This window comes from Ciconia boyciana, chromosome 1 (assembly GCF_034638445.1).
Source record: "Ciconia boyciana chromosome 1, ASM3463844v1, whole genome shotgun sequence".
Lineage (NCBI taxonomy): Eukaryota > Metazoa > Chordata > Aves > Ciconiiformes > Ciconiidae > Ciconia > Ciconia boyciana.
In genome coordinates, this window is record NC_132934.1 from 143,846,106 (window position 1) to 143,907,053 (window position 60,948).

At 42.4% G+C, this 60,948-nt stretch overlaps 1 protein-coding gene across 3 annotated transcripts; it reads left to right on the top strand.

The window, feature by feature from the left end:
• The first annotated feature begins 23,952 nt into the window (after positions 1–23,952).
• P2RY8 (P2Y receptor family member 8) lies at positions 23,953–60,717 on the top strand. 3 transcript variants are annotated; one of them, XM_072849554.1, is made up of 4 exons: positions 23,963–23,997; positions 27,498–27,584; positions 38,814–39,000; positions 56,290–60,717. In XM_072849554.1, the coding sequence occupies exon 4, from the start codon at positions 56,358–56,360 to the stop codon at positions 57,429–57,431; it is 1,074 nt and encodes a 357-aa protein (XP_072705655.1). In that variant the 5' UTR covers positions 23,963–23,997; positions 27,498–27,584; positions 38,814–39,000; positions 56,290–56,357; the 3' UTR covers positions 57,432–60,717. The 3 variants fall into 3 exon arrangements, with proteins under 3 accessions (XP_072705654.1, XP_072705655.1, XP_072705656.1); XM_072849553.1 differs by lacking the exon at positions 38,814–39,000 and having other exon boundaries at positions 23,953–23,997; XM_072849555.1 differs by lacking the exons at positions 23,963–23,997; positions 27,498–27,584; positions 38,814–39,000 and adding an exon at positions 27,697–27,720.
• The last annotated feature ends 231 nt before the right edge of the window (positions 60,718–60,948 follow it).

Here is a 60,948-nt window from a genome sequence, read left to right on the forward strand (position 1 = left end):
TTGCAAAACCATATGTCCTTTCTGGAAAAATACCTCTGCTGGTGACTCCAGCATTTGTGATGCAAGGTGAGTGAAACAGCCATAGAGTGCTCCATGAGTAATGGGTGCATCTTCTAAAAATAGATTTTTGAATTGGGGAAAAAATATGTATCCTTTTAGCAAATATTCTAAAATAGCTTTGTCAGTGATTAAAAGAAATGAAAAGAGGAAGTAGGTGTTACAGTATAACACATGTTTTTATTGGCATCCTACAGCAGAAATGCATTCAGTGAGAAAAGACTGAAGAAATTCAATGTGTGTTAAAAAATCAGGTAAGAACTTATTTATTACACATTTATAAAGTCATTAGGAGCAGAAGTAACTCTTTTCATAGTTTTTTTGACTGACAGGAGTGTTTGATTTGTGATAGTATTTGTTCAGTCTTTGTAATTTGAAGAGATTGAGTTTGTCTAGCCTGGAGAAGAAGAGTGTTCGGAGGGCTTATGTAGGAAGGAGCTCATTCTCTGTGTTCAGGGTGGGTAAGACAGGAGTCCCAGGCTCCAGACTGAGTAAAGAAGAGTCACACCTGGAAGATTTTTTCTTTTTTTTAATTTAAAGGTAGCACTTGAACAAATTGCCTGAGGAAATTCTACTCCCCGTCATTCTTTCTAAGAAGACATTAGATACACATTTTATGTCAGAAATTGAACTGATTCTGCCATAGGGAAAGGATATGAACAAATAAGATGCCATCCAGCCCTATTTGTTTTGGGAAACTGTGATTGCTGGTTTTTATATTGTATTTTGAGTTATACAAGGCTAAATCCAGATTTTGGTCTACCTTTACTTTGTCTGTCAGTGAGACAAATTCCAGAAGAGTAAAACCCCCCAGACGAATATTTGATTTATAAATTCCCCAAAGTCCCATGGATTATAAGTGATATGCTTTTACTTTGCTATATTAGTTCTATAATTAAGTAAAACTGTGTTGAACTGAGTATTATAACAAGCCACATTTTATTGAAAATGTCTGTATGGAATTCAGGCCTAACCATGGTTAAAGAAAGGTGTAAAACTTCCCCGTTTAAGGCAACAGCTCTTTTCTGAAAACAGGATTTCAGTGTTATAACTACTGATCTAGTTAATTTATTTAGCTAACTATATTTAGCTCTTGTTCAGTTGTGTATTTCCACTCGTGTTTTATGATGCCAAGTACTTTACATACATATATCCCTCTCAGGAAAAGGCTGAAGTTTTCAGAACTGCTTTCGTAATTTAAAAGCCCAAGTCAGATTTTGCCTTCTGAAGTCACTTAGGCTTCATAAAGAAACATTTTACTCAGCATCCCTTTCCAAAGACCTGCTAGTGTGAAACGTGGGCGAGGTGCCCACAACAGCAGAATTGAGTAGGTTGGGGACTGCTTAACAACAAAACCCAAAAGTCAGATATCTGCTCAGTTTATTTGACTTGTGCTTCATGGGCTTGCTGCAGGGAGAGGGACTGCTCTTGTGCAGCTGCATGCACATACGTTCAACGAGCTGCCGAGAGGGGAAGTGAAACTGGTGTGGTGAGAGTGAGGGAAGGTGGGTGAGATGTGGATGCTGGAGGGACAGTGGAGCAGAGGAAGGTGACCTGGACTGGTGGTGACACACCATGGCCAACTGGTAAGCATGGGGAGAAAATGGACTTTTCTGCAGAAAGCCTTCCCTGTCCTGGACAGACATCTGTGACTTTAGACACTGTGAAGACGTGTCTGCACATTTGTGCAAAGCTGGTGAAGATGTCATCAAATTAATACTCACTTACTATGTTCAGAGCTTATGACTACTCAGGTTGGCAATATATAGAGCTTTTCAAGTATTTCAGGTAAAGCCAATCAATTATAATGAGGCAAAAGGTTCTTTCCATGGAGAAAGGCTATTACAGAAGTGTTGGGTTTTTTTTCCCCTGTGGAACAGTTAGTGTGAGAGTCTGGTTTTTGTCTTCCCTCCGCTGTTTTCCTCATAGGGCAATCACTTGACTGTGTAGGATAAACCCCAGGGAGCCACTGGAAAAGTACAGTGGTTTTCACCAGTTTCTATATGACTTTTTTGAGAAGGATGACATGTTACGAAAGGGAATTGATGTATTTTGTAGAAAGTCCCATTAAAGGATTAAAGCAGAGCTGAAGTCTTATAGCTTTTCCTCTCCACTTCTGTTTGATATGATGCCATAGCCAGGGAGCTCAACATCATAGCCTGATACCTGTATCTCTCTACTGAAAGGATAACTCCTAATGAGAAATCTCCAAAATACTTTCTTCTCTGTTCAGTTGTGCTCTTTTGATCAAGTGCTTGCATCTTCACACACACACACATAGTAGCTGTATTCTGTTTTTTTTTCTCAGTTTTGTGCCCTGACTTTTCTTTAGGAAATTACTGGAGCCTGTAAAACCAAGTATGTACCCACATTAGAGTAGCTGAGAAGTGAGCAGAAGAGCACCCTTTTTGCTTCCACTGTTCCATAAGGATGTCACAGGGGCTGTGAGGGCGGGCTGCCCCTCGGGCATGAGCCAGAAGCCAAGGGTGGCTGTGAGGCCAGCAGGGCCATGCCCTCCCCAACCAGGGTCCATCCAGCAGCACCCAGTGAGGGAGCAGGGATGGGATGGGGATGGTGACCAGGGCCAGCCCAGAGCCCTGCAACTGCCCAGCAAGGCCACAGTGACGGGGCTGGTGCAAAGTCCAGCGGGGTGCAGTCGGTGATGCTCAGCAGGTACGAGGGTGGGTGCAAACAGACTGCAGTGCAGCTCGGGCGAGGACCAAGGCTCAGGATCTGGTCACAACTGCAGTTCCCACGGAAATGGGAGACGTAAAGCTGCCCTAGTGATACTCTCAGCTCTTTCTGCCCTGGCTCTTTCCCAGTGCTGTGATCCCAGGTGACCCAGCCGGGCTGCAGCAGGGCTGGCCTGAGCAGGGGCAGCCTGGCCCAAGGAGCGGGGAAGGGCGGCAGAGCCGGGGGCTGCACTCGCTCAGGGCCTTGGAGAATGGGGGCTCAGCAGCAGAGCTGGTCTGAATTTTTCCTGCGAGTATCACTAAGAAATGCTGTTGTTTTACCTAAAGTGTTTTCTTGGAAACACATTGCATTATCAACAAAGTCGCTGGGTCCCAACCGGGGCTCTCAGGGTCCTGGAGTGTGGGGCCAGCAACATGAAAAAGCTTTAGGGTCCGGCAAGGGCCAGTGTGGCCATGGCCTGAGGAGCCCGTGCTGGGAGTGGAGGCTTCAATGCATTTGTCTGTGCAGCAGTCAATGGGCATAGTCAGTAACTCAGTAAAATCATTGAGGGTTTGCTGCACCAAATAAACATGAAACTTTCAGAAACATCAACCTCCTGGAACAGGGGCAGCACCCAAGGTGTGTTTTGTCTGAGGAAACATCATAATTTCTTGGAATCTTTGGTTTGTGAGAAATTAAAAAAAAATAAAGTCTGTGTGTGCATAGTTTTGTTCTGACTCAGACCAAACCCAAATTCCGAAAGCGCCCGAACTTCCCAGAAACCTCAGAACTCTTTCTGATCATCTCTGGAAGGAGGCTCGCTCTGCCGCTCACCATTTTGTTCCTTAGAACAAAAAAAGTTGATTTGTGCACAAGTCTTTTTCAGGAAGCATATTGTACTCTTGTGGCTGTGGCTGAACTTTTCAGAACAGAATGTAAAAAAAAGTACTTTCACAGTAGAGAAGAGAGAGGATTTTACAGCTGTAATGAGATAGGATAGATTGGAGCAGGTAAAAGCCTTGAACATTGAGAACATCAGCCTTATTTGCATTTACTTCATGCAGCCACAAAGATAATGACTTTTTGTACTGTGGTGTGGACTTACTGCTCTCAGGAGGGGATAAAGGCAGACGATTTTGAAATCTCTCTCTCTATAAGCAATGGTTAGACCACAACAGAAATGTTAGTTGATAACAATGGGGCCTATTTGTATTTCAATACAAAGTTTCAATGTGCTACTTGATACTTCAGTGCACTAAAAATATTGCTAAGGATAATTACTGACATAAGCATGCAAATGAGCTTCATATCACTTGTTTTAGACATTAAAGTGTCTTTCCAGGCAGCAATGTAGCTCAAGTTGCACACAGGTAAAAGGTCTAATCTGAACAATGTAGAGCTTTTCCACTTCTCATCAGAGGAGCTTTTTTCTTTTTTATTTATTTATCACTACCTCACCAGGCAAGCGTAGGGATGTGATTTGGACTAAATCTTCTGTGCAATAACAGCTGCCTTGCCAAAATCTTCTCAATATAAAAGTCTTAATGGAGTCGAGGAACTGATCTGTATAGTCTGGCTGACTCCCTTCAAATGGCTTTTACTTTTGGCAGTTCCGCACAGGGAGACGCGTTTAGCTTCAGCTGGGCACAACAAAGTAAAAATTAACAGTGTCTGGTTTCTGGTGAGATCCTATGGGGAGAAAACAGAGCTTTGTTGACAGTGTAAGTGCAGTTTCATTTGTGGATTGAGAATGTGACCCAGCCATACCATAAAATGAAAGCCAATAGACTTGGCTTTCTATCGCCTCACATACGTATGTGCAGTGGAAACTACCTTTACTATATGCACGGTAGGAAATAAGTCCTGCCTTAAATAAATTGATTGAACATTGAGCTTGTCAAATTGTTATGTGTCCTTGCTTGAAACAGCTTGAAACTGGTTCTGTGCCAGTGAAGCTGCTCAGAGATAATGATGGCTTGAAGTTTTTAACTGTTGGATGTTGAACTGACTTGGTAGTAAATCAAGGTCCTGGCTGTAATTTATAGACAAGTTGTGAGCTAGCTGTAGAAGTCAAGGACCCCATTGCTAAAACACTAGGAAGGGAAAAGGAAACCGATGCATAATTTGCAGTTCAGCGCTTCCTTTTTTCTGCCTTCTCGTGCAGATGATGCACAGTCCATTTTTCAAAATCTGTTTGTGAAACAGCTGAAAAACCCCTCATGATCCTTACTAGTGAGGAACGCCTAGCAAAAGGAAACACAAATGCTATTTTTTGCCTTGTGTTGTATTTATGAGGTTAAAGTTCAGCATAAAATCAGCATGAAGCCACAGCAATAAGATGAAAAGACTTACGGCACCTGGTCTGAGTCAGAGCAAAAAAGTCCCTTTTTCAGAGGTGTTTCAGGTGCTTTATTACTCTCACAAGAACAGTAATATGGGAATGAGCTTTCAGTTACAACCCTCCATTTGGGGGGCAGAAACTTGCCATTTCAGTCATACATCAAAGCCATGGCATTAAACATGTTCTTCCTGCCCTGTATCGGCAGCAATTCCCTGGAAATGAACAATGGGGGATTTCAGCAGGTGCCACTGCCTCAGCCTCGGGAATCCAAAACTGACTCAGCACTGTCTCTCTCGCTATGACCCCGCTCAACCCGAGGCAGCTCTCCGTCTAGCTGAGATGAGGACATTTGCCCCTCTTGTCCTCAAGTCTCAGGCACCTTCATCCGAGGATCTCCTCTGACATGAAGGCAAGCTGTCTGCGCTGAGCCCCAGGCCTGGGAGCGTGTCCCAGGAGCTCTGAGGCAGGTGCAGGTGTTTTGCTTCCAACATCTGGAAACTCTGTCAGCTCTCAGCTGGGCATTTTGGGATCCTACTTTGAAAGGGCTATATTCAAGTTATCCCAATGCCTTGCATGAGGACCGACTCCTTGTAGCGTTTGCAAACAGGACTGCCTCACTTTGAAGTTGTTCATTGGGCAGTACTGAACTTTGATAACTGTGTTGTGGGCCATTGCTTCTTAGGCTTTAAGATTTTTCATATAATTTTTTTAAAGCTCTTTGAATTAATTATACTTCAGGGCTACCTGGGCGAAGATATCAGGACTCCGCAATTTTTTCCCAACTCTCTTCCTCTCGCATCAAAGCACCAAACAGCCCAAAGAGCCCCCCCAAAGTGGGATGTATGGAGAATCCCTTCTCACCTTCTGCCTATACTGCATTATTTATCTCCTGCCTCCAAAAGTGCCAGATTTTCCTGCTGCTTGCAGCTCCTCAGCCCTGCGGATAAGCTCTATCCAGAAGGGGAAGTCAGACACAGTAGATACCTTGGCAGGAATGAGTCAAATGGAAAAGGGACAAAAGGAAGTCAAATGCTCAGTATAGATGAGTAAACTGTCCTTCTTAGGGCATTCAGGAAGGAGATGGAAGGCCAAGGGATGAAGATAACCTTCTTTTCAGTTTCTTACTGTCTAAAAAGGATTGTTAAGGTATGTGTAGGGGAAAGGCCATGGTAGTAAAAGTAATTGTGAGGACAAGTGGAAGAAAGAGAATTACTGGATGTCAGAGCTCACCTTCCACTGTAGGACAGCAGGTACACATATTTCCATCCCAAGCTGTGTGCTGTCAGTCTTGATATTTGCTGACCAAAAGCCAAAAGTTTTTCATTATTGTAACACCAGTTTTCCTGCTCATTGCTGATAAGGACAATCATTTCAACACTGAAACATCAGCTGAAACTTTTATCTCAGGACTGAATACATGCTCTTCAACACTGAGGGAAAGAATAGTCAATGGAGATAGTGTCAAAATAAGTATGAATTATATCAATAATTTCTTTCTTGTTCTTTCCTTCATGTTTACTTTTCATTGGTCCTTGAAAAACAGAATACAGCTCCAAAGAGCAGGGTAGCAACACACTTTCAAGAATTATCTCCTAGGGTTGATTTCTACTGCAACAAATAAAGAGTGCTTATATGTGGAATAACTCAGATTTCTACAGAGTTTGGAGGAGCGCAAGGTCCTTGCTGGAGGTACCACTGTAAACCAGCGATGGTAAATCTTGTGCTTGCATGGCACCACCTGGTGGGTAGCTACACATCACTACAGCTTCCAAATCCTACATGCATGACGGCAATTGCTGGACAAGTTTTTTGCATTTTGTCTACAGCTGGACTTGCGCTCGAGCCCAGATGCACCCACACCCCAGCCCATGGTCAGGCACAGGCGTAGCCGAGGCCCCAGGCCTTTATCCCAGTGTCCCTCCCTTCTCTCAGTTTCAGAAGGACAGGGCACAGGTGAGATCAAGTGTACTCCAGGCTCATCCCCTTGCAAATGTTTGAGCCTGGTTATCCATAAATAGTGAGCCAGAACTGTGGCTAGACTATCGTGCAGATACAAAAGAAATGGGGTTGTGGGGCTGGGAGTGCATAAACGCAGCTCCTGCTTCGATGAGCAGTATCAACAAAACCTGGTTTTATAGCATGCATGATTGGCATTAGTGGTCCTTTACATCCACACAGGCAAGTAAAGCCGAGGTAGCCTAGCAATAGCCACCCTCCAACTGAGGCAGATGCACAAGGGAAAAGGGGGAGTATGATTATGTCATTAAAGAGCAAACTTTCTCACAATGTTTGGGCAGGGGGAGAGTGATTTTCATGCTATTATCTCCTAGTTTCCACAAGTTTGACATTCCAAACTACCTTTAAACATGTCATTTTACATTTAATAAATGCTCGCCTTCCTTTTGGCTTTTCCTGTTGATCTGGAAACATTTAGCTAGCAGCCTATATCTCCATGCTGCAGCTGCAATAATATCCTTCAGAGAGGGATTCGCCTACATCTTGCACCAGCAGCGTGACTCCTCCTGTGTCAGTGCAGCTGCCTGGGATTCTTCCACCTGGTCATATTCGAAATGGCTGATGATGCTGGATTTCTCCTTTTGCCTGGAGGGAAATTTTTGTGGATAAATGGCACTGGCTTAGGTTCAACTCCAGATCACCTCAGATCATTTTTTAATCACATTAATTGGTCCCTTTTAATTATAATTTGAACTTTCTTCTTTCCCTTTTTTTGCTCGTAAGAGAAAGTTTTTCATCCCCATGCTTGCAGAAAAAGGTTTGAAGATATGAATCTCAGTGAATGGCAACCCATACAGCAAATATCTAAGAAATAATCTGATTTTTAAAACAATCTCTTAGTATTTCTCACATTTAGGATTTCTAGATGCATGAGACTGGCATAGGACCTCCAGGTAAAAGTGTTAAGGAATAAAAGTACAGTGTTACTTTCTGCTCCCATTCTGCCATGTTCTCATTCTGCCACATTTAATTTGAAAGATCTGTATGCGTAGCTAGCGATACCCTAGACTTAATCTGCTAGAGCATCAGTTGCACCAACTGGTACTAACTCGGACTCATGTTTTCAATTGTTCTAACCTGTACACCCACAGAAATGAAATAGTTATATCTCTTTATGAGAAAAGGTGTGTGTGGGGGGAAATCACTTTTATACTCATCTGTTCTCAGGTTTCATCTAAGCTTCGCTCTAAAGTAATTTAGTTTCATATACTGAGTATATCAAGGCCAGTTTTGGGAAGCTACATGCTGAATATGTGCTCAGCAATGGCAGTAATGAGTTTAACTCATTAAAATACCCATGAGTTAATACTTGGCTTTCTGGAGTAAGTCACAAAGGATGGGATTCAACACATGTAAATTAAACAGTCTAAAATATAGGTGTCTGGGTTAATCTTGTCAACTGGGGAGAGATGGGCACTTCTAGAAAGAGATTTCATTTTATTCCAGGACAGGCTGCCCTCCAGACCATGCCTCTCTCTTCAAGGACAGAAATCTAGCCAACCAGGGTTGGCAGCTTTTACACAGCTAATGTGATTCTTATCCACAAAACTGTCGCAGTGTCAGTTGATTAGCACTTGAGCTTTAAACTAACACTTATCTGGCCTGACAGGGTAGAGGAAGATGAAAAGGAAATGGTGTTTTAGCTAACAAGACAAGGGTGAAGGTAGCTACAAGCTATAGCTGAGCCTAAGATAAATTGTTCATTGCTAATCTAACCCTTTTATACAACTGGCCAAGTCTCAGTCAAGTAAAGTAACGGTGGCAGTGAAGAGGAGGCCGAGGGAAGTGTTTGGGTTGCAATTGCTCCTGCACAGCTGCAGTTCAGTGCTAGCCTGTGTCTGGACTTTGGCCAAGAGGTGGCAGGTCCCTCCCGGTGGTCAAAGCTCCCTAGTTTCTGTTGCATCTGACAGTCAAAGGCCAGACAGGTCCTTGAAGACCTCTCAGGCTCCCCGAGTCGCAGCCTCAGCTGTCCCGGGAGTGGCACGCTTCAGATTTGCGTTGGGTCAGTGGGGCAATGCGTGCCCTGCAGCAGTTTGAAAATGTATTTCCCAGGACAGAGCCCTGCATTGCATCCAGCCAGAGCCTGCTGAAGGGAAAGAAGCTGGGGAGAGGGGGGATAAGGAGCAAAGACTTTGAAATCAGCAAATTTGATTTTCCTGAAGCTGACCTGGCATAAATTACAACAACAGAGGAGCGTTGCAAGCACTTGGAATAGGGGCTGGGTTGGCCATCCCTCCTGCTGCTTCTCTTCCCTTCCCTGGGACAGCAATTGTTTGCTCCTGCCTTGTTCTGGCAGGAGCGGGAGGATGTTTGTGGTGCCAGCTGTTGCTGTGACGGAAGGGACAGCAGAGCTCATCCTGAAAGGGGGGAGCTGGGGACTTTTGCAGTGAAGGAGGATCTTGCTGCATGTGGGAGCAAGGGTTTCATGCTCATGAAGGTGCATGCCTTCGTATGGGGGAGGAAGGTGGTGTCAGTCACGGCTTCTACATGTATGATGAAGAAAATCAGCCTACTGAACAATTAAATTTAAATACCTTCAACGTAGCTCAATGAGCTGCAATTACTGATGTACTAGCCTTAACTTTTATCCTGTTTACTCAAATTCTTTCTCCTTTATAAGTTTTGGTATCCCCTAATGCTTCCTCATTAGAGAATGCAAACTAACTGTGTCATAAAATTGCTGATTTAGAAAACACATTTCGTTTTTCCCCTTTGTTACGAAAAACAATAGATGGAGCTGAAACCTACAGGAAGTATCCCTTATCATTCCCAGCCACGGGCTCATTAAAGACTCAGCCTCTCACATTTGCAGCTATGTTTCTAGAATCAGAAATTACAAACAGGTCACTGCATATTAATAAATGCTGAGTCTGCCCCTCATCTATGTGTGTGGGAGTTGACAAGGAAGGTGAATAATATCCCCCATAGCTGAGGTGGAGCAGGAGGAATCTGCAGGATAGGAAATCCAGTACAAATTAGTTCATGCTGTGGGAACTGGGGAAACACAAAACATGTTGATCTTCTGGAGGCTTACATGTGCTCAGAGACTTGAAAATCTACCTGCTGTCTAGCTGCCACTGTAAGTTCAAAATCAAAATCCTTACATTTCCCACCAAGCCCTTAAGGTTAAAGATACTTCAACATTAGATGGGAAAAAATAAATCAAACCCAGATAAAAGTTTGCTTCAGATCCTAGCAGGGGCCTTTTCTTTTCACAAAGCCATAGTGCCAGACTACATAGGAAAGAAAGAATTCCTGGAAATTAATTATATTTTTTTTCTTTAATTTTCCCTTCTCTTATTTCACTCCTAGCTGCTTCTTAGGAGTTTGTTCAGTGCGGAATTGGTCAGTGAGGACCAAGGAAAATGCTGCTGCAGATGCTTTTGGACTGAATTTTTACTCTCGGTCAGCCAAACAGGCTTGTTTCTCTGCCACTGGATCCAGCTTCCCCAAAGGAGTCCAGGTCATGTAGGAGAAGAAGCGGCTCGTAGTGGTCCAGCAGGTTGGCCACCTCAGCTGGCATAGCTATTGCTGCTTTCAGTGTCTCCATTAGAGCTACAAAAATGTGCTGGGGCCTTCCTCCAAACATCTTCGGATTCATTTGCTCATTCATGGGTGTATTTTACTGCAGCTGTAGTAAATGCTCCCGCACGTGCCGCCGGTCAAGGAGCTGTGAGCCCCGCATGGTGACCTGCTCCCTTGCCTTCAGTGAAGGGGGACGGGGGTTCAAGCTGGTATTTGGCTGCTGCCGTCAGGCCTGTAATATTTGTGTGTGACAGCCTGCAGGAGGATTTCAGTGCCCGTCAAATAATTGAGGACATCTGCGTGCTTGGCATCAGGAGCTTGGCATCATGGCAGCAGTCACCAGGAGGCACTGTTACCTGTCTCCTCTCACGCTGGCCCGAGACTTGCTTCGCACCTCACTAGCTTTGCAACAGCAGGAGCTGTGGCAGGTGTAAAATTAGATTTTCTGAGGTGGTGAGGGGGTCCTCGTGGGAGGAGGGACAAAAAAGTGAAACGCACAGGGAGGAAAACCAGGGAGGGAGGGCGGGACCTTCACTGCGTTCACGCAGGGGAGGTGCGTTTCAGCTTCCAAATTCCTCCCACCCCTCTCCTCTGGTTGCTGTCGTGGCAGGCTGTGGGGTGAGGAGCAGCAAGCAGTGACCCCCCCACCTTCACGGGGGTGACAGGAATCAGTGAGGCTGAGCCGCTTGCTGAAAACAAGTGGCTGGGTGAGCTAAAAGCAGAGGTTGTCTTTAGGCTGATTGCCCACCTCCAGCATAAAGCAAGGTAGGTGCTGCAAAGGTATTCCTAGCAGCTGTGTTAGCAAGGGCTTCCCCACCAGCACGTTAACTGGCAAGACCCCAGAATAGGCTGGTGCTGGGGCTGCGTGTTTCCCCCCGTCGCCACTCCATTTGGCAAGCTGCAAAGCCGCAAATGCCCTGGTCACAGGTGGGAGAGAGGGGAAAAGGCACCCTGCAGTGCTGCCTGCAGCACTGGTGCCCGGTGATGCAAACCAGGACCGATGAAGGGCATCCCTTCCTATGTAAACGACCAGGTTTTTACCCCCATTTGGGACAATAAGCCTTATTCTAAAAAACCCATAGGTTTAAATCCCACTAAATTTGAGAAATCTAAGTGTGTAGAGCACCTTCTAACAGAATCCTGTTAGCAAGAACTGGACTGAATCCAGGGTGACAAGAGAAAATGGGACTGGGAGAATAGAGAGGAATAATAATTGAGTGGGGGTAAAAACATACATTAATGGAAGCATTTATTTGGTGGAACAGCTATTCAGAGTACCTAAGAGAACATCCTTTCCTGATGCATTATGTACAAATGCCTAAATTGGTATTACATCTGGGAGACATACTAAACACTGCAGAAAATAACTTTTTTAAAAAAGTATTTATGGATGAAAATGCATAGTATTTACTGAGATGAAAATAAAGACATTAAAAGATTTCTGACATGTAAGAAAACTTGCTGCTTAAACATATATAATATATAAATTTAAAAAATAAATAAAATGGGTTTGTTCTTTACCCATTTGGCCTTCTTTCATAAAAAAGGTCTTCTATTCTTCTCTGGAAGAGTAATTTCAGAAGAGATCACCAAATCCGTCCTACTGCTGTGGTGGCATTAGCTAACAAAACAGGGGAGATGCCCAAGAGCGAACACTGCACGCTGCCCTGCCAGCCCTCTGCTTGCTCGCTTCCCGGGGTGCTGCGTCCAGCTCCGGAGCCTTCAGCACAAGAGGGACATGGAGCTGTTGGAGCAGGTCCAGAGGAGGGCCACAAAAATGATCCGAGGGCTGGAGCACCTCTCCTACAAGTACAGGCTGAGAAAGTTGGGGTTGTTCAGCCTGGAGAAGAGAAGGCTCTGGGGAGACCTTATTGCGACCTTTCAGTACTTAAAGGGGGCTTATAAGAAAGATGGGGACAAACTTTTTGTCAGGGCTTGTTGTTACAGGACAAGGGGTAACGGTTTTAAACTAAAACTAGATTTAGACTAGATATAAGGAAGAAATTTATTACAATGAGGGTGGTGAAACACTGGCACAGGTTGCCCAGAGAGGTAGTGGAGGCCCCATCCCTGGAAACACTCAAGGTCAGGCTGGATGGGGCTCTGAGCAACCTGATCTAGTTGAAGATGTCCCTGTGTATTGCAGGGGGCTTGGACTAGATGACCTGTAAAGGTCCCTTCCAACCCAAAGCATTCTATGATTCCATGATTCCCTGTCAGCCCAGGCTCCTGGCAGGTCCCCTGTAGCTGCTGGATGCCTCGGGCTCCCTCTGTGAAATTCCCCCTTAACGTGACCAGCAGCGCTTCGCTGTACAGCAGGAGAGCCTACATCGCCTGCCATCTCCAGGAGCGGCTCCTGGGCCCCGCTCTCTGTCACCCTGCGGCTGCTGCCTTCTGCAGAAAGAGGCGATGCTCCGGTTCAGGAGCATCATGCAGCCACATGCAGCAGCCTCGGGTGCTGCCCAGGAGCTGGTCACTCGACGCTGCAAACATTTGAGATGTTCAGGGCTGCTCCTCTGGTGTGTATCTTCTTCAATTCTTTACTTCCACTTAGGAGGATACACCCCACTTCTCAGCACAGGAATGTCAGACAGCAGCTCACTTGGATGTGTTTGTTGCCTTGAACTATGTTTTCCTTAAGAAACACTGCTTACCTTAGAGACGCTGCTCTGGCTCGCAGGTCTTTTTGTGCTTTCTCCCCCCTCTCTAGCAATGGCATTGCAATTATTCAAAAGCTTCTTACTGAAAACTTCTTACTTCCCCTCATACACAATTTGGGGAAACCAAAAAGCACACTAGTGCTTTCAATTTTGTTTTGTGTAAGACTTTTATGATGTGCTGTATGCTTGATACAGTGATAACAGTAATCCAGTTAGCCTATATTGCCAAATTGAAGAGTTTGTTTGGGGTTATAGAAGCTTTCACTGGCATTAAACAGTCTCCACTTTGATCCCGTTGTTTATTATTGTGCTGCAAAGAGTTTCAACAAAAGACACAAATGAAGATCTGCAGATGCATTCCTGAGAGATGCAATGGAAATGAAGATATGCCAAGAACTTCCTGAGAGAAGAATTGCACAACTGAAAATATATTTAATCTGGAATAGATACACATCACAGTTTTATCTGGGGCCCGAAAAGACTGCTATTTTAGAACTCAGATTGCAAAAACCACAGAAGAGTGTATGCTGCTCTCTGCCAGAACATGATTGCAACTTCTTTGGGAGACAATTATTGGCCCTAAATACAGCTCAGTGTGAACAGCAAGAAAGGAACTGATCTTCCTTGGCATCAGAATACTCCAGCATATGAATGTCTCTGAATTAGAAATACAAGGTATATGTAAGTGCAGGGGCCCTTCACTCTGCTGGACTACATTTCTTGGGCTTAAAAAAATTCTTCTAAATCTTCTTTCCCATTTGCATTGTTAAAGGAAATGACTGAAGACAATACAATAAACATTCAGTCATGCAGCAAAGAAATATCTGGACTGAGAGCAAAATTCATTGTTGCCTGGGTCAAGGGTAAGTACAGATGAGTTGACAGAGTCTGCAGTTAAAAACTGAATGGCAAAAAGACCCATAGATTAGCTTTAATCTGTCTATGTAAATTTGGTTTCCTCTTTGCAATAAGTATTTGCATTGTTGATACATTCAGTGCTAACACATTCTATGTACGTTTTCTAATGGTGTTGGTGCTTTTATCAGCTGTATATCGGCATGGCCCGTCATGCTATGTAGTCCCTAGTATCTGAAGTATATGGCAAAGCATAGCACAGCAGAAAATCAAGCTGGTGCTTTGCATCTCCTCCCTCCGGGCACTGGCCGTACAGCCTCACCTGCTGCCCAAAGTTTGGCCCTAGGTCCGTGTCCGCTGCCAAGGAGCACCAGCCACAAAAGCGGCTCCGTGGCCTCGGCTGCGCCCCGTGGGAACCCGAGCCATGCCACAGCTGGAGCGCTGCGGGTGTCCAAGCCAGCAGGTTTGCATGTGAGGCTGCTGCTCCTCTGGAAAGCTGCAGCTGAGAGAACAGCTGCCACAGCAAGCGCCCTGGACGGCTCTCCTCCCCAGCTGCCTGGGCACTCCTATAAAGGCTTCCCGAGCTGTCCTGCTTCCTTCCTCGCTTCTTTCCCCTCCCTGCTGCCCTTGGTGCTCACTGCACATCCAGAGGTGCTGCACCCCTTGCACTCCCTCTTAGCTGGCTCCCCGCACCGCCTGAGCATCCCAAGAGCCATGAGTGAACCGGGTTCTTCCCCGAGTCACCCCGAAGTACCTTCCCTGCCCTGAGTGGGAGGGTTTTGCACGCACAGGTTTGCAAGCAAAAGCAACGAGGACCTAAGGAGCAAAGCTGTAGCCCCATGAGGATGTCAGTAAGCGTGGAATCATTCCAGGAGCTGCAATGGTTTTACTCCCACCTCGGCAGAACTGGGAACACAATCTGACCCTCACTTCTTTTATCTGATGGTCCGCAGGAATTACAAGATTGAAAGTACTGACTGATGCTTGTATCATAGGAGTAGGATCCAGGTTTCTGATTTGAGCTGCAATACGTTTGGAAATATGCACCACCTAACCTCTCTCTCTCACACACCACTTCCTTTCTGCAAGAAATAACACTAAATCTTTTTGTATCTTGCTGAAAGGATTTCTTAGCAAATGTGCAGCTGGAAAAATAAAAAATCACCTTTTCTGGGTGTAACTGATGTACAATTAATAATTAATAAACAGTAAGATCATCTGCCTTTTTTTTCCCCCTCATTTCTTTTTCTTAAAAAGAAGGGGAAAAAACAGATTTCTGTTGAGACATGGATGACACCTTTAAGCAACGGTGCATGATAAATTAAGAAACTGGGTGGAGTGCTTCCTTCCTGTAATCTGTTTCTAATCAGTGAGAAGTTAGAGACAAATAGGATGACTTACATAATGTCTGAAAAACAACCTTTTTACACTAAAAAAAAAAGAGGTTCTCTCACCTCCCAGATGGGCCTAATCCTGAGTCCTCTTAAAGGCCTGGATGACTGTCCCCCTGCCTCAGCAGGTGGAATTGCCGGTGTTGGCCAGTTGATAACTCCTTCACCTTTTGTTTTCTCTTCTTGTTCAGTAGGCAGGCTTGTTTCTTGCACACCTAGTGTTGGGGGTAGAAGTAAACGTGTCTTCAAGGGATTCTTGGTGGCAGTCAAGACTTGACAGCATCTGCTTACCCAAACATGAGCGAATATATTTTCCCAGCAGCTGTGTGATCCAAGAAGGGGTCAGAGGGAAAAAAACACAACAAAAACCTACAGGGATCCCACCATCCTGTATGAGACAGCCACAGCCTCATTTTTAGCCCCTGCTGCTCTACAGCTGATGGCTGCTCTGAAACATCTACTGAGCATATTCCAATTTGTCACATCCTACATCTGGCAACAAAAACAAAAAAAGGCACTTTCCAAATAGGTGCAAAACAAAACTGCAACATTTTAGTTGTTAACAACAAAAAGCAAAAACAACCCCAAAGCATTTTAAAGCTATTATTTTTAACCACAGAAAAATACTATGCTTCTGTAAGATGAGTGTATTGACTTTTGCAGGAGCTGGCCATTTTCCTGCCTGTTTTGTCCAAGAGTTGGAGAGCATGGTTACAAGGAGCTAGGAAGCTGGGCAGCCTGAAGAAAGGCTTTCCCACTTGCACATCCTTCATTTGGAGTTGGACTAGATGATCTTTAAAGGTCCTTTCCAACCCAAACCATTCTGTGATATATCCATGAGCTTGGTTAATCAGGGAACAGGCAGACAGGAAGCATTGGTTTCCTGCCAGTCTGCCCACCAGTCACACAAGTGTCTGGGTTGGTTTGAGTTCTGGCAGGAAACAAGCTTTGCTTGTGGCTAAGGTAACCAAACAACCTCGATGACCACCAGTGGGAGTTTTGCTGGAACCTATATGTCCTAGTAACACAGTTTTTGACCAAAGCCTTGCCCCTATTGACTTCAGTTGGTCAGTCCCCAGGTGTTTCAAGGCATGCTCCCAGAAACTGAGACCCAATAATATGTCCACTTTGGGAAAACTTTGGTTGAAGTGGTCTTACTAGCATCTCCTAGGAACTATGGGGCAGAGGACCAAGACAGAGTTCAGTTCTGGGGCAACACTCAATTGCTTCAACCATAAGAGTGTAGAGAGACCACCGGACCACTGCCTTCTGCAGAACCACAGAGATTTGTCTCTTGAGCTGACCCACTCTTTGGGAAGGCTTCAGAGAAATGGGTGTGTGGCCATGTCAGCAGAGAGCATTGTGCCTGTCTAATCTTGGGGGCCCAGCTCAAGCAGATGCCTGGAGAATGGCAACAAGTGAGTGCATTTTCCTCCAACCCAAGTTATCTGAGCTTCTGATCACTCTGCTTGTCTCTGTCTGGGAGAAAGTTCCCTCTGCAAAATGCAGTAACCCAATGGACTAAGGTCTGGATCGTGCCTCCTCCTAACCCTTTTCCCACAGAAATAACACTTGAGGTGCCCAGTCTGGAGTCCAGTCCTTAGTCTGAAATTTAAATATCCCTTGTTGACTTGGGACGACAAATGCCATCACTCCAAATGTCCCCCCCTTCCTTCTTCTTCCCCAGATTTATATGCTGAGCATGACATCACGTGGTATGGAATAGCCCCTTGGTCAGTTTGGATCAACTATCCTGGCTGTGTCCCCTCCCAGCTTCTTCTGCACCTGGCAGAGCATGGGAAGCTGAAAAGTCCTTGACTAGTGCAGCAACAACTAAAGCATCTCTGTATTATCAACACTGTTTTCAGCACAAATCCAAAACATAGCCCCACACCAGCCACTATAAAGAAAATTACCTCTATCTCAGCTGAAACCAGGACAATCTTTAACAAAGAGAAATGACAAACAGAATTAGACTTTACAGAACTGGTGGAAAAATACCTTCAATAATTAAATACAAAGGAAGAAATTCTGATCCCTGCTTTATTTCTTTTTTGCCTATTTAATGGCCCCTTTACACTGCCTGGGAAAATTAAGGAGACCCACTTATGTGGGGATCATACCCTGAAATGGAAATAATAGCAAGGGGAAGTAACTTTTAAAGTCTGACTGAGTATCAGGATTATCAAACTGAAATCTGCCTAGTCGGGGTTACTCAGACCAGCAATCAGTCAGCAAACACGCAGTTTTCTAAATGATTTCAAAAGCAGTTCTTAGTTTTCTCGAAGCTGAGTCAATTCAAGCTAAGGCTCTAGCGGCTTTGTGCTGTGCAGGTGGTTTTATTCAGAGTGAGCATGTGTACTGCTGTACTTCACTGCAGTCTGCAATGGAGGCAGTGATCAAAACTGCAATGACAGGGTGGTCAAAACCATAAAACCCCTGGCATATTGAGGATTCGGGATAAAAATTTCAAGAATTTTCAATGAATCAAGAAATGTGTATTTTGTTTTGAGCTGATGAAAATTTTATTTTCAGCCCAAATACATCTTTTCATTTGGGAATTTTTTTCTAAAAATGTCAGTGCTAGGTTCACAGGGGTGCTGTGATGTGGCAGCCACAGACCTGGAAGCAGAGCTCTAGTGCTTCACGAAGTGGGCTTTAGTTTCAGCTGCAGGAAACTGAGGCACCTCTTGGTTCTCGATCCAAGCATCACCTCCCTCCCAGGAACAGCCAACAGCCGCCAGACTACAGATTCATTCTGCACAGAGAGCAGTTAGGACAACACAGAACAGGAAAGACAAATTCTGCATCTGGACTTGCGCTTTGATGCATGCTACGGTGCATCTGATGAGCCTGGTTCTTCCCGATTTGCAGGCTGTGCCCCCTGCCTACTCCTACCTAAGGGCTCTTTCCCCTTTTTCCTGCTCCCTTGCTTCTCCCTCCTCCTTGCACATCATGGAGTATTCACTCCCCTCTGCCATCTGACATCACTCTCCCTCTCTTTTTTCCCAGACTTTTTCACATCCCTTGCTTGCAATAAGGTCTCACCCACCTGTTCCCACTTTGCCTCCACACAGCACGGGAATCCTTGCTCAAACTGCAAGAAAAACACATGCCAGGAGTCTTGTGTGGAGAATGCCTCCAGTTTTGCATAGAAACCAAAGGGCATGTGTGAGTGTGTTTGGAAGGCGAGGAGATGTTGAGAATCTCAAAGTCTTGAGACAGTTTGGTTCTGGCGTGTAACCAGGACACTCACCTCAATGTAAAAAGCAGGAAGTTTCCCTGGACGTGATAGAACAGATATAGGTTGGAGAGATCCTGACCCCAAACGACACTGCAGTCCAGTGACTAAAATGCTTCCCCAGGAAGTGGAAAGCCCATCTCAAGCAAAGCAAAGACCCATATCATGTACTACTACCGTTGCTACCGAATGAGGCAGCACTCATTTCCTATGACAGAAATTTCCTATGCTGAAATGAAAATAAGTCAGTTTGAAGACACTGAAATGAATCTTTTTAGGCTTTGAGTTTTTTCCTTTCATTTTCTCTTGGACAAAACTATGTGAACTTGCAGTTTTGGGGATTAATAACTATCAGTTGAAATGTTTTGACCCTATGAAGGCTGTGCCATTGGACAAGGAAGCAGGTCACACCTCCTTGTGCAAGGAAAAACTGTTAGGTAGGTTTTCCTTCTCACCATACCACCCCTTCATGGGCCTAAGACATCTGGATAGTGAATCTAACTTTACAAGTAATTGGCCAAGATTATCAGCTTATTCTCTGGAGAGTTAAAAGGAATGTCTTCTTTCTGGAGAGCTCCACAAGTGGTTGCATGTTAGCACTGAAATGGACAATCAGTCATAACTGCGGTCTGGAGTTTCATCAGATATGTAATGGCATCATAGCACAGCCAGCTCAACAGCATGGGCAAAAATGAGTTTTGCCACCTGGACAATGAGTACCAAAGTAATGTATTCGTCTGTCCTTGTCACTGTTGGCATCACAACTCAGTTCTGAGCTCTGGAGGTGGGTGGGTGTCAGGGAGCTTGGAGATATCAGACTGACTGTGAGGTGGGGGTCTCTTCTTTCTTTTCACTGGTTGCCTGCCTCCCCTCCATCCTTCTGCAAAGCTCACCTTGCTGTGGGACACTTCATGCCATGGTGATCTTGCCTGCCCAGAACGGACCAAGTACCTGAGCCCTGGAGACCTGCCCAAGACCTCCCGGTGCTGGATGGCAGAGAAGCAGAAGTCTCCCAGCATACTCTCCTCCTTTCCTTCCCCTCTGCTATGATACAGGATGGATGTCACCAGACTCTCTTCCCTCCCCTCCATTCTGCTTGCCCTCCTTCACAGTTCTGGGACTCGTTCTCTAAGCCTCTCTACAACCTTCCCTCACTTCTCCAGCCCTCCCAGCTCCTCCTTCTTTCCATACAGATTTACCTTTCCGTCTTCCCACTCCCAAAGCACAGGACTTCTTTCTTGAGGTTTCCCACCCTCCACCACGCTGTTCACACTCCCATATCACTGTGCTTGCAGACCCCTCCACCACCACCTGTGCAAGTGCTCTCTGCCTCCCAATGCACCTCAAGCTGAGATGAAGAACCCTTTAGGAAGAGTGCAATGACAGCTTGCCTCTCTTGCTCGTTTTCATGTCACAGCTAACATCGTGCCATGTCCTTGGTTAGGAAGTGTTTAGGCCTTCCTCTGTTCATTGACTGCAAGGCTGTGTCCATCAGAGGGACCCAAAGCAGGTCCTGTATTTAGCCTGCAATTGTGCATTACCCCAGACCCTCCTCAGCTACCGAAGAGAAGCTGGTGTTTGCTTCTCTGGGAATAACATTGCTGTTAATAATAACCACATTTAGCCTTAGTGCAGCTCCCCAAGACCACTTATTTTTTCTCTATTTTCATGCAAGCAGTTGGTATGTCCTGAGGCTGGGGAGCTCTCAGGGCTTTGTGCAAATAAGATCCCCATCTGCATCTGCTTCTTCTGGGAACCAGGAGCCAGAGTCACATTCAGGTCAACCTCAAGGTTGACCCTAGAGGAAGATCTCCGCACTGGAGATATACTGAGGAGCTTTCTAACATAACTTTTTAAAAAAAGGAGTCTAAAATATTACCAGAGTAGTCTAAAATGTCTTACACAAAAGTCATGTCCCTGTCTCCCAGCAGAACATAGTCAAAGTACAGATTCTTGCGAACAAAGGCAGGAACCCAAATACTCATAGACTGCTTGAGATGGCTCCAGGGAGGACTAGCAAGATGAACACCTGACCCTACCGAGCTCAGTAAGAAGCTGACTATGGACTTACAGAGGGCTAGAACTTCACCCAAAGGAAACTGATCTATAAAAATTCATAGCATTGCTCATAATCATTCTGAAAGACATGATTAGTCTTCAGAGTGATGCTTTCTTAGCACCTAATGGCTTTGTGAGGAAATATTAACATGGCTAAATGAGTCCCATCACATTGATTATCTTGTAGTAGTAGTAGTAATAATAATAATAATAATTTAATTATTAAATAACTTTCTTTTCATTATATTATGTTATGATATACCATAGTATATTGTACAGCAGCATTAATTACTGCTTGCACTCATTATATCATATAATACTCCAGGACTGTCAAATTTCATATTTTTTAACCAAAAGTAAATGCCGATTCTTTTGTTCTGAAAGTTCCTTTCCTCAGCTTTAGAGGGGAAAGATTCTTTAAAAATGTTAGTGAATAAAAGTTGTAAAATTTTAAATATCCTTAAGGAAATAGCCTTAAGGATCAAAAAGTGGAAAAAAAGCTCTATTTCTAACCTGCTATATTTGAACTGAAACAAGATTGTTGTTAAAAAATTAACAACCTAGGAAGCAAACCAAGTCTCATTAGTTTTTAGGAGGTCTGATTCAATACTTTTTGCATGCTTTGAGGTTGTGAGACTGAAACTCCTTCCTGTTTACCTGTAGGCTCATGGTGAGGAGCAAGTTTGGCAGCTGACAAAGACTGACAGTTGATTCAGTTTTTGTATGTGAAAGTGAGAGGAGTCAAGGCAAGAACTTGAGTCTCTGCCCTGCAACCACGTTTAATGAAAAACTCCCCCATGCTTCTGCATACGAAGCTATATAATAAATAGGCCCTAGCTTGAGGAATCACCCGAATGCTTTGGCCTCCATTCAAAAAAAACAGCTAAGCACCTGCTTACACCAAGGATCCTAAGTATCCCAGTTATTTTTGTGGTAGACTGAAAGGATGAACATCAAGTGCAGATCACACTCCTCAGTGTCTCGCAGGAGCATGCCTCGGGAGTCATTATTACAGGAAATAATCCCTAGGAAGTCAATGGAAGAACTTAACTTCAAGAGAATAAGAATATAAAATTCTGATTGCATTGAAAATTATACAAGCTTATATATATAGCAAAAGGAGCTGTTACTTGGCTGTTAAAACTCCCAGGTACAGAACCTTGCAAAGGTCTGTTTCTCTCCATTGCCTGTGTTCCAGAGTGCCTTGAATGACTAGCTCTGGTGTAGACATCTGTAGTGCAAACGCCCAGAGCTAGGTGAGAAAACCCCACCCCGTCTCAGATAACCCAAACACAAGGTCTCTCCACAGGCTCAGAAGCTCTGCAGGCTGCAGGCTGAGGTACCAGATCTGCTGTCATCCGGGGGAGGGAGGACGCACCCCGCAGTGTCTGCCTGCCCAGAGGAACCTGAACCCTGTCCAACACAGGTGCAGCAGTGATCTCCGCACAAGGCAGGGTGGCTGTGGGCCGTGCTGGGGAAGGTGGTCCTAGCCACCCTCGGTGCAGTAATCCAGAATACTGGCCCAGGCAGTGGAAGACCCTTCAGTCCTGACAGGTTCAGGCTCCCTATTCCCATTTTCTGGGATAATCCCCTAAGCACACTGCTGGGATGCATACCCTTTCCAGTCCTTTTGGTGAAGCTGGACCACTCTGCTGAGAGGAATCCAAGATCTGAGTGACCAGGTCTTGTAAGTAGTAATAATCTAAGAAGAAACCTCTTTCTGAAACCCACCATCCACCGAGAGTGGGACAATGCTGAGCTCTGGTCCTTGTTACTAAAGTCGTTTATGTAGTTCATACAAAGCCTCTCCCATGGAAAAGTCTCTGGAGCACAGGCTTGCTGATACATCAAGTCCTGCTTTGTCAGCTCAGCTGTGCTGAGAAGAATGGACTAGATCCCTACCTCTTCTAGCTTCTGTGGACTTTTGACATGCTTTATGCCCAAAACACAGATTTAGCTCTTCTCAAGAGAAGACTAAACCCAAACCATCATAGCTGGGTGCTTGAGCTATGAAACTGTTGTATAAAGGTGCATGTTGGTGACATTTCTATTCTCTCTTCCTCTACCAACATCCCAAATGCAGGGAGTGACACTTCCCTCCCCCATAAGTTTTTTTAAATGAAAGACACACATGCCTAGGTGAAAAGACTTCAAGGCTGTGGAAAGGCCACGTATGCACATATGTTCAGGGCTTGTTTTCTAAATCATAAAAAAAGGCGAAGGGTGCAAAACACAGGTCTGTCTTCAGTGTTACAGTCTGCATTGTTGGAAGTGTTTTCTTTCTCAGCCTACTGTTTTGGTGGGGGGAATCCACTTTGGGGTACCAATCCCCCCTACACCTGCACGCAGGGAGCCCGGGTGCCACCTTGGGTTCAGCGTGCAGATGCCCGCTCCCCAAAGGCAGCCTGTGCTCCTGCCTGTGCTCTTGTGTGGAACTGGCCTTTACTAGCTTTCAGGCTAATGGCTTTATATAGTGCTCAGGCTCAGAAATGCCTCTCAGTTGAACAGGTACATTCAGCCAAGGGAGACGGGCTTTTAGGGGCAGAAGGGTTTTTACGCACAGAGGACTAACTCCTGATGTTCCAGCATGCCTGACTTCCACCTAGAGATCCCCTATGCATAAAAGTATTATACACCATATGTACATCGAGTGCCTGTCTAGACTGCAATGGATGCTGCTCCTTTAAATAACTTTTTTTTCCTCCCCCTCTGTTGGGCACCGCAACACTGAAGTCATGTTGAGAATATTGCTCTAAGCCTCTTCTAAAAATGAGAGTTAGGCACTCAAGCCATTACTTAGTCATTTCTACACTTCATCACATAAGCTTCACTCAACAGTAAAATGTACTTGGCCACAGTTACGCAGAAGACACTGCAAATTCTCTCTTCCATGGAGGTGATCAGAGTAATCTCTTCTGGCCACCTGCATATTCTCAGTGTGAAACAGAAATCATGTGTAGGGCATGGCATTAGTTACCAAACTGCAGTGGAAGGGTAAGATGGATTTTTTTACTGTACTTGAAAAAGTGAAGACATTAGAAGTGAGGAAGGAGTTAATCGTTGCAAAACACACGGTCATTTCCTGAGCCCTGTGGTTGGATGAGTACAAACTTTCAACTATTTCTAATTCTTCTCTGTCATTTAAGAGGCTTTCAAGGTGCAGTGTACATCCCAGACCAGGTAAGGAGTACAGCTTTTCACTTCTTGATTGTATATTCAAAATTGTTTTTCAGTGGAGTCAGACTCAGTCAAGACTGATCTGTTCTCCCTCCTATTATTTACATCCAAAGGGAGAACAAAGTTCATTGCAATCCAAGAAGTACATGTGTGTCTTTGTGCCAGATGACTGTGAGCTGTAGAAATAAAGAGCGAGCTGTATGGGTCAATAATAGAGCAATGATAATGAAGAAGTTATGTTACACATAGTCAGAAGTCAGAATTATTAGAGCAAATACTGCAGTAAAAGAGAAAGAAAACTCTTACCGCTCATTTTAAGGAGTTCACTCTGCAGAAACCACTATCAAAATAAGGGGTTCTCAGGTGCAGAGTTTGCTTTAGTAAGAAGAGTAGTAAATATCATAGAGTGTCTTCAATGGTATTTTTAAAAGGAGGAAGAATGAGCTTCTACATATTGGGGGAGGAAAAAAAACCCAGATAATTTTGGACCAGTTTTATTTGTAAATCTGGACCTGATATCTATCTTTAGCTATTGCAGAGTCACGTACTGTAGTCATCCTGAGACTGTTCCTGAGGTTTGCAGCAACCAGACTTACACACAGAAGTGACTGTGGAACCATATCATAAAACGATATAATTTCATGGGGTCTTTTGATGCATAAAAACTGAACTCAGACAGACGGGCACCAGAAGGAAGTCTCGCAACACAGTGCACTCTTGCATACTGCATTTGTTGTCTCTTAATAGACAGGGAGAGAGACTATTTGCGTGAAGGTTTTTTTAATAGTTCAGAAACAAGCATAAAATAGCCATCTGTAAGGCAGTTATTGTGATAATGTCCTGTCACCGGGTTGCCCTACAGAAAGTGAAATTGTACGTGCTGTGAGGATCCCTGGGTGAAGTCATACACTGGAGATTCAGGTTTTTGGCATTTGCTTTTTTTAAGGCTTTGCTTGTAATCAGTTTTAATGTTTGGACATTGGCTCCTTGACTGTGCTCATTGTTTGGTATAAACACTTTCTGGATTTTATACATAGTGGTCAGGAGAATCTAGCTAGGATTTGCAAAAGCATTCATTTGATTCAGACCTGTAAGTCCCATCAATGTTTGGACTTCATTCCTAAATCACCTCCACCTTACTTGTGAGATTGCTACTGGGGTAGCACTTGGACCTCTGTAATGAATTTCACCCTTAAAAGACTCCATGAGCCACAGAAGTTTTGTCAGTGTCATCTACAGATGGGGAACTCAGATGAATCCCAGTTGACACCAGCCTTGTGCCCTGGTTTTCGCAGCTCCCCAGTGCAGGTGATCTGATCAAGAATCCCAGGTCTTCCCTTGCAAACAGCTGTACATCAGTTTAGATGCAGCCAGAGAGCACGTCACTGTTCTGCTAGGGAAGAGGCTATGGCATGGGTAGAAGCATTTGCATCAGCCTTAGTCCTCTCAGTTTGAGTATCGATGCTAAGCAATTTGCTGTTCCTTAGAGCTCTGTATGGCCTCAGCTGCTAAATACTTGCAGCCTGTGCTATAGCTTGCTAGATGAAAGCTGGCTGAGGCGTGCCTACCCATCCTGCAGTCACATTTCCCAATTACTGCATAGGCACAGCTCAAGGGAAAGTACTCAGCAGCTTTGTGTGGGAAGAGCAAACTGAACCCAGACCTCACCTGTCGCCAACCACTGCTTCTGCCTTCAGTTTTTAGCATCCCCTCAGGTACATTTCTTGAAAATGCGTATTCACCTTCTGTCTTTCAGGGTGGGTTTGGGTCCAACTCAGATGCATCTGCCTCTGCAGACACTTTTGCTCTCACTGATGACTGTAAGCACAGAAAAGGTCAGCTAGGGCGATTTAAGATGTTTGCTCTCAGTGCTCTCTTTCAGCATGAGTATCTCTGGTGTGGAAAAAGGGTGTACTCCTCAGCTGTCTTGTCGGAGGGAGGTGTACGTTATATGTAGCAGCATAACAGGATGGAAAAGAAACAAACCCTAGAAAAGCCATTCCTTGTATGGTAAATGTGGCCTCCCCCAGTAACTGCTGTGTTCTGGTCGAGTGGCTAGAGGGGAGAAACCCAGCAGCCCACAACCCAGCCTCAAGAAGTTATCCTGCGGTGGGCTCCCTCTGTCCTGTGCAAAAATGAAGAGACACCACAACTATTTCTCAATGTGTTTAAAAGATATGGTGGTGTTTTGCACACATATTGCCACCTAACAACTTTACTTCATATTTGCATAGTTTCCAGATAAAGATTTGTTTTGAAGCAAAAGTCCAGGGGGGTTCACTGCTGACAACTAATGTTGCAAAGCCTCCAAATGGACAGAAGGATGTTTTTCATTTCAGGCATATTTATTGACGCTGTTCTCATGTTTTTCACAGCGTGCAAAATGAGCTTGAAAATGGAGCTCTCCTCTGAAAAATTACTTTATAGAAATGGGAGCATTTGGCCTTTGACTACTGCCTCAAAAATTCCTGGATTAAATGAGCTCATTTTATAAGTAAATGTCTTTGGGACTGTTGTTTGGGCTTGTTTACTCTTGCAGCCAGCTCTCGAATGGGAAGGTCAATTTGGTATTCCTCCTGGGCTTACTATTTATATGCAGGAAACCTGAGAGGGACTCTTAGCCTGAGAGTTAGGGTTGTTATTTTAAAATAGGTTTACAATGGGTAATATAATCCAATTTTTGTCCAAATTTAGGTGCTAATCAATGAGAAATATCCCACAGGGTTCGTTTTCTACATCTTTTGAATCTGGTAATGTCAGTTTGATCTGGTCTCTTTTCATATATTTTTGATTGGAAGCCTTCTGTCCTTACTGAAATTTTCCATTTGTAGTCTTATTTTTCAGTGTTCTTTCTCTTTCAGAGAAAGAGAGAGAGAGATCTGTACACACTTCTTGCAACAGCTCAATTTTTTAAAATGCTGGATCTTAGCTTTCATTGATATCCTAGCAGGGAGATTCTGCCTTTTTGCACACAGACTGATGAGGGACTGTGTTCTTCAGGCTGGGGCAAGGCATCTGTAAGCTTGTTCATCAAGAGCTGCACATTTTTGTCACATTTTCACACTACTGCATGAGGAATTCAGGCTCAGCAGCTGGTGAATGGAAAATAATTTTACCCTCACATCCTTACTCTCCCAACGGCTGATTAAGTCTTGAAATATCAACAGAAATTATGCACCGGTACGGTCATGATGAAGCATCTAGGGTTACTTATTACCAGATACACTGCACCTGATCTGCAAAAATAAGAAGGGAAAATATCAAGTCACCAAAAAGTATGTGCTCTTTTATCTTCTCTTCATCTTCAGATGTGGATATTATGCCTCTTTAGTAATCCTGAACAGGTATGTTTTACAGCTAGTGAACTGTGTTTTAAAGCTATGAAAGGCAGCGTTATCAGTGCTTGTCACTGTTTGGCATTATCTTTAGATGTGCTCCTTTTAAAAATTTTTTTTGGTAGGAACTGATTCTTAAAAGATTTTTTTCTTTGGTCCTTTCTGCAGCTCTTACTCATAGAGGAAACCTGATCTGCTGCAGCACGGAAACATCAACGGTGACCACGGCGAGACAAAGTCCTTAGGGAGCTGCCTGTAAGTCCGATCAACATTTAAGATGAAAAGTTTTGCATTTTCTTTGTCAGGATGTTACATGCAGAGTTTAGCTGTATGAGGCAATTGCTGAGGCAATAAGGGAATATTCAGGAACACGAGCCTCCGCTTTGAGTAGGTGAGTAAGCACAAAGAAAGGAATCATCTTGTGAAGACTTTTTCTTTCTTTTTTTTCCCCCACAACTTCTCAAAAATATGATCAGTCTTTGAGACTTTCTAAATTGTGACCAACTGAAATCCTGTTCTCCCAGGATCCTGGGTACACTGAGTAGACCCCACTTAGGGGCTACAATGGTTCAGCAGTTGAAGGCTGGGAGAATAAGCCTGTCATACTTTTGTTACTTCACCTTGTGACAGTCAAGCAGTGCAGGGATCAATGGGAAATCCTCCTAGAGCACAGGGGGTGGTGAGAGGTAGGGTAGAACCTGTGGATATGCAGGAACAGAAGTAGTGAGGGAAAGGAAAAAAAAGAGAAGAGGAAAACTGGTAGTATGAAATCAAGGCAGACGAGGACAGAGGGCGGTGTGTGGACAGCGGTTGACGGGAGAAAGACTTTGGGTTGCATGCTACAGATGACGTAAGTGGGTTTGTAGAGGACAGCAAGGCGTGATCCTTTCAGCTCTTTTTCTCAAATACTCTGGAGAAAAAACTGAAATATCCGGGTCTCAGTAACCTAAACATAAATCTTCAAGGCAAAGTAGGTTTGTCTGCACCCTCTAGTGGTCTAGACAGAAAATACGTTTTTACCCGACTAATTTTGCACTACATCCATTTGCTGGGACCGGTCATACTCTGGTCTTTAGCTTATTTGACACATCTGTAATAACTGTTCTCAGCCTCTGAAACATGATGGCTGCATCCAAACTCCTTTTTGGGAATGGTCTTTGGTCTATGATAACTCCTGAACTACACAAGATGGTTGTGTGGGGCCCAGACTTGTTTGAGGGAGCATTAGTTGGTGTGAAACAAAACTGTGCCAGAACTGTAACAGCCCAAGGAACTGAATTTCATAGCCTGAGCCCAGGTTCTGACAGCGTTTAATTTACTAATATTGACATACCCTCCATACAGTAACGTCTCCCTTGTGCATGTGGTATAGTCCTCGGTCTCCTAAGTGTAAATATTACAGAAGAATACTTCCACACAAAAAAATCAATCAACAGCCCATTCAGAGGGAGACCGTTGCCTGTCTCCTTGATCAGCTCTCATCTACTTGCTGCTGGAGGACCCATGCTGACTGAGGGATAGGACTACAAGAAAAGGCAAAGTAGCCTTGTGATTTTAGTGATGGAGTGGTGTCCTGGGAAATGAGATTCTGCCACTGATTCTGCCTGAAAGTCTTGTGTGATGCTGAGAAAAGGGCACCTCCATAAGAAAAGGATACATGAGAAATGCCTGAAATGGCGCTGGGGTGGAACTTCAGAGCTTCAGCTCCAAGTGGGGACAATTCTCATACAGCCTCTGACTACTGGGGAATAATACCCTAGTAGTTGCTTCTCATACCATAAGATAGCACTACTTAAGATAGCAGTATTTAAGATACTTAAGGACAAGTAGAGAGCAGATATCCATTTGCAATCATAGAGCAAGTGGATTTTGACAGGCCTGAGAGAGCTGGCCCAGTGCCAGTAAGGAGCATGCTTAAAGCACATCAGTAAGACTATGTTTCTCTTTAGAAATACTAGTACTTTCTTTTCAAACACAGTCAAAGACTAGGAAATAGTGTAACTCCTCCTCAGAGCGCTCTCCTAGAAAAAAGAGCATGCACATTCAACACTCTCTTTGAAAAGTATTTAAAGACTTATCCACCTCCTTCCTTACTAGCTAGATAGTATGCTAGCTACCACAGTCTGCGATAATTTACACCTGGCCAGCTGAAGCTGGAAGAGGAAGCAGTGGTCGTTGGACAAAAGAGGAGCAGATGCCTGAAATATCGTTCAGCTAGAAGGCAAAAGACCTCATCTCTAGTCTCGTCTTCAAAGACACCTTTTCACATTAAGTAGTCACTAGATAACCCCAAAGGCCAATCTAAAGAGTAGATATCAGGCCATGTCCACTGCCTTACAGCTGATGACTGCCCCTGTCCCTAGGCTAGAGAATCTCTTGCCCTCCTGCATGGTGTTTTCATCTTTCTCTGAGTTGTCATGTCTATAATTTTTTATTGCGCATCTTTGATGTGAAATATGGGCAGTACCCAGCAGCTTTGTGGTTAAAACAATCTCCTGCTCAGATAGTAAGTCCTATGGTCAATCTTGGGAGGCAACTTGAGGCATCTATTTCCTGACCTTAACTGCTACTCTATCATTTAGACAAGGAAGTGTTTCTCTTCTACCAACCATCTTAAAAGACTGTAGCAAATCATATTCAGTCCCCAGAAAGAAAAGGCAACCAGGAATTTTCATAAAAGGAACCTTCTTAAAGAGGTTCAAGGCTCAGGTCTCCTAGTACCTTTCCTGCGAGAGAGAGGATGTTCTGTGACACTCACTTTTTTTTTTTTCCCCCCAAGTTTTCATTTTTCCAAGGCTCATCCATAGTCTCCTCCAGATGGCCTATGTGAGTGGCATGTGAAGAATGCTGATTTCACACTGTTTCTCATCATTTTGCTGACTATTTCAGATCCCATTCTGAGACACCTAAGTCTTCATTGGTGCCTTAATCCTTCCAGCCATGTGATGCTCATCTTACAGAGCCTGAAATCCTGTTTCAGATCTGGCTTCAAGGGGTTAAGCTTTCAGAAACAGGCATCAACTCTGAGTTCCTCATTTTCAAATGCGTATTAAAAGACACCTGGGTCTGACTTGCAGAAGTATTGAGTACTCACAGGTCCAGATATAGTCAATAGAAATGTGACTTTGAAACTGTAATATTTTATGTAATGCCAAATGCTCTTAGAGATCAGGTCCTAGGCAACTCAGGGCCTCCATTCCTCATTTTCCTGTTCATAATATGGGGTTAAATAATCTTCATATTACAGGAAGGCTGCAAAGAAGAAATTTGTGGGTCTTTTTGAAGCACTTTGGTGCTACAACACTGGATGCCACAAAAATGCCCACAAATAAATTATTTATTTGGTATTGAGGACAAGAGTTTGAACAGTGCACTGTACATAGGGTGTAGTGTCACTCATTGACCAATGAGGAGAAAAAAAGTCTAATTCTTTCTGATGGGGTATTTTGCCTTTGGAGAATTGATGGGAGTGCATTGGTTCCAACAAAGGTCAAATGGAAATGGGCAGGCTTAAACTTGTCCATTTTCCAGCCAGGTGACTTGTAAAGTTTCTTGGCAGCTGGGTTGATTGGTTCCCTTCAGCTTGTTGACTTCCAGCTTTTCACTAGTAGGATCATTAAACTGCAAAGCAACCAGGAGAACTTGCTGATGAAATTCTGTCTGCCAGGCTCTTCAGCTGTTTATTTGTCCAGGCTGCTAGAGCAGTAACCTTCCTGAGGTATATGAACATTGTGAGTATTTTGACAAAGAAGGAAAAGACTAGATATTTTCATAAAGGACAACTTCTCCTCCCCTCAATCCCAGGTCTCTGCAAAGCTGATCATCTCAGTTACACAGTGCTTAAATAATCATTACACTGATCAGAGCTGTTGTGGTCATTAGAAATATATAGTTAGTCAAAAAGTTTGCAGCTTATCCATGATTGCAGCTAACAGAAGTTGGCTGCTAGTACAAGAATGTGAGACTGAGTTAAGCAGGAGCAAGATCAAGCCCTTAAGCTGAACTAAACACTGCTTTGCACATTGCATACAACATCTCTTTATCAGCCCAATTCATGAGCTAAATCTGTACATGCTTGTCAAAGAAAATATCTGGAACCCACTCTTTCACATGAAGACATGCCTTCTCAGTCACACATTTCTTTCGTGGATCATAAAGATATCGTTAACACCTCTAAGACCATGAAGAATGAAGTTTCCTGCTAGATGACTGGCTTTTGTGATCTCAGCAATTCTCTGCTGTGTAGATACATAACCTTAAAGTCCGGTCTTGGTGGATAAAATAGCCTCACAAACTCATCACTGAGATGTTTCAGGTTCAGCATATGTTAAACGTTTGAGATTTTAAATCATATATACTTGTGAAAGTTTTTTTTCAGCTTTTTAAATGAAAAGTTTTCTATCAACAACACTTCTCAGAGAAACTAACAGGACATGGTGCGGTTTTACATGTTACAGTAGGCTGAAAGGTTTGCTCGAGTCACATGTCTATTCCTGATAATGTTTGTGGGCTGTCTTACATGAGTACATGATTACCCCCACATGTGAGAGGCAGAGATCACAGCCGATCTGGATATCAATAACATAGATGGTTGGTCTACCCTCGGCTTGAAAATGTTTACACTGAATGGGGTGGATTCTCAGCACCTCCCAGCTTTTGCTGCTGCAGTACTGCAAAAATTAACTTTGAAGTCTCTCACAGCAGTGCCTGGGGATCACTTTGTTATACAGGGAACGTCAGCATGTGGAAAGATTATTCCTACGCCAGTTAGCAATAGGAGAGCAGAGAGAGACAAATTGTACTACAGAAATATAATCTCCTTTGGTTGTGCCTACTGTTCTGGCTGCTCTAACTTGTCTCTGGGACTAGTGCAGTCAAGTAAATAGGTGGTCAGAAGTGTAGAAGGGAAAATAGGTGGTCAGAAGCATCTTTGCCTACTTCTAAAGAGTGTTGGGGGCACCTGGGGATTTGACTTCCTCATGTCTGAAATAAAAAACGTAGTGTTGCAGCTTGCCATTGCCAACAATTCAACAGTTCAGACTAACATGCTACAGGAGCTGTAAATACTCCTCTACCTCCACCTGTCTCAGCAAAGAAAAAAGTTCTCATCTTCCATACATCATCAGCTTAAACTTTTCTAGTAAATCTGAAAAAAAGAATTGAGTAAGTAGGGGTTTATTCATAAAGGACTGGCCAGAAATTCAAAGTGTGCCAGGCATTAGAAATAAGTCACGCTTCTATATCAAAGATATTTTTGTGTCCAACTGTAGGCCCAAGAGAGCTGAATGCTAAATGCTCTCACTTCCTGTTGCCTTCAATGTAAGATAAATGTGTTCACTGGGTCTTGGCCCATTCATAAATTGAGTCTGTCATGTGTTGAGTCAAGCAGGACTTGGCGTAGGGTTTGCAGGCTGGTTTTTGTAACCACATGAAATACTCTGCCATTTATTCTGAGCTACAATTTTATTGCTTTGATCCCAGGCTGGAAAAGGGATGGATGAGAGGCACTTTGAGAAGTTAGCATGAGACTCCCGGTGACACTCTCCCAAAAGGGGAGATAACACCAAGAAGCTCTCCAGTGTCTCTGTGGGCAGTAGAAAACACTAGCCTATTTTCTTCCTACAATTCTGTGACTTACAGTGGATTAGTATATAGCAAAGATTGTCATTATTGTCATTTCACATGACTACAACCTTATCCCGAGTTATTATGGCCATGACACACAGAAAACCATATGCAGTTGCAGAAATCAGGGAAATGAACAAAAAAAACATTAGGTGGAATTATAAATGTCTGAATCCCAGGCTTTCATCCAATTGGCCAAATATTTTTATGCAATGCACAGAAACTTAATTAATCTTGGGACCTACACCCTTTGTCAAATTTGGCTAGAATTAACCAACACATTCACATTTATTGAGGGAGAGAGGGGAAATACAGACCTGTGAATATAGACAAAAGATCCTTTTCAAACAAAGCTGAATGGCAGCTGGGCTCAGTAGTTGTTTGGGTTTTGTTTATATTCTTGCTTCTAACTTAATGATAAAGTGAACAAGTGGAAGTGTTTGATGCCTGCGCTGGCTGACAGTCACCCAGGACTCCCAAATCCCCTTCTGGATTATCCCACATCACATCCTTCCCCTACAGATGAGGCCACATGCCCACCCGCAAACCTCATTTGTCAGGTAAGAAGGTGTACTGAAAAAACAGAGTCTTTCACTTTTAAGTCCAAGCAGCCTACGCTGTTTCTGTGAACAGTATTTATTGACTGGCTCATAGAAAGCATTGCCTGGCCCAGCATCTTGGTGCACGTTATCCCCACAGTGGTCCACAGAGTCCTGGCCCTCGCCTTCCATTTCTGCAGCCCAGTGCCGTTGTGCCCTTTTACTTTCTTCTGGGAAGAAGACAGACATCCAAGCTTCCCTTGAAATAGATTTAGTCTGCGCTTTCTGTGTGAACATTAATGCCTCAATGCTGTCCTCCTCCGGAGTAGAAATGTGCTGTAGAGACTACCTTGTGGGTGATTATTTCCTTTTTCGAGATCTGAGCCAAAGCTTAATTCTCTTGATGTGTAGCCATCAAAGGCAGTGAAGATAGACAACTCACAGTGATGCTGGTAAATAAAAATCTTACAGACCGTTACATGCTGTCTTATTGCTTCATGTGTAAGTGTTAAATGGGATTATATAGAAGCAGAGAGTTAAGCTCGCAGCAATTAAACTAGTAAATAGCTCTAAACATCAAGATGAAATTCTTTCATTTTTATCTATTTATTTATTTTATATTAATTTTATTCACATTTATTTCACTTATGAAATAAATTAATCCTAAACCATCCCTAATCTAAATTCTTTTCCACGACCACTCACACTGGTGAAACGCGGTGCCGTAGATTTTGGCAATGCCCTATGTACAGACAGTTGCAAATGAAAGCACTTTTTTGAACCCACATCTGTAAGACACAGTGACTTTAGTGTTACAACTTTTTTTCTATGTTGGGCCTACAGAGATTGTACTGCTGCTGAATCACTACTGTCAATGATGACAAATGACAGGAATATTTCCCCAGTGGAGAGACAGCCAACTATAGTATAATTTCTAAAAAGCCAGCATAGAATTCTTAGATCAGATTTATAGAGTATGTAAATGTTCTTTGCAAATCAGTTTGTATTTGTCTTTTTGACACTGACAGTCCAGCTGTCTTTAGTGGCAAACCCCAAGGTAAAGTACTTTACTGCACTTGCTCTGTTTTATATACTTCTGATCCAATAGATCTCAAATTAAATAACTGGGTAGAAAAAATAGTGCTACCCTACACTGGAAGAGTTTGGAAACCAACCTCTCTTCTCATTATCAGAAATAGCCCCTTCACTTCATGTTTCAGTCTGGGTGGGTGAGAAACCTGTGCTTGTTCTTTGGCTAAAAGTGCAGTTTCCATTTCTGAAGTTCCCTTTATAGTTTCCACTAGTTCTGAATGTCCCCGCCCCCCAGAAAAAAACCCACCTAGATTGGGGCTCTTCTGTGTTGTTTATACACTCTGTTTAAAATGTTATCAAGTCTTTTTTAACTTTTTGTATGCTTAAAAGCAGATTGTTTCAACCACTACTTCCTTATTTCTCCTCCCTTCCTCTTAACTCTTTAATATACAATCTCTTAGATACTCGTGCTTTTCTTCTTCATTTACAGTCTATGAATAAGTTGATCTATGCATTTTCCCAACCAACCAGGAGCGTGAAAGCCAAGCAAATTTTCAGGCAGTTTCTCATCAGAAAAGCAAGATAGGGTTGAAGAGGTGACAACAGTTTGGTAGGCGTGGGGCTTTGTCAGGCTTTTACCATCGAGAATCTTATGGTCTTCTCATTCATCCTTCTAATAGCATTTTATTTTGACAAGCCTACATCACACATTGCATCGGAAGTATCAGGATTGCTTGCTATCTGCCACGACACAACACTACAAATGACCTGATCATCTGCTACTTTCCTCAAACCCTGTCCTTCACAGTGATGCATCCACATACCCACTGATACGAGTTAGTCATACCAGCAATGACAGGATGTCGCAAGAGATAGATGAGGTCTTGTGCTGGGGCGAGGAGGTGTATGTAAACTACTCCATGTATGTCCCATGAGCCTAGGTCTGTTAAAAAAAGCATTAGGTTAGTCTCCGCTCTGAGGCCAACCTGCTCCATGTTGTAACTCCATGAGCCCAGCTTTCATTTTTACTAAGTCCTTTTCTCTGGCCTTAAAGTGGGGAAAACAGCTTCCTAGGTGTCTCCCTGTGTAATTGCCCCTCTTAGTAGGTAAATGTAGTCAGTGTAAATATAGGATCTTTACACTGTTCTTCTCCCATCCCAGCCCGGAGGAGGGGATATGTAAAGGACCTCAGCAAGAGGTAGAGCACGTAGATACCTACATCCCTGTGAGCCGAGGCTCATCATCCTTCTCTAAACAACCCAGGAAATCAGGCATGTTCGTGCAGCAAGAAGCACTCCTGCCTGTCAGGAGGGAAAGAAACACGAGTACTCAGCCCAGTGATTTGCAGTGAAGGGACCATACCCACCTGCCAGACTCACCCTCATCCACTCCCACAAGTCCCTTATATCCAGACTACTCTGTCTGGGAGAATGCTACAAAAATGCGGAGTTGAGCCAGGTAGCTTTTCTCTGCTGAATGCCTTTCCTAGTCTGCTGGGACAGGATATATGGACAGGATATCTGTTCTCAAGGAGTCTGGCAAGGGAAAAGTTAAAATGTCTGTGGACGTACCATCATCTGGGATGACTGGTTAGCTGACTGAGTGGCAGTAGAGTATGGAATACCTGCGAGGAGTTTTTACCTAGAGAAAAGCTATTGGGACTGCTGCAAAAGCAGGAAAGGCAAGTACTTTTACTTGACTGCCACTGAGGCTTACAATAAATAGTGCAGGCAATCCATCCAGGGTGGGACTATGCTCACCAAGGGATGATTTAGCTGCACAAGCCAAGGAGGTTATTCTGCAAAAGGGGCACAATCCTAGAAGGCAGAGCAAGGTAAATGTGCATTTGTGGCTCACATTATATGCCCAACGTCAGGCCTCTGTGTGTTCATGCGCCTGACCTACTTGTTGGCATTCACCCCAACCTCACACTAAATGAGAAAAGATTTCTTCACAGGTGGAATTTCCAATATCCGACCTTAATGCTAGCATTGAAAAAAGGCTTTAGGAGCCTAAATACTCTCTTGTTGTCACTGTAAGTGCTAAAACTCAAGACTGAGGTCTTCAACTGCTCAGCTTTTGCTAAGGGTGCCTAATATCAAAACTATGAAGCCCAGTCACTAAGTGCTCAGAAGCACGTATATCCTAATACCCAACTCAGACTGAAGGCCTGAAATGATCCACAGTTGTGGAGTGGGGAAAGACTGTTCCACACGCTGTATCATTTTGAGGACCTAGTATACCATAAATAGTCAAAGCACTTATTGGAGACTTACTGGAGTACATCCTGGATAGGATACAGCCAGAAGAAAGGTGGCAATGCCATGTGCCCTTTACTCCTGTGGAGGCTTAGAGCACTCTCTACAGACTAGGGATGTTTACCTAATCTGATTGGAACCAACCATTCTGGCAGAAATGCATTAACCACCATGTTAAAGTTACTTATCTACAACCTATCTTTACTCTTGCACCCAAATTTGTTCCAGTTTGCATGGTGTAACTGGGATATAAAGTCCGTGGGTGAAAAAAAAAGACTGTAGTATTTTGTTCAGTACCTGAGAAGACATCCAAACTGCAGTTCCTTTTTCAATGTAATCTATATGGTTTATGAAGTGACTAATAGAAAATCTTATTGCTTGGTGGGAGGTGTAGATTCAAATCTCATCACTCTGAAGACACAAAAGAATTCATATCTCCCACATCGCCATTGAATGATATTTGGGAAATGTGAACAGTACTGTTGTTGCTGGTTCGGATCCTTCCATTTTTTGTGAGATAAGACTGATGCAAGCATCTCGCTCCAGGAGAAATTTCAGTTGTAATACATGGTTGTAGCTAGAAGTCTCCTTGAAACCCTCAGCTAAGTGTCAAAAGCTGCAGCTTTCTCAGGGACCAAGGCGTTTCCTGTTGTCTAGCTTGCTTGCTGCTCGGTGTCCTGGTTTTCTAGACCTCATTCTAAAATGCCTAACCTTGAGTTGATGAGGTATGGGACATCTCAGCTGGGGCCATGGAAGCTCCTGGGCAGGCAGGTGCCTCTGCCTAGTTATGTTTCTACAACCCGGGGTAGAGGAGGTGTAGATGGTGGGTGTTCTAGCCTCTCCATGGATTTGCATTCTGTATTAACTGCTTCTAGGTACTTGTTGCTTTCCTGTGTCTCTGTCTTTTTTTGTGATTGAACAAAACTAACCACAATCTCTTTTTACACCTAGTTTCTAAAGAAACTCTTTTAACTGGTTTTCAGCTGAACTGCGGCTTTCTTGAGCTTGACTAGTGACAAGAACAAGACATCAGAAATCCAGTGTACAAAGTCATACCTTGTCTTTTGTAATATGAGGTATTCAGTCATTTGAGAACCAGAAAATCCTATTGTACCTTGCAGGTTGTGGAGATTTTTCCCTTTAGGATATTATTGCATTATTATAATTTAGGCAGAAAAAAACCACTACCTGTAAAGAAAGAATTTTCTATTTTGATAATTGATTTGGGAAGTCTCATTATTTGGATATCACAATTTAAAGCACAAGGAAGTGCTCAATTTAAAAAGAATAATATCTGAACACAGTTTTGACAAATGCAGTCCCTTGAATATGGCTTGGACTAGACATTCAAAAAGATGGCACAAAACCTCACTCATTCAAGAGCTTTCTGTCATAACTTTTGAATGATTTCATCAAGCTTACTGTTTTGGCTTAAGAAGTCATGGAAAGGTTTGCAGAGAGTATAGCATAAGACATCTTGATGCCTTGTCTGGGAAAAAAGTAGTTATAAACCGTGAGAACAAGTCCACTGATTCCAGTAAATTAATTAATTGGATTAGTACTTTCTGTAAAACTGGATACAGAACATATCTAACTTCTTGAGGTATTCTAGAAAAGCATGGAAAATCTTCTAAGTAAATGAGTAGTGTGTTACAGCAACAGTTTTCATCTTAGAGTAAGCATGCAAGTATGTTTTTTCTGGATTTCAGTTAAATAACAGCAGGTGCTGTGCCAGCAATTTCCGAAGCTGCTTGTTCTCCTTATAACACCTGGAGCATTTACAAAGCAAGACACTAATATTTCTTAAACCATCATCAGCGAGGTAACTGAGCAGTGCAAATATATTAGTATTATAAAAAAAGAAAATTAAAGCAGAGTAGGGAAGTGACTTTTTAAAAGGCGTCAAGCAAGTAAAAGAGAGAGCACTGGAACTGAAGATGATCTGATTATCATCCTCAAGGACACACCTACAGTCTTGTCAACTCTCAGAAGAGTCCTGCTTCTTAATCATCTACTTCTTGTTATTGCAGGGAGGCTTTTCGCAAGAAGATATAGAGAAGTTGATAACATTTTCATCTCCTTATTGACATGGCTTTCTGCAGGAGTGATAATGAGGAAGCTCGTTGTGGGTGTTGTCCTCAGCCCACTTCATCCCAGCACTTTGGACGTGCTCTTGGAGTGCCAGAGCCATCCTTTTACACAGGCATGTTCAACAAGGTGGATCCTTACTCTAATCTAGAAAGTCATAGTGTTTTGGTTATCGTGCCATTGCAGAGAGGTCACTGACATACTGATCTCCTGGTCAAAGTATCATTGCTACTTTTTCATTGAGAGTTTTGGCAGCAGGAGACAGGCTTGCTTTTGCTTTTGCTTTTGCAGAAAGCTGCATGGAAACCAGCCAGGAATGCTACTGCTAAGGACTGATTCCTCAAAAATAGCTGGCTGCCTAACTCCTTTGGAGGACTTACGCCAAAATTAACATCTTTCCCAAATATTGTTTTGCTGCAAGTGCTTAAAGAAACAAGAAAAAAAAGACAATAACTATGAGGCAAACAAAAGCCAAACATTTAATTAAATGTAAACTAGCTAGTTCTCACTCTTTGCTTCTGTCAGATTATGCATTTGAGTATAGCAAGTAAGAACAAAGCAAGAATGAAGTATGGTCCTATTATTCTTGAAGACTGCAAAAGTTATTATTTCATCTATAATTAAAATACAAATGGCAATGGCAAGGAGTTGGCATGTGATGTGACCTAAAAATAGGAGACTAGTATAAACACATGTTCAGCCTAAAAAGTAGTCTGTCTTGTGATTAGTGTGACCATTTCAAAATATTTCCTGTTGTGATTGTATAACCTTTAAAAAGAAAGGATAGGTTTTAGCTGGTGAGTTGCTAGGTATCTTCTCTTTCTACTAGTCTTGGTAGAAAAAGGATAGATTTCTTTCACATCAAAGAAACAGATAAACAAAACTAAATAACAAGCCTTGTTTTTTGTGTAGGGTAGTTTATAACATGATGTAACAGAATGCTTCTAAAAACTATCAGTCTGTGCAGTGCAAACACAAGTAACTTTTATGTGTAGTTTATAGTACATCTTAGAGGTAACATCTATAGACATGGTGTGGGAGTGGTGGGAGGTTTGAACTGAGGAAACCGCTTTTGAAATTTGTTTTTTTGTGTGTATTTTTTTTTAAAGAGTTTCAGAGAATTGAAAGAGGAACCTGCACTGAGCAGCTAGTCCTAGCTTGTACAAAACTTTCCCCACATCATGTGATGAAACATCTTTTATCACTGCACTCTTATCTTTGGTATCTGAGATGTTAGAGCATTATGGCTTTGCTCACCTGCATGGCTGGCTGGCTGGTGCTAGAAGGGGTTGTGACAATTTATTTTGCCTTTCCAGGCTCTGTTATGAAAATGTAATGCACAACCTTTACTGAACCCCAATCCTCAAAGAAATGGATTTATTTTAAAGCTTAAAACTCTGCTTTCCTTTTCTTCCTCTCTCCCTCTCTGTCTATGTGTATGACAATGTGACAGAGCAAGAGACAGAGAAACACACACAGAAAAAGAAGGGATACTACAGCTGCTCTCCTGGAATTTACATTGCCTTTATGTTTTTATAAAATACTTGCTGAGATGTTAAAACAAAAAGCACTTGGACCTGTTTCCTTCAATTCCCTGAATGAGTTTCAAAACACTGGCTTTTTCCATCATTCACTTGCCAAACCACATTAAACCCCCCATGGGCTGTAACGCTAAGTGACTATCACAGGCATCGGTGACTTCATCTCGCACGCTCCGCCAGGCCTCTCCACTGCCTGGCTGATGCCATGCGGAGAGGCAGGCTGGCCACCATACACACGTCCAGAAACCGTGCCCCGGCCCCCGGTGATCTCAGCAGGGCTGGGGAGAGCACAGGCTTGGCAGGTCTGTGGGAAAACCCTGAGATGGCCCCAAGCCCCTGAACTTCCCATGAGCAAGCACGAGCCATGGGTCCCGAAACAGAGCTGGGAACTAAGTAGTAGCAAAATTTAAATGACCTCCACTATTCTCAGAAAGAGAAGCGAGAAAGTAGTTGGTGCTGATCTTCCTTCACAGCGGGCAGGGGGGTGGGTTGTGTTTTCAAAAGCACCGTCCCGTCTCTACTCCCAGGAAGCTGAGGGCATCCTTGGGGTTTCAGAAGAGAAGGTGGCTGCTGTGGGGTCTGCGATCACATTTCAGCCACTGCCAAAGCATCAGGTGCCTGTCAGCGAAGGAGCTCCCAGCAGCAATTCTCCTTCGAGATCTATGGCACTACAAGAGAGCGAAAAAGGGAACCAAAACCTTTCGATAGGGAAGCCCTCACGAGAGCCCAGGTTTCAAGCTTGCCGTTTTCTACCAAGTCTCATTTCTCATCAGATATTTCCATGTATTACACATTTCTTGGGGGCCAACAAGTTGTATTTTTATGTTATACCAATGTTAATAGATTAATCAGCTCCAAGGAAAGTTTTTGGTCACTGTAACGTGCTTCTCTGCACTGTTAGCTCACAAGAAGGCTCCCTGGTGCAGTCTTGGTTTGTGCTAGCTGACTTCTCCCCACCGGCTACCAAGCACGGTTCAGCAGCCAGGACCACTGCAAGTAGGCAGGCTGCATGCCATCGCCCTGCTGAAGAAGCCTGATAGCGTGGGCAAAGGCTGTCCCTGGCCAGCCGACCTCCGCAGCAGAGAACGGCCCCAAGTGCATGTGGTTTATTAGTACCAAGCAACACTTGGAGTACCAACTAAGGGCCCTCTCTACCTTGAGTCAGAGCAGCTGCTCTTCTGGGGACAGGAGGTGTTTTTAAGAAGAAAAGGGATTCTTCAGTGATATTGGAATTTTCTTTGGTATTTCTCCAAGACCTAATTTTGTGCCTGTGTAGCAAAGGGCCAGGTTCACCAGTAGGCTTGCCTCTCTGCTGGGCTTTGCCGTTATCCAGCGCTGCTTGTGTCAGTGGCCCAAAGCAACGGCTGGGACAACCTGCTGTGTATCTTCCAGCTGAGCACTTTAAAGATCCAGAAAAAAAAGCAAAGGAGAAGTTCTGTCTCCTTAGACATATCCACTAAGCACAGGTAGGGTCAAACCTCACACACAGACATAGAATATTATTTTTTTAATTAAGCAGCTGAAGTTGTAGAAATTTATTTGCAATGATAGGCAAATATATCACAAAGGCGTCCTGACGGGGGAGCAGGAGACCCCAGGTCAGTGCTCCTGCTGCTGCAGCAGCTCAGGATGACAGAGCCCTGAGTCAAGAGCGGCATCTCCTCGTCTTGTGAGAAGCCTCCTCCAGATCTTGAGCGGGTGGTTTCAGGAGGAGTCACACTTGCGGTGCCTGAACACACACATCACACCTCAGCGCATCTGCCCAGTTTGTTTAGGGGTACTTGAAGGGTTTTGTTATTTCCGTGTTTTTTGCTCTCACAGCTGTTTTTCTATCCCAAGCACATCGCTGCCACATTTACCATCCTCGTGATGTGATTGATGATACAGTCCTGCAGTTACAGCCTTCAGCCCATGGAAATTCAGTCTCATTTGTTGACGCAGCTGAATTGTTTACTGGATGTGACACAAAGCTTCCTGTAATACAATAGTACTGATCCGTCAGTGACATGGCCTGTTTTGGCAGGGCTATATCAGTGTGTGCCCTGGCCATACCATTTCCAGCAGTTACTTTCTTTCATCAGATTTCTCAGATGCCTAAATTAGGTCAGATTCACAGCTGAAAACCAGGGTCATCAGCCTCAGCATTTTTACACTTTTTACATATCTGTAGAGATACAAATATCTGGGGTTTTTTTCTGGCTGACTGTTTTACGCGATCTGCTTCATACACTTCACACGTAGAAACTGTTTGTCCAGTTCCTTCCTGGACTTTATTAATACCTTTTCCTGTCCTTTTTTCTAAGAATACAGAGGATTTAATAACATTCCCACCCCTAGATATGTGTCATCCTGAACTATATACTTTTCTGTGCCAGTTGGCTTTCTCTAGTCTTTAGTTTAAAAACTATAACCTTAACTTCTAGTAACAGAAGCCTTGCCCTGTTTTGGTTTAGGTCAAACCATCTTTTCCTGAATAAGCGCCATCTGCACCAAACATTTCTGTTATTCTTAGTACATTTATATCATTTTCCTATACATCTATTTTCAAGTTACACACTGAAGCTGCAGGAATGCAGTAATATTTCAGGGCACATCACTTAGAGGTCTCCAGGGGTCCTAACAACCCAAATTTTGCCTGCAAAGAACGGTCTCCTACTGCTCTATTGTTATTAGTATCTTATCGGAGTGTAAGTGTACCAGTCGTCAAAACTACATTAGTGTTTGTCTTTACGTATCCCATGAGTTTCACGGTCTTCATGTCCGATGGTCAGTTTTCACACAAACTGAAATATCTATAAAGCTCATAATCATCTCCCCAAGGGCTAGAATTTCTCTCTTTTTTATCAGGTGATATTTTAATCTGTGCCACTGAAGGCCCTCCCATCTGTAGGAGCTTTTTCTCCAGCTTGCCGTTCCTCTGTCAGCAAATGTGCGTTCTCCTCAGAAAGGCAGGGACTGCTCGTCCGTGGTGGGACTGCTCCTTTACGGTGTGCTTTGCAAGTTTCTTCAGTGTATTTCTTTTCCGATGGATTACTGCATTTGTTTTATTGTGTTAGGAGGTTTTGGCAGAACAGGAGGAGTTTAATTTCCTTTTCCTTTTAAACTATTGAGGTGAAGGGAAAAGTGTTTGTTTTGTCATTTTCAAGTGCCAGAGGGTAAGAATATTGTGTTTTCTTTTCCCACACCTGAATTCTCACCGTAGTCAAGTTCCTCTCTGTCCTGTACACTCATTTTGAGAGCTCATGCCACCCAGGGGCCCCCTTCTTGCTTTGACAAAGTCATATATTTCGCTTGAGGTTAGACCCCAGCCTCAGCTAGACCTCAGCTAAACCTCAATAGTTTGACCCACAGTCAGGAGATGATTAGTTAAGGGCACTTAATGAGCTTCTACAGTGTGTGGCACCTCATTGAAGACTGAGTCACACCAGACCTTATGTATATAGCTACGTTTGGAATCACCTAAAGCTTGCATTTAAAATATGTGGATTTGTTTTATGATAAAACTTCAAAAGTTCTAAGTTCTCCAGTCTAGGGGTTCAGCTAAGCAAATTTAAAAAAAAACTAATGCAATTTTGTGTATTTGTCCTTGTCACTGCATTTCACAGACTTAGTATACTTTTCCAGGTGGTTGAATTTTAGGTGTCACCTTAAAAGGAAATTCTCTTTAAGACTGGCTGAGCTTTGGAGCCCACATTTTTCTCTATAGTGTTTTGGACCTAGTGAAACTCAAACTTTAAATTTAGTCTGAGCACTTTTTACATGAGGACTTGGAGCTCCTCTACTGGAGGATTGTTTTCCTTTCATTTAAAGGTTTATCCTACTAACACTTAATATCCAAATAGCTGAAATTTCACTTGTGATCATGAAAAAAAGTTTAAAAACAGAATAATGTTATCAATTGTAGCTATACTATGAAACAGTAAAATAATATCATATATTATTATATATGATCATACAATATAATATCATAAGTTATATAATATCCTGCACATATACATGTACACACACACATATATATGATGAATCATGCTAAAACATCATCTGATAAAAAAGAGATAAATTCTGGCACTTGGGGTGTTGATTATGGGGTTTATATGTATTTCAGCTTGTGGTACCAGTGAAAAAATATTTTTAACATACATATATCATATAAATTATGTTTAATATATAATACTTAATATATAATACTATATCACTATATTATCATAATAATATCTCATACATAATATTCATTTTATAAGCTGGATAAATAAGAATGCTTACCTGTCCTCATGATGGCTTCCCACCTCTCCTTTACTTTGCTGGTGTACCCTGTCCTGAGACGCGGCCTGCATGAGAATCACGCTAAGGCTGCTCTCACCTCATACCAGCCTGTGCTGCTTGCATGTGGTCATCATTTAAAATATCTCGGCTGTGTTTATTTACCTTAAGCATGCGAGCAAGCAGACAACTCATGGCAGAGACAAAGTAGGGCATAAGGTGGTAGTATATTGGCTGTAGTATAGAATGTCCTGTGGTATAGTAATGACTACACTTTCTTAAATGGTGACTTGGAGCTGTTTTGCAAAACTTTATCCCAGAGGGGTAAGCAGCCTCCTTTGTCTGTATGAGTGAGATCAAATACATAGAGTGGCTGACAAGATATGGATTCACACCTTCGCTTACATTGCAAGATTGTGTTTGCTTGCCCATACGCTTCAAAATAGCAGACCACAGATATATGTAGTAGAAGAGATTGTGAGATACAGACTGTTCACAAATGGAATACCCAGAATTAGCTCTATTAAGTCGGAGCTAAATGCCAAGGTCATAAAAATTATAGATAAGACACTAATTTTTAGTGCACAGGTCAATAAATAACACCCTTCAAAGCACAGCATCTTCATTATTTTTTCTCAAGATGGCAAGATTCCACTAATGATTTGCAGAGCAGCGATGATCCAGATATCTCACGGCATTTTGCTACCAATAAAGAGGAACTCAAGTAAAGCCAATAACAAGCTCTTGCAATGTATTGTCTGTTGATAAGAGCAGAGACTAGCTCCCCAACAAAACCACCTGCAGAACACATTTGAATTCTGCCTGTGATTATTTCATAGGTAACATTCATATAATAATATATCAGCATATATCTTGACTATAATTAGGGGACTTATATACTTCTCAATTCCAAAAGAGTATGTTAGACAAGGATAGAATCCAATTTTTGTCTTATTTATGCATTTAAGTTGCCTAAGTGCAGTGAGAGGAAGACCAAAGCTTGAATATGAGGGCACTTGCAGTTTGGTTCAGCTGAAGAGCTGAACTTTGACCTGCTGTCTCGCCTGCATTCGAGGACTTTCAGAAGAATGAAACAACAGCAGATGTGGTTTCAGGGTGCTATTCCTGTTGTATCTCTTTGTGTTAGTGTGATAGCTCCAGTAGTCACGAAGAAACTGCACGAGAGGTGAAGCTTCTGTTAGAAATCTTTTTCTTTTTTTCCCATTTTATAATCTCCACTTCTTGTATGTTACCAGTCATACCTCTAACTGGTATCAAATGGCCAAACTGAAGAGAAGTCAGGAAAAAAGTGTGAAGTGGTAAGTCAGGGAAAAAAATAAAAATCATGTTGGCTCTTTCTTGTTTCCTTTCTGTGCGTATATAACACTGCTTTTAAAACTAGGTCATACAGTATACCTGCTCCTGTAGTTAGCTGTTTCTGAGGTTCACTGTGCCTTTGGGTACATCTGCTCAGCGCTGTTCAGGCACATGCGAATTTATACCGTGCCCTATGCCAGCCACAAGCAGTGCAGCTGCAGTCATCAATGCTCAACATAAGCCGTGAGCTTTTGCAGAGAAGCCAACTTTCTGTTCTTTCAGCATGTGAACAATGTGAGTTTGCATGAGCTTGGATGGGGTGAGGTGGCTTCTGCCTACCGAGCAAAGAGCTCTGAGGTGCTGTGCCCACAGCCCACAGAGCTGCCTCAGACTTCGCTGGGAGTTGCATGAATACCAGACCTGCAAGACTGGTCCCGAGATAAGTGAACCCTGGTCATGCCATCTGGGGTCCATAGCGGTACTGCACGTGCCCTAAGTTGGTGCTCTCAAGATAGATGCAGGCGATACATGGCTGTCCTAGAGACACATGCCCTGATCACGACATGACCATAATTAGAAGGAAGAATCAGCCAGGGTGCCCCATGACTGTAGCTTGAATACTATTGACTGCTGGTGGTAATGTTGAAAAAATGAAGAAACTTTCTCTAGCAGAGAGCCACAACCATTTGTGAGATCATATATGTGGGTAACTGAACATCACGCAGGAAAAATACAGTGATATATATAGCTCAGTAGTACAGATACGATTCAGGGTTTGCACTCTGAGCTGTGACAACGAGCAGGAAAAGAAACTGTACAAAGGAAAGAGTTGCAACAGTGCAAGATTTCCCGTGGAGATCACCCGAGGTGAGCCCCAACCGCTGCTCCCTTCAGGCAAGGCTGGGAAGCATTGTCCAAAGTGCTAGGGAACGAGGAGACAACCACAGAGCTCACACGTTTCCCACTGCCTTGGATTGCATGTATTGCTGCCTACTGGCCCTTCGTCAGCCCAGGCACACCTCTCCTGCTGAAATACACGTGGTCACCTATTTTCAGTGGGTATTAACAGGGGGTCCAGGGGAACAAGTGGACACAATATCGGTTCAAGCCAGACAAAAGATCTTCCAGCAGCCCATTTTTTATATCAAAGCCTTTCAGTAAAAGGCACAGTTTGACAGGAAGCAAGGCTTATTCTTTCTGTACGTCTAGCTCTTCTTGCCCTTTCAGGAGCAGAGAATTAGATACGTGAGAAAGCTGCCAAGTGCATGTCAGTTTAGCTCCTACAGAGCCCCTGGTCTCATGCATTTTTCAGCCAAGACTGTTTTCACTAGTGCTGATGTGAGAATCACTTCTAGCTGATGTGTGAGCCAGGAGAGCACCCAGTCTGTCAGGAGTTCGCTGCCAGTATATTCAGAAGGCATCTGGGGAGAGAGCAGAGCAGCCAGTCCTGTAGGTGGGCTGTCAATAAAGGCTAAATGAGCTGTGCTGAGCAAGTACAGCAGCAGGACCAACAGAAGACAAAATAATTTTTATTCTGAGTCCCAGCTGTGGCATCTTTGCTACACAAACACTTTTATGATCACATAAAACTGACTGTAGGTTTTGACACACAGGTGGAAGAAGATGGGTGCAGGTAAAATAATGCATTTGGTCCTATTCTGTGCCAATTCATTTTCACATGGAAGTTGGCCTGGTCATTTTAAAGTAGCAGCTGGGCAGTCCAAACGTGAAAGGGGACAATTATGTTTTAGTGGACTAGTTCAGATTTTGACAGGATCCAGGCAATTACGGGCCTCCAGGAAACCAGGATCTGAATCAATGGGATGTTTAAAATGGGCTGGATTCAGCTTCAAACACTTGCATTTACAATGGAAGTGACTACATATGAGCCTGTTACAGTTGCTGGAGATCCACCCAGTAGAGTCAGTGGCATCCGCACTTTCCAACTCACCCTAAAATAGACACTTAGATTTCTATGGATGCTAAATCCACAACTGTAGCAAAGACGTGTCAATAAAGATGCCAGCTATACCCAAATCCTGCTACTCAATGCTACTGCTCTGGAAAAAACGTTGCATATTCATATAGACCTTACTTAATGAGAAGAACAATAATTCAGCCTGTATTTACAAGTTACCAGTTGTTATAAGTCCAGCGTGAGCTTTTGGGCACATGTCTATTTATCTAGAAGGTATTAAGAGGTTTTGTACATACCAAGCCCAACTAGTGGAAGTAGTGGAAGAAGGCCTATCTGAAGACGGCCTACATGCTCAGCCAAGTTCTTTGGTTCACCCCTAACAATACGGTTTCCAATTTCTGGCCCCAGTACACTACGTGAATGTTAGAATTACCCTACATTCTTTTCTCAAAACATTTCCCAAATACCATGCCAAATTATCCTTTCAGCTACACATGCAAAACTTGGTTGACTGTCCTGTTTATGGACTCCACCATATGTTAAATCGATCAACAGCTACAGACTGTCATATCCTTAGTGCAAGTGCAAGAAAAAGCAATGTGCGAGCTTTTTTTTCTTTCTTTTTTTTTTTTTTTAATCTCTAAAGATAATCTTCAAAAACATGTATGCATCTGCACCTCAATTCCTTTGTGGACTGAACAGGAGAGGAAACATTCAAAAAGAGTTTCACAGAAAAGAGAGATGAAAAGATAGGAAGTAGAGATTTAAAATAGAATATATATATACACACATACGTTCATGTGTGTGTGTGTTTATATATATATATATATATATATATATATTTGCTGTAAAATGCCAATCAGACCATACAGTTTCAATGTAAGACCATACAGTTTTCTGAAGACTGAGGGATTCTCTGTTGGGAATCTGACATATTGTCTACCACAAACAGCTTGTGCCAACAAACTGTTACTTCTTTTCCTGGCATTTGAGGTCAGAAGGGAAATGATTGACTACTTTTTCCTCTGACTTTCACAACAGCTATGTGAGGCAATTACTTGCAGTAGGAAGTAATTGCAGACCGGAAGCCGTTGTCTGTCAATCCTGGACATAGACTATATTTGAAAGATTTAAAGTTATAAAGGAAATCAGTTCATGTGCTATTTAAATTTAGACTTGACCAGGCACTTTCTGTGGTCAAAGTTCTATAAAAACATAAATCTTCATCATCTTGATATAACTCAATATTGTGTAATAATAGTTTAGGGGCAAGCTACCTGCAGGAGGGCCCTCTGGCACAGGACAACTTCACACTACCCAGAATGTCCACCAGAGTGGTTAAAAGGAGTTTTGCAAGCTGGTTGTCCATGGCCATGCTCCATCTGACAAAAACTGTGGTCGAATGATATCAAGGTTTGCTGCCAGGCGTCAGCAATATTTCAATAACTGCTTGCATGCACTTTCTTCCTCCATGATACGTGCAAGATAGCATTATTTCACCAAAAGGCAAGTTACCCGTGCTGTTGGGAAATAAGAGCATGCACATGGGCAGTGGCTGCAGAGGAGTGTAAGTCCTGTAGAATGAATTCCTGGGCTGTTATGTTGAATTCTTAAAAGGGGTTCCCTTAACTTTGCTAATCCTTTTTAAAATATCAGGCTTGAAAAAAATTAAGCTTACAAAGTCTGTGTATGCAGGAAAGACCAACATATATATAATGTTCTAGCTATTGGCCCATAAACTGGAACCTCTTTAAATCCAGTTTAGGATGCTCACTCTGACTGAAATTTAAACCAGCCTAGAAAATCTATCAGTGGAGTTACACAAGATGGGTTTCAATTGACCTAAGGTTTTGCTCACAGAATTTTTAAAAGCTGACTATATTGCACACCAATAAAGAAAACTGCAAACTGCTTCATTTTGTAGAGTAACTAGCACTTGCAGTCATAGAATCATGCTTCAGATGCAGAGAGGTTTTTGTCAATACTCGCTCACAGCCTTAGTATTTCCATAAACCTAACTACTGCAGAAATGAACTTTTTAAAGACCACATTGACTAGTTTCACTCTGAACAGGATTATCGACACAGATGATAGTGGCTGTGTTTATGCAAACCTTATCTAAATTAGGATGAACGTTGCTAACACCACCACAGAATCCCAATTTTGCTAATTTATGGTTAGCAAAGGTGAAGGTTCAAGTGAACTAAAATTCAACTATCAGCAAAACTGCATAGTCCAGGACAGACACAGGGAGTGTAAAGGTAGCTATGTACAGTTAATTTTACTACTTAGCTAGTTCTGAAGAATCGGTACAGTATTTCCTTGTGATATTTCTTTGCCTCTCACCTGTATATTTAGATTTCACACTTAGTAAGTCTTCTTTGGCTGTATCTTGGAAACTGCCCACTTGCACTCTCTCAGGCTGGAGAACAGAAGCACTCTCTAATAGGCAGAAATGATAGGATTATTTTTCTTCACTTTTGAATAAAGCTGCTTTCATCTAGATTGCTAACAAGCTCAACAGGCACGTACCCTTCCACTACACTAAAGCTCGTAATGCTTCCACATTTTCTTACTGAAAAAATAGAGGGTTTTTTTACCTCTCAATGTGAAATCCTTGTGGAGAGAAGACATTCTTGTTTTACCTTGCCCTAACTATTTGAGGTCAGAGCTATAACCACCACAGGGTTTACTTTGACTAGGTGTACTAAGATAAAGGCTGAAGTTTGTCTCCGCAAGTGTTTTTGATTAATATAGTGATTATAAAGTAACTCTTTCATTGTAAAAATCATGTAAAAATCAAAAAAATGCCATCTTTTTCAGTGAAGGCATACATCTGTTTTTCTTGTGTCCTTTATCTGAATAATCTTTGGTTAAAAATAAGAAGTAAAGAACAGTTTTATTTTTCTAAAGCTAAAGGACATAGAAGGTCAGGAATATTGCAGCTAGCTAGATGTTTTCAGTTTTGTTTTGTTTGCTCAGAAATACTCGTACACACAAGTGCACAGAGGGTAGAAGTCTCATTTCTCAAATGTATTTATTCTTAAAAGAAGATAAGCTAAAGCTTAGTGTGAAATAATGCCTTTGTGGTAACATAACTACAGGCTCAGCAACAGTTTCTGATCTTTGCAATAATAATACTCAGAACAAAACAACAGAAACAACAAAAAAAAAAGAAATCAGCAAAAAGAACAGGGAAGGCACAATACAAAGAATTTTCTTAGAAGACTTAGGTTCAGATCTTGACTGAGTGAACCAAACCCTTGGCTTGTAGAAATGTGGAAATGTAACCCTACAAGCTAAAATGTGCATGAAAGTTTATTGCAAGGGTGAGAAAGAACCATCCAGACAAAACCTGCAGCCTCTTTCCATAAAGCCCATGTCCAGTTCAAGGAACACACAATCAGAGATGCACTCATTTACATTCCTCAGTTTGGTGAACTCGAACATTTGCAGAAGTGTTTCTCTGAATCGCATCAATCATGCTTTAGGAACGATAACTGAGATGTGTTACAAAAGGGCACTTTTTCTTCTTGTTATTCATATTAAAACCCCTTACTCTATCTAAATATCAAAGTGTTTGTCACTTTTCCCACAAGTCAAGATGACTGGCTCCTGATTCCTTGGCTTTCTGGGTCCTTCTTCTCCTCATACTCAGTCTACAATAGAAATTAAGTGTGTTTTCTGTGCTTGTCTAATATTCTTTCATCTCACTAGCAATTCAGACAGTCCAGGAGGGGTTGAATCCCCAGCAGGAATACTGCATACTGAGGATCCCTAAGTTTTCACCAGTTTTAGCTACATTTAGGTAGACATAAACTATCCTAGCCCTTTAGCTCTTGTTACGGCTTTGTAATAGTATTAAGCTGAGCAAGTAAAAAAATAAAATAAATTTCTTTTTCAAAAAATGCAGTCTTTTGAGAAAAAACAAAATACATTCTTCAGCCACATTTGTGTTGATTAAAAACTGGTAACATGAATTCTCTAAGTTCTTACGGTAAAATCTGTGCTTTCGTTTTGCTTCATTCTGAATGTTTGAAATTGAGTTGAAATTGCATTTCAGTTTGGTTTTGCTGTAATCTGAAACATACCATCCTACATTCTTCAGCTGGAAGGGTGTCTTTCCAAAAGTGTAACAATATCAAAGAATTTATGAAATAAGATCTTTTTATTCTACACAACAGTGCGTTGACAGGTAGTGAAACTAAAATGATGAAACAGAATAGGTTTTGGAAGGCTTTCTGCTGCATGATATGTTTTGAAATTTATTTTTCCATCTCAAATCACAAAACAAATCACAAAACTTTTTATAAAATGGTAACTCTGGTTTTCATTTGGCTCACAGGCTTTTCAGTCTTTTTCGCAGGTGCAGTTGACATCGACAACAGGAAGAGAATAGATGTAAGAGAGGGAACACATCAGTTTTATTTAGTAGTCCCCTAAAAAGAAAGTAGACACATCTCTATTGTTGCTCTTCCATGGAAAAGAAATAACACAGTCCTCTTCTGATTTTTTACTGTTTGATTTTCAGTATACTCTTTAATGTTTCATTTGTCATCTTCTGTCAATTGAAGGGAAAGGAATCATCATTCCTGTCAAAAAGGCACTAAACGGCTGTCACCTTTGTTTATAGTTACAGCTTGGATGAAAACCTGGCATTACTGAATTTCCAAGTGAGCTTTCTGTCCAGAGTGCCATAAGCCAGTGGGTATGAAGAGGAGCAAAGAAATCCTACCGGGATTCAGCGAGGGTTACTTCAGAGGCTGTAGTTGCTCTTAGTTCCTAATACAAAACTAAAATACATCCATCCACTAAGTGTTTCAGAAATGAGGCAAGCAGAAAAGTGTAGCATTTCTCTTTCTATGTCAGAAGCTTGAGGGCTGATGTAAATGGCAATAAGACTGGATCTTCCCACCTGAAGAATCCTTACTGAGATTTTGTTTCAGTCTACCTGTATGTCCCTTTGCCTGTCATAGTTTAAATATAGCTCTCCCTAAAATAAAAGCAAAACCATGTCTTTCTAACAAGGTTATTTATGCAACAGAACTATATTTTTACAAATTAGGCATATGAAACCTTAGCTGAGGGCTGATGTTTTAAAATTATCCTGCAGCAAAGTTTCTCTTGCAGAGAATCCATGCAAGCTCCACTGATTTGAATTGTCTTGGAAACCTGAAATTGAAAGGAAGTAACTCATAAAATGTAAGGGGAATCTAATTCTAATCTTCGTAAAGGTTACTTTCTCACTTGATTGATGACATTTTCAAGTTAAACCCCAAGAGACAGACAGAGACTGTGGTTGCAGTGGGGGAAGGACATAAAGTTACCCTGAACGAGATGAAAATACAAATACAGCGTTAACTAAACCCAAATAGACACAATAATGGGAGAGGTAAAGTATGTTGAAATGCCACATTGTGGTTCCAGCAGCTTAACCTGGGCATTTAAAAAGCAAAGCACCACAAGTAAGGGTGACTCAGAGCAGGAATTTCTGCTAGTCCTGGCTTTCCTGAACAAGCAATTCAGGATTAGAGCCCCAGAAGGATTTGGCAAAAGGAAAGGCAAAGTTGGAAGGAGGATTTTCTGTACTCCACATTTCCCCAAGAAGCTATTTGCCCTGGAGAATGACTTGCAACAACAGCCCTGTGTGCTTTGCATGCCCCCTCCTCCCCTGCAGAAGACACTAGGGAACCATCGCATCGTTCTTTTGCTCCTTGTGATGAACATCTGAATCATCCTTTTGGAGAGCTCTTGTAGGCACCTAACCACAAAGTCTGGTACCTTTCAACCCTTAAATTTGGGAGGCACTTGTGTTTTATTGAAAGTAGTGTTTCACATGTGCATAAAATTTGCCCTTAGCCAGGCCACGAATCCTGACACTTGTTTTGCGTACTGCAGCATCTATGCATGCATTTTTTTATCTCTTTCTTATCAGGACGGGCTCCCAGAAAAAGCAAGTTTAGAAGAAAATACATTTGTGATTAGCCCTAACACAAAACTGAATGTAAGAGGTATGCAATAGTTTTATGATCAGTGTGACAGATTTAATGGAAATTTTCACCTATACTCCTACCTCCCAAGTACATACGATTTCTATAGGAATATTATCTAGGGGTGAGATCCCCTAGCCTGTGAGAGCAAATATCTTTCACTTGCAAAGGCTTATTATTGGAGCTCTGTAGATACTTTGATATAGATAAAAAAATTTCTGTTTGTTTTGTGAAGTTTAGGGTTGTTAGGCACAAAGGGGTGCCACTTGAGAAGGATTTTTGAGGCAACAGAGTTCATGAATAGGTATTTACTATGGTAAGTCATAGATAGAAGAGCTGAAATAGATAGCATTAAGGGTTTTTTCCAAGAGCTTTGTGTCAGTGAGTGCTTTTTCAAGTTCCCCCGAAAACTAAAGAGTTAGTTTCATTCTTGATATAGCTCCACTGGCAAGAACAGAATTTAATCTGCAATGGATATGGCTCAAAGGGTTTTTGATCAGTTGCGATCATGTGACGTGCTTCATTACTTGGAACATGTTTGCTCTGTGTCATGTGCATGATATATTAGGAACACATCTCTGACTTCTTTGCAATTCCTATTTTCTTGTGCCTTTTTCTGGGCTTCCAACAGCTCAGGTAGAGGCTCCTGAAAGACTGGCAATAGTAGTTAACATCACTTGATACTGACTCTCACTGCTTCTGAATATTTTCAGCTGACATTTGAAGTGTTATGTCAAATTGATCAGGTCAAGAAACAATATAAATAAGCCCCCACTGAGCTTCTTGCTGCTGTAGCTGTGCTTTTTCTGGATCTGCACTCAGTTTATTTTTAGAGTTGAGTATCTCTCTGCTGCACTACAGCCTTCAGTAGAGGCTTCACCTTTGCCAGGCCTCAAGAACCATCAGCAGTTATTTTGTGAAAAGTCTAGCAAGTTATTCAGCAAGAGCCTCTGTTAGAAATCACGGTTTTGTCAGAATGGTTATTTCCAGCTAAAGCTAGCTAGCACTGAGGACTGACCTCTCTGAGGGACTGACCTGTTACACTGCTCATGGGCTATGACCACACACTTAAATTAAAGGTCTTATTTAACTAGATCTGAGGTTAAGTGACACCAACTGACTGGCACCTGCAGTTTTTTGATCTAACCTCCTACGGCAGGTGTGTCTTGCAAAGAGATGCTTGGATTAAACAGTGCAGGTGATCAGAGTCCACAAGTAGGAGTGCGTGCCTGAACCCACTCTCTGCCCCTCTTTTATTAAACAGCATAGATGTGCCCAGTTATCGGCTGGCTTGGCCTGGCACCCTGTTCAGGCCCCTATTGCCACTCTTCACAGAACCTACTGTTGCTCTGTCCTCTGCCTTTCTGGTCATTCATTGCCATTTCTTCACTTTTTTGACCCTGTACTTTTGTGAAACTGCATCCCTGTACTTGCAGCTTAATGAAAGTAACCATGCATGCATGTAGCACATTGAGGCATGAGGTCTTGTTTGCAGCTGCTAAATGCTGCTACACTGTATAAAATAAATAAACTGAACCATAAGCTATTGCGTCTGCCAAGAAAGATCTATATAGGCCAGACAGTAAAAGCATGGTTTTGCTTTGTAGGCTGCAAAACTGAAACTAATTTTGCAGAATTACAGGTGATGCCAATAAGACAGCTGCAAACAGAACATTTTTAATAACTTAACGTCTTGTAGAAATTGAAACTCAATAGTGCTTTTTTTTTGTTAGAAGAGGGCTTGTTACTTCTTTAGCCTAGTCCCTTCAGCCTGTAAACTAGTCCAAGTAACTGCAATCTGTCCCTGGTTCTTGATTATACATGGTGTTTTCCTTATAGTCTGTTTCTATCATTAATATACCAAGAATAATTGATTGCAGGTTCTCCTTTCCCCAAGAGAAAAAAAAAAAAAAATCCAGCACTTACTTGGAATGGATCACTGTTTAGTTAGACAAAAAAAAAATAAAATCAGAAAATATTGTGTATTACAAGAAGCAAGGTCATGACATCCAGAGTAGATAGGATGGATTTAGCTCATGGAGATCCTATGGCACAGTGTTCTCATCAATTTAATTTCAATTTGTGACGTGATTTTCTTTATGTTACAATAACATAAGAGGTGCGATAACATATGGACTGCAAAAAGTATCAGAAAGCCATTCAGCAGGGAAAAAGTAGCTGCTCAAAGCTAGGAAGAAGTGAGACTGGTAAAACATTACCATGATTCAGAGGGAGGAGAGAGTTTTCAGGAGATAATTTTAATGGATTCAGTTCATTCAGAGATAATCTGTCAATCTACATAGGGCTTTTTCTTAGTTTGATTAATAGAAGAAGTATGTTCTTAATTTCTGTTTTGACATATTGCTTTTCTCTCTTGACATTTGTCCTCTAGGTTTTTAAGCCAAGTGTTCATGATATGATCCAGCTGGCTTATAGGGATCAACAACCTCCTTGTGAATAATGGTTAAAAACGGATCCCACCTGGACGATGAAACGCTGGCAATGCTCCAGAATAAAGCTATCTCCATCACCCTCCCAGTTGTGTATACACTGGTGGCTCTGATCAGTATCCCTGGCAACTTGTTCTCCCTTTGGGTGCTTTGCTGGCACATCAAACCCAAAACGCCTTCTGTTATCTTCATGATCAACCTAAGCATCACGGATCTCATGCTGGCCAGCTGCTTTCCCTTCCAGATTTCTTATCACATCCAAAGCAATCACTGGCTCTTCGGCAAGACTCTTTGCAGCCTTGTGACTGTGATGTTCTACTCCAACATGTATTCTTCCATACTGACCATGACCTGTATCAGCATTGAGCGGTACATGGGTGTGGTATATCCCATGAAGTTGATCAAGTGGAGAAGAAAAAGATATGCCCTGGCTGCCTGCCTAGGTATGTGGATGTTCTTGCTACTAGCTTTCTACCCACTAGAAAGCACAGATCTGACCTATGAAGTGAAAGAATTGGGGATTATAACCTGTTTTGACGTCCTCAAATGGGATATGCTGCCCAACTTCGCAGCCTGGGTAGCCTTTCTCCTCACGCTATTTGTCGTGCTCTTCCTGATCCCTTTTGTTGTAACAGTTGGATGCTATATTGGCACCATTCGGAAGCTTATTCAGACATCAAACAGATATGGTAACAGGCAGAAGACTAGATCCATATACCTAGCAATTATAGTCCTTTTGGTATTCATCACTTGTTTTGCCCCCAATAACTTTATCCTACTTGTGCATATGATCATCCGCCTATTTTATGACAGGAGTTTGTACCCTGCCTACAAGCTCACCTTGTGCCTCAGTTGCCTGAACAACTGCATAGATCCCTTCATTTATTATTTTGCATCCAAAGAATTTTACCAGAAATTCATGCAACTGTTTCGCCCTAAGGTACTGCTCAGCGAGAGTTTGGAAAACAGAAGGGAAAGCTTATTCTCTGGCAGGACCATGTCAGCCAGGTCAATGTCAAGCGGACCTATGGATGGGTTAGAGGGAGTAAAGGTCTATTTGCAAAGGCAGGAAAGTGTTTTTTAGCCTTAGACATCCCCAGAAGAAAGGCACCTGTGAGATCCATGAGTAGACAGAAAACATTTCTTTTTGAATGGCTACCCTCAAAATACCTTGCTCCAGTGACAGAACGCAAGCCATACTTATATTGTGCATCCTACTTCAGTATTTTCTGGTGAGAAATGGAAGCATTAAAGGAACGGAGTTTATTCAAGAAGGCACTGAAGCAAACCCGACATTGATAATTAGGGCTTGGCCTGGAATTGGTCCTACTGCATGAAACCAAGGGATAAGTTTAGAACAAACATTTCTTTCAGGTTGTGTGATCTCAGTGTTTAACCAAAGGCTTGTGATCCTCAGTGAATGTGAAATATTACTGTATATGAATTAGAGCATAAACGGAAGTTGGATTTCAGGTAGGGGAGTTATTTTTCTAAGCAATGTGCTGGGTTTTTTTGTTTGGATTTTTTTTTTAAATGTATTGCTTTCTCTCTTGTTGTATTTCTATAAAAGAATGAGTAAAACTATCTTGTAATTTTATTATTAATGCATAATGCACAGCCACTGTGAATTTACCACAACACCCGTTTATCAGAAACAAACCATACTAACCTTTGAAAAGGTTTATATTATTATTTATTTCAATTTTATACAGCAAAATATCTCATACAATGAAAGGAAAGCTAGAACTAACAATGTTTGAGACTACTTCAGCTGCTGAGTGGATTGTATTTTAATTTCTTGAAGTTATTAATTTCTCAGGACAGTGGGGAGAAGTCGATTTAAGAAAACGTATTTTCTTACATTGACCTACTACAGTAATAATGCTGCTGCTTGTATGTGATTGGTATCAACAAGTCATTTTCACCAATTCACTATAGGCTATATGCAGAAGCGCCATCCCTCTCAGCAGAGAATTTAGCTTTAAATAGTGCACGAACAGCGAGTTTATCTTCTTTACAGTGATGGTGTGGATTATTAACCAGATTTTCAGCTGGATATATGAGAATTCAATCACAGACTGGAGTGATTCTGTGCCAGCGGAAACCAGCTGAAAACCTGTCGCTATGGCCAGATGTCAGAAACGTACTTCTTTCAAGCCGGCAAACAGAAAAGAAGAAGAAAAAATGAAAGCAAGGCTTGAGCATAGGAGATGTACCAAATATCCTGGAAACAGGTTATGGCAGGTTGATTGTGCAGTCCTGTGTTTGGGACTCCTCTCTGAAATATCCTTCTCCAGCTTGTTTGCATATACTGTGTCATGTTTTAACTATTCTCACATCTCAACAACTGCCTGTGTTCTTGGAAAGACAACTGCTACAGAATATGTACTGGGGACAGACAAAGGCAGTTTTCCCTGTAGTATTCACACCTTTTTACCTACCTTTGGCCCTCAATGACAGTGAACAGCCAAAAAACACCAGACAGAGCCAGACAAGTTTCCCCTCACAAGCAAGACAAAGCTATACGGTATCCTTTTACTGTGCTGTGACTCCATCCAATGCCGAGTAGGAGGCTGTCTTCGACATAGTGGATAGTTGGTCCAGACACCACGTGCTAGGTCTGCCTTGAGCAGACCTATACTGATTTCTGAGCTCCTGTGCCTAAGTAAAAGGCAACACCCAAGGCCCTTAAAATTTGCCTTTTTTCTTTGTGTATGGCATGATTAGAAAACAATTTTCCACCACTAATCACCATTAATTGCTTCCCGATAGAGGCTGGATAACCAGAAAATCAACTGTGAGATATTTGCATGCCCTATCTTCTGCTAACGTATCATCAGTTATTGCAGCAGGATAAATGTGAGTGCACCTAGTACTACCTTTCAAAAGCCATCTGAAGTGTTTTGTGGCATTTCACAGAGTTAGTTTTAATTGATCTTCACATTTTCTGACCACAAGGCCAACCATAGTGACATGTAACCTGTCCAAACCTTCCCATCAATTTGCCTGCAAGCTATCCTGCACGACCAGCCTGTGTGCTGGGTGCGTATGTGCGGTGAGATGGGCTTGCTACTTTAAATCACCTCACATGTCCTGACAGAGAGGACCCCACTGAATATGTTCCAGTGGGAGTCCGGGGCTCTAAGCTCCTGCGTCAGCTCTAGCACATGCTCCAAAATGCCTGCTTGTGCCAGGACCTCCAAAGAAAGAACGATAGCTCTTCCTAAGCCATCCCACATCCATCAGGCAGAAATTAAGTTAGTTTACTTATGCTTTGCAAACCTGCGTATTAATTCAGCAGTGCATGGTTTCACCTTGCTGTTCAAGTCCCTTCACCATCCATTTTCACAGAATTCCAGCTTCCTCACTACCAAAACTGTTTTCAGAATTTTGCTGTAGCAGAAACTTTTTTGGAGGTTATACTGAAATCTCTCTCCTTTTTTTTTTTTTTAACATGCAAGTATTTTTACAATGAAAACCATTACTTCTACTAGCTCTAATGCAGATTTTCACTCTGTTTTATCTTGAACTTGATCCTCAAGTGCTTAGTACCTCCTAAAATGTGCTGCAATGTGCCTGAACTGTAACTGACACCAACCAGAGCCAAAAGGGCAGAAACTTTGCACTTTGAACATCAACTGCTATATTTTGAAAAATACTGAATTGCTCCTTTTGCAAGAGAGAAAAGATGCTCACAACGGACTGAAAATGTTCTTCTCTCCAGCCTCACGCAGCTCTTCATAGGCCTTAATCCCTCTCCTGACATTGTCTAAAAAGGAACAGGACGGATGCCTCCTTCAGGTACCTCTTCATGCCATTTTACTAACTAGCCTCTAGTTAGCTCAGATTAGGCAAAATTCCCATTTGGGTCAGCGGGATTGTTCCTTGAGAAAGAAATACAGAAATGAACCCAATGACTGCAGTCTTTTGAGTCTGACGGTGTATACTGTGAATTTTTGGGGGGGGTGGTTTAGACAGGAGGAGAAGAAATCATTAAAGTAGCCCAACATACTGGTTTTTGACACTGGAAACATGTCCTTCTGGAGCACCATAAGGCAGCAAGACTTCTGACCAAGGAGGTCAGTGGATGTGAGTTGACATATATATATATATATATATAAAAATATATACACACAAATATAGATGGCCATTTGAGATATTATTGAGAAGTTCATGTCTATATTGCCTTTCGTTTGGGGAATACGGGTCCTGGGCAACATGCGTACCTGATTGCCTCTGTGGTTAATGTTACTGAAAAATGTGGTTAATTTTACTGAAAATTTTACTGAGAAGACATGAATGTATAAACTTCTATTTGATTTTGGGATTTGTTTTTTGAGGTTTTTTTTTAATTATTGTTTAGCAATTTAATCTATGAATGTGCTTGGATTTTTTTGTATATATAGTAATTAAAAAAAAAACATAAAAAGGACATGGTTTAAGATTCTTTCCTTTGTTTGCACCTGCCATGTGTGAGAAAATTCCAAGCTTAGAAGAGGGCAGGAAAACCAAGTTATGAAATAAAATTAATCCGTTTCCTATTGCTATTGTGCATTTTTTAGATTTCTGTATCATTTTAACTCTCTTATTTTTCCCAAGAA

Coding starts and splice junctions, on each gene's coding strand:
- P2RY8 (XM_072849553.1), top strand. CDS start 56,358: ATGGTTAAAAACGGATCCCACCTGGACGATGAAACGCTGGCAATGCTC.